The 67,747-nt window shown below is 35.4% G+C and overlaps 3 protein-coding genes across 4 annotated transcripts; 1 reads left to right on the forward strand and 2 right to left on the reverse strand.

Annotated features, from left to right (window-relative positions):
• Positions 1-579: 579 nt before the first annotated feature.
• caly (calcyon neuron-specific vesicular protein) lies at positions 580-11,261 on the reverse strand. The gene is made up of 5 exons (XM_051887383.1): positions 11,097-11,261; positions 8,737-8,867; positions 6,738-6,854; positions 6,475-6,588; positions 580-2,052 (listed from the first exon to the last, which is right to left on the reverse strand). Exons 2-5 carry the CDS (start codon positions 8,863-8,865, stop codon positions 1,882-1,884), a joined length of 531 nt encoding a protein of 176 aa, XP_051743343.1. The 5' UTR covers positions 8,866-8,867; positions 11,097-11,261; the 3' UTR covers positions 580-1,881.
• Positions 11,262-13,923: 2,662 nt separating this feature from the next.
• On the forward strand, positions 13,924-33,827 carry LOC127508062 (cytolytic toxin-alpha-like). 2 transcript variants are annotated; one of them, XM_051885762.1, is made up of 9 exons: positions 13,924-14,099; positions 17,665-17,884; positions 18,478-18,589; positions 18,731-18,788; positions 20,526-20,609; positions 21,006-22,706; positions 27,952-28,075; positions 31,236-31,334; positions 31,579-33,827. In XM_051885762.1, the coding sequence occupies exons 3-9, from the start codon at positions 18,497-18,499 to the stop codon at positions 31,631-31,633; spliced, it is 2,214 nt and encodes a 737-aa protein (XP_051741722.1). In that variant the 5' UTR covers positions 13,924-14,099; positions 17,665-17,884; positions 18,478-18,496; the 3' UTR covers positions 31,634-33,827. The 2 variants fall into 2 exon arrangements, with proteins under 2 accessions (XP_051741722.1, XP_051741637.1); XM_051885677.1 differs by having other exon boundaries at positions 13,927-14,099; positions 31,576-33,827.
• Positions 33,828-37,475: 3,648 nt separating this feature from the next.
• Positions 37,476-42,477, reverse strand: zgc:111983 (uncharacterized protein LOC550501 homolog). The gene is made up of 12 exons (XM_051886600.1): positions 42,397-42,477; positions 42,014-42,077; positions 41,326-41,477; positions 40,863-40,930; positions 40,558-40,709; positions 40,263-40,429; positions 39,962-40,023; positions 39,588-39,754; positions 39,156-39,271; positions 38,980-39,038; positions 38,601-38,773; positions 37,476-38,258 (listed from the first exon to the last, which is right to left on the reverse strand). The coding sequence occupies exons 2-12, from the start codon at positions 42,051-42,053 to the stop codon at positions 38,173-38,175; spliced, it is 1,242 nt and encodes a 413-aa protein (XP_051742560.1). The 5' UTR covers positions 42,054-42,077; positions 42,397-42,477; the 3' UTR covers positions 37,476-38,172.
• Between the last annotated feature and the right edge of the window lie 25,270 nt (positions 42,478-67,747).

A 67,747-nucleotide genomic window follows, 5' to 3' on the forward strand; every position in this document is an offset into this window, starting at 1 on the left:
TTAATCCAATTTTTTTTACATTTTTGTTCACTTCAGTCCTTTTTAGTTAACATATGATCTAAAATATTAATCAATATTATTGCTATTATTTTTATCATCATCACCATTGTTAAATAATACTACTTTACTAATGTTAACAAGTGAGACCTTATTGTAAATGCATTAGCTAACATGAACTAACAATGAGCAATATATTCTTGCAGCGTTTATTAACCTTTGTTAATGTTAGTTATTAAAAATGTTCTGTTCATATTAGTTCACATGCATTAACTATGTTAACATTAACAGACACAAATGTTGAGATTAACATTAACTAAGATTAAGAAATGCTGTAGGATTGTTCATTGTTGGTTCATGTTAACTAATGCAGTTAACTAATGATAACAAATGAAATCATACCGTAAAGTGTTACCATACTACTACTACTAATAATAATAAATTATGTGTTATGCCTTCCCGTGAATTTACAGCACTATTGTTATAGAATTAAGGCTCTGGATTTTCTGAATAACAACCGATTCAACATTAGAAGTACAACTGCAGTTGTAGAAACTTGTATGCAATGACAGAACACAGCGCTGGTGAATACTGAAACCTTTATTCTGTTATTATCCATTAGACGGATGAATGTTTGTCACACATATAAATGACTAATACTGCAGGGTTTATGATTTCACCTGCTGCACCTTACAAGAACCTCAATTCATCCCTTCTGCACCAGTCAAATAAATTAGATAGATGCATAAATAAATACACATTAGAACTTTACATGTTTAGCAATTGGAGAAAAAAAACAAAAACATATTGCAATAGATAAATATAAAGCACAATAAATGAACAAACCAGTAACAGAACGTTTGTAAGTTTATACATTCAGCTGGAATTCATTTGATGTAGTACACAAAAACAATTCAAAGGTCACTCATCTTTATTAGGCATTAAATCACATTCTTGAACTTTTCAAAGACTAATTTATAACATTAATTAAACATTTAAATGGCTGCTGGTGCTTAGTGTGTAAATATTTCAGCACACAAACAAACAGAAAAATTATACATTTTCATAAAACCTAAAAATAGTTGTTTACCAATATTCCAGTTTACATTCAAATGACTTGATTTTCAAATCTTACACTTTAATGTAAATTCTAGTATGGTTTTATGAACAAGTTAAGCATGCAAATGTGTATAAAATCTGCTGTTTGCAATCAATTCGTCCTTACGATCAAAAGTCAGATCTCATTTAGTAAAATGTACAAAAAAAAGAAACCAAAACTCGAGTGTAATTCTCTTTTAAATCAAAGACACATTGCTTTAAGACAACAATCAGTAGTTAAGAGTTGATTTAAGGGAAAAAGATCTGAGTTTTTGGAATGCCTTTCCTTGCCAATGCACTTGTTTCTCAGTTGCGTTGCAGTTCATTAGAGCACGATTCACAGCCAACGCACAGTTCATTACATTAAGCTAAATGACTTCAAATGAAACCATAAGCGAGAACTAACGCCTAACAAACGTCGCAGAATTACAAGCAGCATGACTAAACCTACAGTGCCACAGTGAGATGTGCCATCAAAAAAAGTGGCGTAGTGACATTTAAAACGCACACGGACGAGCTTCAGATTCTAGATTTCTTCTAAACGGGTATGGAGGAGCATCGTCAGTAGATTTCTGAGAGGCTGAAAGCATTTGTATTGCAGAAGGCTGACAAAGTAGAAACCTAGAAACCCCTGCAGGCTTCACTTCACAGTTGATCTAAGTAGTTATTCGCATCATATTTCCGTTTTAAACACAAAACACACACACAAACCCTTCCGATTAACATTATCTGGATTCTGTCCTCACAAACCCTTTCAAATGAAAATACAGTGACCATAACTCCCCATTACTTCTCGGGGTGGTTGACCTCATCCTTCATGACCGGGAGCCAGGGAGGAGACAGCTCTGGGATGTTCTTCTTGGCCTGGTTGAGGTGGGTCATGGCGGTGTACAAGCTGCCCCTGGAGTTCTGCTCGGGGTAGTACATCTCCAGAGCTGCCGGGGTGCAGTGTCTGTGCTAGATTAGAAAGAAGACATTTGCAAATAAAGGTTATATCGGAATACATTAACTAGTACAGAGAAGGTCAGGCAGGTTGCCTAATAAATCAAACATAAAGGTGAATGTCACGGAGCTCTGCGTTCCTGTTGATATAGCATCAGTAGAGGAGACAAACTGCTGAAACACTTCTACATTTACACACATGAATAAATTTGGGGACATCAATATTGTATAAATGGACAAAGTCTTTCTATATCCATCTTTTCCAACAGCATTGAGTTGATGTGAAGCCCTGAACATACAACTTAGCACATTGTCTAAAAACAACAAAACATGGAATGCTAGCTTTCAACATACTGAATACTGCATATATACTGTGAAGTGTGTGTACATATATATCGCCACCTTGAAATTATAAGGTTCTATCTGCGTTCTGAGCAGTTTTGAGATATTGAGCTTCAAAATTTTTGCATTCCATACAGCAAAAATGATATGGGGAAACAAGTCTCTTTCATTCATGAAAATGACTGAGACCCTAAATGTATTCTAAACGTACAATATCAAAATCCTCTCAGATTTGCAAATGGGGATTTTTGGAACCTTTTAATTCTATTAAAAGAATTAAATAATTTTTCGCTTGGAATTATAAGGTTCTTTTTTGCAAAACGTGAATTGAAGCAATATTTTTCAAGAAACGCAAACAGTTTACTTATACTTTGTTTTAAAAATTAAAATTAGTGTTGTAACAATGTGTCGACATATATGAGAAAGTTAAATTTAATGTTTTCTATGTCATTTATTTCATATTTTAGGATGAATAATTATTTTCTTGTTCAAGTTAAGCATAAAAGGCAGTGCTAAATGTTTTGTCCAGTGCAGATGTTAAAGGGTTAGTTCACCCAAAAATGAAAATTCTGTCATTTATTACTCACCCTCATGCCGTTCCACACCCGTAAGACCTTCGTTAATCATCGGAACGCAAATTGAGATATTTTTGTTGAAATCCGATGGCTCAGTGAGGCCTCCATAGCCAGCAATGACATTTCCTCTCTCAAAATCCATTAATGTAGTAAAAACATATTTAAATCAGTTCATGTGAGTACAGTGGTTCAATATTAATATTATACAGCGATGAGAATATTTTTGGTGCCCCAAAAAACCCCAAAATAATGACTTATATAGTGATGGCCGATTTCAAAACACTGCTTCATGAAGCTTCGGAGCGTTATGAATCAGCGTGTTGATTTAAATATGTTTTTAGTACATTAATGGATCTTGAGAAAGGAAATGTCATTGCTGGCTATGCAGGCCTCACTGACCCATCGGATTTCAACAAAAATATCTTAATTTGTGTTCCGAAGATTAACGAAGGTCTTACGGGTGTGGAACAACATGAGGGTGAGTAATTAATGACAGAATTTTAATTTTTGGGTGAACTAACCCTTTAATTTTAGGTGGAAATTAAACACATTATTGCAGGAACCATTAGTTTAAGATTCTTTTGGTTTAGACAGAAAGCAGCTACTTTAATACCAGGACTTTATTCCACAGAAAGTAAGACAGGTAAAATGGCTTTCTCTCTAGAGATCAGTATGGACTGAAAAGTTTGTAGACAAACTGTTGGCTTGAGAAAGCCTATAGCCAGAAAGTTTGAAGTAGTTTTGTGTGAATTTGAAGAGCTGAGTGCTCACAAATAGAACCTTATAGAACCAAGTTAGAGTTCGATTTTGTAGATAGAATCTTTTTGTTTTCTAAATAAAAAGTCCCAAAATTTACACAACTTAAAAAAAACATCACATATTGTAAATAAGTTGTCACAGAATAAGCGTATGTGAATAACTCAATTTTGACAAAAATTTTAGATAGAACCTTACAATTCCAAGGTGACGATATGTATATATATGTGTGTATATGTATAAAACACTACCGAAAACATTATTAATACAACATTTCAAACAGTAGTATGCAACATTTTTGTCAGTTTCATTATGTTGCATGTTTAATTCAATGAGTGGCCAATTATCATCTCAGAAATAAAAACATTAGCATTTTTGCATATTTGCATTTTTAATCCAGTTTTTTTTTTTTTTTTTTGTCAGTATGATTAAAAAAAGATGTAAAAAAAAATCAATTTTAAAATGTAAAATTATTTTCATCCATTATCTTGAAAATGTACATTGTGGGATACAATGTACTCCACGCAGTGTGGTCTGGTGCAAAATACCATTTAAGAGAATAGTAGATCATCTGGGCTTTCTGTAATACAGAATATTTGCATAATGTACAAAATATGCATACTATAAATTAAAGATTACTTTGGCAGTATAATATTCCGAAGAGAGCATGTCTTCAACCTACATTTTTTGTCAATGTTGAATAAACAACTAATTTACCATGATATACATACAATAGACTGCTCCTTTCTTCTTTTTGCTTTAAATTTAAATATTCTTAAAGTATATACTAATACCAAAACTAAAAAATTCAAAGAACTTATAGAACTTTTAGACAGAAATTCTTTAATCTTAAATTATTCAACAAACAACAGTACGGCTGTGACTGACTAACTATTTCTATGGAATGCAAACTATGAAAGGTTTATTAGATTTCCAATTTGTAAAACAGATGCTTAGAAGCATAAAGTGACAGTTGAGAAAAAAGTGTTCACGGTTACTAATCCATCTCACAACAAAATAATAGTAAATAAGATGTTTTGTGACTGAAAGACGTCAATCAAGAGACGTCAACATGCCAAAGCTTCCATAAACCTCATTCCATTATAACAAGAGGCAATTTTCCCGCTCTTCAAGTTAGTAACGCTACATTAGTGTGGCACGCTAATTGTGGCAGTGGTATCTGCATCAAAGGGGGAGAGGTGGAAACCCCTGCAGGCCTTAATCACAGTTTAGTCATGGTTAAGACTAATTAAAGACATTCTCGCACTCCGGCAAAGCTTTAGATGCTGTCCAAAGACTGACGATCTGCAGCTAAGCTTTGCGGGGCTGTGAACAAAATACTATGCTAAACGAATATCACACAAACAAAAGATGCAGTTAATACTTAATCGCTCTGCTCCAAAACCTAGTAAGCTGCCTACTGCCTATCCTAACAGAAATGGACTTTCATAAGAGGCTAACTTGAAACAGCATCACACAAGTAATGTCCCTAACCTGAAGCGCAAGGAAGACTCAACTGAACTATATTCCAATACAGTCAATGCAAGCATCGATACAATAAACATATAGACATAATATAGTACATAATAGGGCTAGGATGATACACCTATCTCCTGATTCGATATTATCACGGTACTTGGGTGCCGATATGATATGTATTTTTCAGAATTGTGATTCTACACATATTGTGATTCGATATTGATATGTATTGCGATTTTTATTTGCTTTTCTTAACTGTAGACCAAGGGTAAAAGTTCGATTGATACACTTATACATGAGGTCCGTGGTAAATCCCTAGATGTCTCTCCGTCCACCATTTTTCACTTTCTCGTGTCCACTAGTTAGCGATATGACATCATGTAATACTCACTGATACAACACATATCACCCTCTGCTGAAATAAAAGAGCTAACTTTCCTCCGCCTAGTCTATAAGCTAGGACTAAAATAAAGCAATTTAATATGAATTAATATAGATTCTGGAATAAAAAAAAACTAGTTTAAAATCATTATATATATATATATATATATATAGATAATTAGGTGGGTCGATTTTCCCCCCAGCCCTAAAATATAATTATATATAATTAATTAAATCAGTGTTTTTGAACAAATCAGTTGATTGAATGATTCAGTTACTTATGAAGACAGTCACTTGTTTCGTTCCTGAGCGAGTTAGCGATTTTAAACAAATGAGATGAAAGAATTATTCAACGACGTACTCATGAAGATAGTAGCTGTATCCGAAATTGCATACTGTCTAGTAGGTACTACATTTGGTTTGAAACTTACTTTCTGACTGTTTAAATAGTATGTTCTATTTAGTATGAATATGGGTGATAGTATGCATGAAATTCGAACATACTACATCTGCCATCCTACCAGCATCAACTGCAGAAATGGTTACTAAAAATGCAAACCACTAATGCACAGTGCTGTTGTATAAAAGATATATATATATATATATATATATATATATATATATATATAATACATTTCTGTGTCACTGGTAGCTATATACCACCATTCTGAGATGCTTCCCTCACAGTGAAACAGTAAGATATGTTTTTGAGGTAAAAATCACATTGCAATGTCATATGGGTGGTAACCACAGGCTAGTTTTCACTAAAGCCACAAGTGCAGACATTAGCTCAATGAAGTGTGTGATTGGTCCACAATTCAGACCAAAAATGGTTTACAGAGCAGACCACAGATGATCTCTATCAGCATGGACAGAGCTAATGTGTTTGTGTTGTACTGGGTACCTGGAGAACGAAGCCTTCAGGGCAGCCGAGCTGATCGTACCACAGAGCTTTATACATGACCAACAGCAGCAGACACGCCAGGAACGCCAAGGTAATAATAATCAACCCAGTCAGCTGGAAAACACAGACACTCACACATGTATTCATGCCTTCTATTTTTATTTATATTCACATTTTTGTATTACCCTCACAAACAGAGTGACAAATGCAAGCCTCAAGTAGATTGGGCTTTGTGTTGGATGAATGTGTAAAAACTGCTTTACCTTGAGCTTCTCTGACATCTCATCATAAAGGTTTATGTTTAGCTTCTTGATACTCGGCACATACAACTTCCTCTTCTTCTCCTTCAGCTGATACTCTGTTGTGGTTTTCACAATCACCTATAGCATCAGAGAGAAAGAATGTACTATTAAAATAGTCCACACAATGAACAAAATGAGAGGGGGTTGGGCAGAAACCACAATAACGGGTTTGCTGGTTGTCAACCAGCTATTGTGTTCCTGAATATGTTAAGGTGGATTGAGAGTGTCTACCAGCTTGTGACTGACACACAATGAGTCAAAAATTATTTGGAAAGCTAAAGTAGAGTCAACATTATATCCCAACCAAGCCTTATGTGCTCCAAATGAAGCCAAATTTAGGATTCATTCATTTGAGTTCAGTTTTACATGGTTTTCTTTCAACATTCACTTCCTAAAAACTAGAGCAGTAAAGACTGTATGTATTACGATACCAACCCAGGCTCATTATAAAACATTGCTTGTGGCGACATTTCTTGCACATTTCACGCCACTTCCAAAGTGAAATATCCAGTGAGTATTGCTTAAAATGTTTTCAGTTTTATCTGAAACAGATGAATGTGAATCTCGCAATGTTTTATTACGTTGGTTGTTGTACCTATCATGGCAGTTCGGACATGAAATGTTAACAAAAGCAAACGTGAGATAAAACACATTTGCTGAAGCAACCATGCCATTTTAGCTTGATTTTACAAATCGTGCGTCCTCGGGCATCACAAGTGCCATGCTGTACCAGTTGAGCTTCTGAGCAAGTTTACTACATCAAAAAAGCCATTAATACAGAGCTGGTTATGTGATGCAAACAAGCAAATGCATTAGTTTACAAATCATGCACTATGTTAAAAGTGTTTTGAGGTCATAACATAGTATTGTGCAAGGAACCATGTGAAAATAAGTCTTTATTAATAAATAATCAGTCTCTTTAATTATGATCTGTGTCATTAAAAGTCATTGGTGTTTTACTGCCACTAGTGTTTATTTCAGCAGGAAACTGAAGTGAATTGTATGTATAAGTGTAACGGTGCCAGCTAGTAAGAGCTGTGTGTGTAAACCTCACTCTCCTGATCTCTAGAGGTGCATTAGCGATTGACGCTAGAGACTTGTTAGCACACCCACCTCCCATGCAGGTGACACCCGTTCAAATCCCGCTCGGAGTGGGTCGAGTAGGACCGGTTACATTTGGTGCCATGACCCGGACGGGAGATTTAGGGGGGTGAGTGTAACAAAGGCCAGCTAGTGAGAGCTGTGAAGGTAAACCTCACTCCCCTGATCTCAAGAGCCGTACAAGCGACTGATGCTAGAGACTGCAGTCTTTAGCGTCCTTAATATCACGCCCCCCTCCTATGCTGGAGACGCCGGTTCGAATAGGACCAGTTACATTAGCACATTTTTGGAATTTCACAAAAATGTAGGCAGAGGCACATTTTTCCAATGAGCCTGTGTTGTAGGATATACAGGATGTTACTTCAGCACATTAAAAATGCAGAGAGAGAGAGCTCCTACTACTATATCATTTGTCATCTTTTAGATGAGTCATTGCAAAGTTAAATTCAAACTCTGCTGTGCGTTTCCACCCGTTGCACTTGCCTCCAACGGAGCTAAGAATAGATACAAGCCATCTGTGAGAGTTCCGTCATGAGCGTGTGTACATTTGCAAGATCAGATGGTTTGCAAAGACTTTCAGTGACAAATTGTATCATATTCAGTGACAATGAATCTTGATGGTGCCACATGAATTCGTTCTTTCATGCCAGGCTATCCGCTAGGATCTAACAGGGTGGTTTCTAGCGTGTCTTTGATGGTATCAGTGAATCTGGATGTCTGCCGGTCCACCTCCGGTCTCCTATGACATTCTTTCCTTTATTGAAGTTCTAAGCAGAGTAATGAATAACAGAGGTGCGCTGCTGTCTTTAATATGGCGCTATGTGTGGGTTCTGCTCTCTAATGCATGAATGATAATTACCTTATCAGGGAAAGGCTGCTGTAACTGGCCGACCTCCAGCGGAGTGATGAGGGGGATGTTGTCGAAACCATCCTCAACCGACGGCTGTCTCGTCACCTTTTCCGATAGGTTACTGCCTAGTTTCACCATATCTGAAGCAAACACGCACAATTAGATCTTACATTTGGAAAAAATGCAAATTAACCCCAATATTTACAGTAAAATATCCAACCGAATACTTACACAATTTCCTTTTGGTTAAAGCGCAGTATTTTGTTGGCATTAGTGTAATTTTTTCATTACTTAGTAATTATCTCTTTGCTGGAGAGGTTTTGAACAATCAGTAGAGTATATCTGCACCATTTTCCCTTCAATAGCATCATTTACCAGAGAAGATTTGCATCTGATATTACTGCATCTGTTGTTGGTTGATGTTTTCCATTTAGCACTAGTTAGTCAGTAAATATCCCTCCATTAAGTCTGTGTCTGAGGGGTCTGCTGTTGGAGCTCTGTGATGTTGTTAGTCAGTTACTGTGAATCTCTCTCCATGTCATTATGACTCGGTGTGCATGCACACACACTTACGACTGTGCTAATTCACCAACACACACACACACTCGCTCATGTCTTACTCATTAGCTGAATGAGGAAAACTACCTCTCTCTCATTATCTTCTTCCATCCTAATTGGCTATTATAGAGCTCTCTACAGAATACAAACCACATAAACACAACAATCACTAATGATAGACGGAAATGCCAGTCCATATTAAGCCATTTTGTGATTTTCCGCATTGGCCAATAAAATGCTAGCTTGACTCATCAGACATGGTAGCCCCTATATGCTATTCCCATGATTTCAGTTATTCATTTTAAAATATTATGGAGTGAATTTTAAGTAAAAACAGTATAAAAAGTTGTAGTTTAGCTCAGATTTAGCTCTTTAAAGTGGCTCATATTAGAGGTTAATGAAGCCAAAAATTTTGATTTAGAAATGAAAGGGCCATATGACATACATATTAAAAAACCAATCACTTGATTTTACATGACATTTGTGCATCAAACATGTGACCCTGGATCACAAAACCAGTCATAAGTCGCACGGATATGTCTGTAGCAATAGCTAACAATTCATTGTATGGGTCAAAATTATCGATTTTTTTTTTTTTTCCAAAAATCATTAGGATATTAAGTATAGATCTTGTTCCATGAATATATTTTGTAAATTTCCTACTGTAAAAATATCAAAAATGTATTTTTGTAAGTAATATTCATTGCTAAGGACTTCATTAGGACAAATTTAAAGGCAATTTTTTCAATATTTAGATTTTTTTGCACCCTCAGATTCCAGATTTTCAAATAGTTGTATTTCGGCCAAATATTGTCCTATATAACAAACCATACATCAATGAATGGAAAGGTTATTTATTCAGCTTTCAGATGATGTATAAATCTCAATTTCAAAAAATGTACCCTTATGACTGTTTTTTTTTTTTTTTTTTTTTGGTCCAGGGTCACATTTACCCTGTTGACATGTAGGCTAAACCATACTTTGCAAATGGGGACCAAATATACTCCACAAATCAATCAAATATTTTTTATGTGCTGAAATAGTCTCTAATAGTTTTTCCCATTGCACATTACGTTTTAATGCCAAATATATAAATGTATAATTTATCATATTTATTATCATAGATTATCTAGATATAAGCAGGTTGCTGAAAAAAAAAAAACTGTTTTCATCATAATTAAAACACCCATTAACGCACTGCATTTGAAACCGTATTCAAATAAGTAAATTAATGTTTCCCGTTCTGACACAATCACTTCACGTGAAGCAGGCCACGGAATATAGGCGTATTTTATTGGCTCTTCCACACGAACACCTTACTGGCTCTATCAAGGTTATCCGAGATCCCCAACGTACCGCACATCAGGATGATGTCTGCGGTGTCTCTGATACAGGGTTTGACCACAGACCAATACAGCACCACTGAAACCTCGTCAAACCACAAACAACGTTATAATCGATGATCCAGCATACAGGCAGGACAAACAGAAGCTTTAAACGCGATTTGTAATTCATCACACGCATTATGCGCTCACAACGACCCATCATTACGCAACAGCTGCGCGTTCACTTAAATTATTATACATCAGAATAATGATGGATGTTTTTCATTCTTAAGATGCACTAAAAGAATTTTCGATTGGGAAAATATAATTAACAAAATAAATTCTGTTTCCTCGCGATTTTTTCTAATCTTAGCCGCTGCCCAGAGGTTTAGAAACGACAAAGGCGAAACGATGGACATCGAATAATACAGCCTATGATTTGTTTTTCGTCGGAAATGAATAATGAAATGAAATAGAGATACTCACTGCTCACTGCTTGTTGATGCTGATGCTGAGGGAGCTACTGTTATTATGGCGGTGTGTGTGTGAGTGTGATTCACTGAAGCGCATCCGCTGCCGTCGCTGCTGTATGATGTCAGCTGCATCGCAGCAGATAACTGGCTGGTCAATGTGACAAATTACATTTTACACACATTCACAATTACTCTGAGCATCTGCGGGGGTGATTTATGTGAAGGAAATGGCAGTAGCCTAACATTTTCATATATATAAAGTCATTGGGCTTTACGCGGATTGAAAATGTGGTTTTAAAGCAAGTGGAATTTAAATTAAATGATTAAATGTAACAAGAAAATACGTGACATTTAGCAGTGGGAATGGGAATCGTCTAGTAGGCTATCATTATTTTATTCTTTCTCATCTAGAACATCATAATTTTCTTTTTTCATTACATTCAATATTTTAAATTTATTCTCTCTTTTTTTTTCTAGCCTAGATGTTAAACTATGCAAATTAGTTAAACATAGGCTACATATGACGGCTAGTTCACACTGGAAAGTTTTACAATGTATTAGTTTTGAGTCAAAAGTTTCCCAGAGACATAAAACAGTTACATAAATTCACTAAATAGTCATTGTAGGGGAGACCGGGGATGGTTGCAACACGGGTTAGTTGTAACACTTCCTATTTCTCCAATCAGGAACAAATTACAAACCACCTGATTTACCTCACACATGCTCGGTTTACTTTAGTCCTTATTCCACATGCGGGAAAGTAGAGCCCTGTGGCAAACACAGCAAATTTTAGAGGAGAAAGCTAATTTTGATGTAAGAAAGTAACTTTTTTACTTAAGTTATTTTTGTTATGGCAATTCCTGCTTTGTAGTTAAACTCATCAAAGTTAAATTATGTTTATTGTGTGTCTGTGTAGATATTTTTCATGCAAGTAGCCAATGTTTTGGCTGTAAGGTGAGCTAGTTCATGGCTACAAGACTTTAGTTGTAACATCAATGAAGTTTTTTATTTTTTATTTTTTTTTTTAGTATGTCTAGGTGTCCAAACTCAGTCCTGGAGGGCTATTGTCCTGCAGAGTTTATCTCCAATTTGCCTCAACACACCTCCCTGGAAGTTTCTACTATGCCTAGACCCTGATTAGCTGGTTCAGGTGTGTTTAATTGGGGTTGGAGCTAAAGCAAGATGGTGGCCCTCCAGGAACAGGATTGGACACCCCTGGCCTAAGTCTTTTAAGAGAAGTCAAATTGAGGGATGTAAAATGAGCATTTGCTCATTTTATTCAAAGTCTGAGTTGAATAAAAAGCTTTCAAAACTTATTTTTTGTTGTTGTTGTTGTTATAATCCTTATTTCATAATGTTACATCTCACCCTGGTGGATTTCATAATGTTACATTTCACCCCGGGGTCTGTTACAACTAACCCGGACTATGGGGTGAATTGTAACATTTCACTCCCCGTGTGTGAAACTAAACCACACATTTTCTCGTTGTGCTGCAAAGATAGCAGCTATGTCATTTAATAGCTGACACTTGTAACTAGTTTTTAATCACATTTTGAATGCGCTGGCTTAAAAGAACTCCAAGATACAGACAGAAATCAAATGTCAAAAATGTTACAACCATCCCCGGTCTCCCCTACTTGATCGTATGAATGTGAAGATCTAGAAATTGTTCCGTGAGAGTAATAAAAGTAATTAAAATTGTATTAAGAATATATGCTTTCAATCTACGTCATATAGAATTTTGTTGAGAAGTTGTTTTTTTTATCCTGAGAAATTTTTTATCATTAAAAGTTTGGCAGTTGTGATTATTGTGTTTGTGAAAGTGAGTGAAACACACTGATGGACTGACTATCATGTCAACTCTATCATCTAGTCATTCATGTCATTTTACATTTCTTTTCTCACCTTCAGTTAACTGGAATCTTTGAAATTTAGTTTGATAGAAATTTTTTTAGTCATAATTTTGAGTCAATTATATTTCATTGAATTGTTCCCAATGATGAATGTATTTTTTCTGTACTTCATGCATCAAAAGCATAAACTTTTGCAGACCAAAATCTTTTGCAGTAATAAGCAACATTGCCACCTAGTGTCAGTTTTTTATTTTTTTTACTCAAATATGGCTTAAAGGGATAGTTCAGCTAAATTTCTTCTGCTGCATACAAAGGAAGATATTTTGAAGAATGTCGGTAACCAAACAGTTGATGGGCCCCAATGACTTCCATAGTATTTTTTTCCCTTCCATACTATGGAAGTCAATGGGGTCCATCAACTGTTTGGTTACCCATATTCTTCAAAATATCTTTTTTGTGTTCAACAGAAGAAAGAAATTCATACAGGGTTGGAATAACTTGAGGGTGAGTAAATGATGACAGAATATTCGTTTTAAGTGAACTATCCCTTTAAAGAACATTTTAAAACGTTATTTTAAACGATACTTTAAGAATTTTTTATTTCTGGAAACTTCTGGAATCATAAAATGAATTGTGGTTAATTAATGTACCTATATTGACATTTAATAATAATATAGGATCTCTCTCTCTCTCTCTCTCTGACCTTTGAGTCAAAAAGGTTGAGACCACAGCTCTATTTAATACATTCTTGAGTGTATTTTAGCAGTTAAATCAGCGGATGGTGAAATTTTGTTTGTAATCTAAATTCTGATGCTCAACTGATCATATTTGTCTTGATGAGATAGCTGAACAAGGTGTTTATTAGTCTGTACAAAAAGGCATTTGATGTGTTTAGGATTTCACTATTGTCACTAGATGGCAGTGTGGCTTTAAAATAATGATTTGATTTTTAAACATGACTCTCCATCTTGTTTTTGTTTAAGTGTGAGTAATAACCTTTTGTAATCATTTACATAAAATCTGATTGCACACACAGTGAAAGGTCACATGCCAAACTATTTATCACAGAAGCTGAGGACAATCCCAGGTCAGTCCTGGATAACTTTCCACATCTTATTTACAGTATCTGGGATTCCTAAATTAGACCCTAATCTTCCTGCCGGTGAGTGCTTTAATTCCACAAATAATCTGAATGTCGGGAAATGCCAGTCACAGGATATTTTATAGGCTAAACTTAATTTTATATATTTATATATTTTACACAAGCCTGAAAAGTATGTATACAGTTGCTAAATGCACAGAATTGAGTTAGGAAAGGATTTAGATATTTACTCTAGCGTTATAAAGCTATTTATTAAATGTTTTAGTACCAAACACTGGATTAAACAAAACCACATTTGATTTAATGGATAGATGCACCCTGAAGAACCCCCAAGAAATCATGTCCACAAAGCCATGTTCGATGGTAAATATACAGCTGTCGAAATCCGTCACAGCCTCCTCCAAAACTAGTCTAAGAATACTTGAGCTCTAAAACATTCAGTTCCATGGAAGAGACTGTGAACATCTGGATGAGGGTGACAAACCAAATCATAATCACTTTAATTGTTTATGACATTTTACATCATTGTCTCTAAGTAAGGTTGATCTTTTCACTTTTGTACATTAGGCTAAACAAACCTTAAATAAATCCAGCTGTAAAGATGTGAAAGTTTCCATTGCAGTAGCAGCCATGTTGTTTGTCTGTGATTAATGTTTAGATAAACAAAGACCAAGTTCATCTCATTCACGCATCAAACAGCTGTGCAAGAATCAGATAAACACGCAATTATAGCAGCAGTTGTTTTTTATGTCTAATGATGTCTCAGAAACGAAATCTGTGGACTGTGCACAGTGTGGACTGTGGGAAGTGGAATAAAATCAGAAGTGTTCCTTCTTTTAGTTCCAGCCTCCTCTGTCTAAGCAAAAGCGTTTGTATCTCTGTTCCTACAAAGCTGCAGATGGAGATCAAAGCCTGTGGACTGATGTGTCCGCATGTTGCTGGCTGCTTCATGAAATATTTTTATTCTACATTGGTCTATGTATTCTCTGCTCTACTGATTTGTCCATTTGAAAATTTCCAGGTTTATACAATTCCACATGCTGAAGATAAAAGCTTTCCCTCCATTCTCCTCTCCTCCCATAGGTTACTTTCTAGCCTTCTTTAAATTAGCAATCATGCTTTACATGCATAAAATTTAAATGCGAATTCCATGCTTATGTTTATATGTCAGAATTAGAATTGTATACTATTATATTTCATAGAAAGATTACTTCCGGTCCTCGAATCTGATGAGAAGCTGTGCTGATTTACATAGCACTGGGACTTTTCACTGTTTGACTCTTTCTGCACTTTACATGTTTAAAGTCACCATGAAATCAATTACAACATTGACAATTCTTGTTATTTTTTACGGAATTATGGAATAATTATTATTATTATTTTTTTTAAATTAACGACAGCCAACGACAGAACTGTTAGCATGCTTTGCTCAAAATTTTGCCTTGGCCTTAGAACTGGTACACCGTTTTCGCTAAAAGACAGGGGTGTCCAAAAATGTGCTCCTTAAAATCAGAGGGAAATGATAGGTGAATAACACAGATGTAGAAGCACCTAACACTGGTTGTAAGCCTAAACTTGACATAAACTTTAAATCTGTCCCTTCAAATCTGATTGGTTGATTAGAATGTTGTTCCAGGATCAACAAAGATGTTAATCTAGGAACATGTTGCATTTGGTGTAATCAGGTTCTGTGTCCTGCAGAGTTTAGCTCCAACCCTAAGCTAATCAAGGGCTGTGTCTGATACCCTTAAATTTGAGGGGACAGCAATTTTAGGGGTGTCCAAAACCATAGTGGACGTTTTTGAGTGCACTCATTCAATCCATTATTGCACAGCAATAACAGCTAGAGAATACCCATAATGCACTGTGAGGGGCACATCGAATGAATCCCCGTTGGAGCTGGAGTGACTGAGGGCGGAGGGCAGAGCTAGCCGTAGCAGAAGGGGTGGAGGGCCAGAAAGCATAAATTAATGTTGTAAAATGTTGAACGTTTTCAATAAATGTCATTTTTGTGAAACATAAAGTGTCTTTTTTATTTTTTATTTTTACAGTACACAAAATTTATGCAGTAATGAAAATATAGCATCCAGCTATTCTGATGACAATTAGAGTACTGCAATTATTACTGTAATAGAAACAATATAGATACCGTGATTCAATTTACAGTAAGCCCACTGTGAAATGAACTACAGCAATTTACTTGGTAATTGCTATCAGTACTGTGATTAAATTTACAGTACCATACTGTGATTGATTATTACTGTAAAAAATACAGTATTTTTAAGTTATTGTGACTACATTTACAGTAAGCATGCTGTGGAATGGACTACAACAGCTTACTTGCTAATTGCTGCCAGTAAGTTACTGTACATTTCACAGTGTTCTTTTTACAGTGTACATTTTGTGCTCTTCTTGGAAGGCTCAGTTCAAATTCAGCTCTGGATTAAAATTGCTCAATTGTGCACTGGCGCCCTAAGCTCATCAATGGCAAAGTGCTTTACCAGTGGAGGAAATGTTCAGTTCAACATATTCCTGCCATCTACAAGAATATTTTTAAGCATTTTGAATTCAGTTGAGGTGCTGTATCAACCCAGATATTGTTAAATATCTATCAAACATACCTGATTCAACTCATCAGCTTGTTAACTGAAATGCTGGGCCCTATCATACACCTGGCGCAATGTGGCACCAAGCGCGACGCCAAGTGTTTTTTGCTAGTTTCAGCCCAACGCAGTTATCATTTTCACGTCCAGCTCGGCGTTGTTTAAATAGCAAATGCATTTGCACCCATTTGTGCGCCCATGGACGTACTAGTCTGAAAATGAGCTGTGTTCAGGCGCATTGTTGGCTCGTTGCTATTTGGCAACTGAAATAGACTGCACCATTGACCAACTGAAACCTGGTCTAAAGTCAATGGCGCACTATTTGTTTTGTTATTTAAAGAGCGCGTTAGTAATATGCGCCTATATGCGGGTGCACAATGCACGTACATTCTGCTTATTACACAAGCATGCCAAATATTAAAAATAAAAGGATTACAATGTAAAAGATTGTTATTGTGTGCATAAAGATAAAAATACTTTGGAGGAATCCGGCTTTTCCCGTAGGTGGACTGCTTGCGCACTTTAATCTTGCGCACGAGCAGATCCGTTTCCTCACTAAAGAAGTGGTCAGTTTTTCTGCAAGCAAATCCCGCCATGTAAAAAGCGAATCCGCCATGGCGCGAGCGCAAGGGAATGGGAGATGAGACTTTGATTGGTTTATTGCACGTTATGCTCAAAACACACCCATTACTCATTAAGAGAATAGGGACAACCCTTTTAGACCATGCACCAGGCGCGCCGACCATTTTTCCCATCCTTAAACTAGCAAAAGTGGATTCGGACACACCCTAAGTGCACTTGCGCCATGCGCTTTAGACTATGCGCTTAGATCGTTAAAATAGGGCCCGCTGTATCAGAAAACTTTGTATGGACAAAAACGGATTCTTCAAAATATCTTCCTTTGTGTAAAAAAACCTCTTTAAAACTGCAAAATGGCAAGTAAATAATGTCACAATTTTCATGAACTGTCCCTTTAATATGCAGCATAATGTCCAATAATAATGTGTAATAATATTACACAGGTCCCAGACTATTATCCACCAGAAATGCAGAAGTAACAGCACATCAAGTATGTTCCCCGACTGGCGGTGAGTATAACCAGATGTGTTTCAAGAACAAACTCCAAAAAATGACTCATTCTCTCAAAAATGGGAACACACGTTTCACTACAATTCAAGCTTCAGACTTCAACTGAAGACATTATCAGAAGACTTCTCTTACCAAGGACAATCAAAACTCAAGGTAAATTTATTTATCAGCTTTAAAACTGATAAACAGGAGCACATTCATGCTGTCATAACACTACAGTGGTGGTTTTTAGTGTGGCACACAAAGCATAGGACTTTTTTTTTCTGCATGTTGCACAATTATGCCAAAAGCAATTCAAGAGAGCTGCAGCCCTATAGCATTATTCAACACCGCCACAGAAGCAAATATTAATTAAATTGTCTGATTAATTTCAGTGGTGTCAACTGTGTACCATTTTATATTTGCATCAAGTGCAAGTCTGCAGCTAGTATTAATGTATGAATTTAGTATTATAAGTATTATACAGTATTAAAGTTTGATGATCGTCCAACTAAAATGTTTCAGAAAAACATTCTATGCATGAACAATGTTTTTGTGCTAAAGTTTTGGGAATGTTATTAAAGACTAGATAACTTTGAAGGAATGCTCTGTTAACATTACTGGAAGAACGTTTGTTCGTAACTTTGAGAGAACCTTGCCAAAACATTTGTTGCCAAATTTCTGAGAACATTCCCTGTTAGCTGGCTGTTTCCATACTAAACTAATTAATTCAGGGGCATATTCTATTCTGACTTTCATTCAAACAGACTTGTTGATACTTCCAAGATGGTGGTGCTTTTGACATACATGGATCTGCTGAAATACATATATTTATTTACATATCTATGGCTGGCAACCCTGGCTGCACCAGATACACAGGTGAGTGCGCTCAATCAGACAAAATGCAGAAGCATGGCCAGATGTACTTCGAAAGAATGGGGGTTAAAAAAAAGTTAGCATTTTTGTGAAAGTTCTTTCTCTCTCTCTGTGAAAAATTATGAAACATTTCTTCAAAAACAGGAACTGTCAGCTGAAGACACCAGAAAAAAAACATTCAAAGGACATGCAGAGACTCCAGGTGAGATGCAACTTTAAAACAATATGAACAGGTATAGTGACAGCTTTATAGAGCTCATCAATATGACAGGGACAGTTGAAAACCATCTGAAAGAAAACAAATATCATTAATCAGATGCAAAAACATGTTGAAAAATTATACTATGGTATCCCATTTACCTCTTTAAAATTCACCCTGATATAGTTTACTTCTACAAAAAGTGTACATACTTCAAGATTAGCTTAAAAATTTGACAGGTATGGTATGATTAATTTTATGACACTCCCCATTCACGTTAAAGGAGTCTGTGAATGAGACTGACCGCTATAAGTCTCAAACTAGTAAATGTCGGCATTATGCTTTCTCCAATGATACAGATGATAATTCTGCCATCTGCTCTTTTAACTCTTCTAAGCTATTCAGGGTCTTTTTGACCCCAAATGACATTTGCTGAAATTAAAAAAAGAAGAAAAAAAAAGTTCCCTTGATCCAAATGGCATGAGACTTTGTAACAATGTCAACACTTTCTAGATCTACAAATAATAATAATAAAATAAAATAAAAAAATAAAAAAATTGGAATCTGGTTTTATGTTAGTGTGAGAAAAAAAAGACACACACTTAGAAAATGGATAAAATTCATCCTCAAAATCAGAAACAACGCAGAACACACATAGACAGATATGAAGTGGCATCCACAATGCAAAATGATCATGCTCTCTCTCTCTCTCTCTCTCCCAAATTTATAATGAAACCATCATATGATATCAATCATATCATATAACAAAATACCATATTTATTGTTACTACTGTAAAGCTATTTTAAATTATTATGGGATCTCATTCAATGCTTTCAGAATTTTTACTTTTTAAAATAATTTTGTTTCTGTATTTTTAAAATGAACATGTTTTAATGACAGTATATTTATTGAACAAAAATGAATTCTTTTATTCATCAAAACAAACAGAAAATAGTACAAACTTAGCTAAAGTGATGCCTTTAGCCCTGTTGCTAAAACATAAAATTATTTGTATAGACTATACATTTAAATTACACACAAGGAAGTTTTTTTTTTTTTTTCATAATAACAATGTTGTATTAATAAATCTTTAAAGAGATAATTATGTTTCCACTCTGTTTTTTTTTTTTTTTTACATTTAAATTGTGGCTGTCAAAAAAAAAAACCATGACGTAGCCTATTTATTCAAACACATTAAATTAAAGAACAGGTTAAGTAAAAATACAATGATTATGCAATATGCTGCATATATTTAGCACAATTCTCCTCTCTAGAGTTCATGTTTCTAGCTAACGAGTTTTAAATGGCTATTCTGATACGTGAGATTGTTTACAAGCTGTTTTACATCTTTCCGCTGTTGAAATACTGATTACATGACTGATGACTTGATACGCATTTCGGTAAGTTGTACTGTATCTTTCAACATACTTTCTGATGTTCATTCATGTTTATTTAATGCTATAGTAGCAAAGAGGGAGAGATGATCAGTTCATGTGTAACCTACACCTACAACGATCATGTGCATGTTGCTAAAAACATAAGATATATATACTATCTTGTAATAAATATTGATTATGAACAATATGAAAGGCATTATGATAAAATTTAGATCAAACTGCCCAGCTCTACTGCCTAGCCTGCTTCATGAGACAGGCTTCATAAAGCCATGTTATCTTTGTGATGGTTTAATTAAACAGTATTTAATAATGTGTAAACGAATTTACATTTGTTATTTGCAGACATGCACATTGAAGTGGCGGCCCTGGGAAGACCTCTTTTCCCTGGTATGCTTTATGACTGCCGTAAGGATTCCTTCATTCCAGGTGATGTATTAAAAAAAAAAAAAAAAAAAAAAAAAAAAGGCAAATTTTCCCCTTTTTCATCATATTTTCATGTTTAGTGTGTTTTACTTTAATTTTCATGGACTTTTAGTTGTTTCTTTTTCCTACCTGTTTCCTTTTTTTATTTTCTTTCTCTTTGTTGGATACTATTGTTTTTGATTAATTTGTACGCCTGTTTGAGTTTACTTTGTTTAACAAATACACTGTACGTTGATCAAGCCTTTGCATTTCATCTTCTTCATTGGACTGAAAACGTTACATATGTGTTAAATCACCTATTTACTAGTCCTTGTGTAACAACACCATAAAACCTGCATGTTTAACCGTACATCACTTTCTCATACATACAGTCACTGTTAAAGCCACTTCTCATTTCAGGTATTACTCTGTGGGATAAGAAATCATTGAAGAATGATTTGGACACCCATCCACAGCCCCAGACAGATTTGAAGTTCAGTAGCTCTGACTCTCTCTCTGATAAGTCCAGTCTCATGGATATAAGTGCTTCCCTGAAGGCCAGTTTCTTGGGTGGGCTGGTGGAGGTGGGAGGATCTGCCAAGTACCTGCATGACACCAAATCCTCAAACCAACAGTCCAGAGTTACAATTTATTACAGTGAGACCACAAGATTTGAACAACTCACTATGACTCAGCTGGGTAATATCAACTACCCTGAGGTATTTGACCAGAAAACTGCAACTCATGTGGTCACAGCTGTACTGTATGGAGCTCAGGCCTTCATGGTGTTTGATAGGACATTTTCAAAAGAGGAAAAAGAGCAGGATATTGAGGGTGAATTGAATGTGATGGTCAAGAAGATCCCTGAATATTATATTGAGGGAAAAGGATCTGTAAACATGACAGATAGTGATAAGAAAATAGCTGAGAATATTGCCTGCACATTTCATGGTGACATCCATCTTAAGCAAAACCCCACCACATACATGGATGCCTTGGATTTGTACAAGCAGCTCCCCACTCTGCTGAAGGAGAATCCACAGAATGCAGTTCCAGTAAAAGTCTGGCTTTATCCTCTTCATCTACTGAATACAAAAGCAGCTCAGTTAGTGAGAGAAATCAGCACAAGTCTGGTTTCCAACATTGAAGATATAATGAAGGTACTGGATGAGGCAGAGAGGACATCCAATGACCTCTTAAAAAATACTCTGGTAAATGTTTTCAGTGACCTCAAAGAAAGGCTACTGTCATTTCAGGATTCATTTAGAACTTACAAAACAGTCCTTCAGAAAGCTGTCAGCATGGTCTTGCCTGCTATTCGAGGAGAAGAAGGAATGAAGGAGAAGTCACTAGAAGACATCCTGAAGATTCACTATGAATCCCCTTTTAATGCTGGCAAGCTTAACCAGTGGTTAGATGATGCAAAATCGGAACTTAACCTCTTGAGCTCTTCCATCGAGAAACTGGAGGGAATCAAAATTGAAGACTCAGATGGTCTCAACGCCATCCTACTTGATCCTGATATTGATGTTGTGGTGTGCTTTACCTTCACATCTCTGAATGAAGACCCGTATGTTTCAGCCCTGAGGGAGTTTCTGAAATCTGACAAGTTTAAGGAGCTTGATAAGAATGAGACCTTGTTTTCCGTGGCGTCTGTAGGAAAGTGGTTCAATGATCCTGATGTCATTAAAAAGATGAGAGATAACTTATCTCATTTCAGAGGTTTTTCAGAGGCCAACAAAGATGAAAAGAAAATCCGATTCATTATGTCTGCCATCTCCAATCCCTCTAATAAAGGCTCCTCCATCTATCTGTATGAAAAAGGAAAACTGACAGACACACAGTTCCAGCCCGTGACCAAACCGCCCCCACCAATAGTGAAGGGTGTCCTGTACCACACTGTGTCCCTGAAACTGCAGAAATCTCCAACTGGAGAAACAGTGAAGTACAGAGTGGAGTACAAGCAAGAAAATAATCAGTGGCTTTTCATAAACACAGCTGATGAAGACTTTACTCTGACTGGATTGGAGTCTGGAAAGGAGTACTTGATCCGCTACAGGATAGTGGGTATAGTGGGAAGGAGTGAAGCCAGTGACACTGTCAGCCCCATGCCATCCACAGGTAAGCGTTATCTGCACATTTATGCACAAATCTTTTTTATTATCATTTCATTGGCTACGTTCACACAGCAGTATTTGGATTGACAATTGTATTTACTCACAGGCATGACTGTCAAACTGTCCTGTTCATACAACAGGTTACATCATTTTTTTAGCAGTTACTATACAAACAAATTGAGCCAGAATTAAACTTCAGTTTCCTGCCCGTGTGACACATTTCCTCATCAGTAGGGTATGCAGGGAATGTGCGCATGCAGTCTGAGGTCTCTTTTCTGTGTTTACAATAGCGAGAAAATTACCTGTAAACAGTGACAATGACAAAAGTGAATGACAGTTCTCGCAAGATAGAGTTAGGGCGTTCACAAAAAAAAAAAAAAAAAAAAAATCAATATGACTGTTGACTAAAAACAGGAGGACAACAGAAATATTCTCAGGGAAGAAAGTACATGCATACTTTTGGGGGGTTTTATAGGCTTTGCGTTTGTGTTATGTTTTTAATCTTTATTTCTCAAAATTGTATGCATGTGTGCTTTTCCTTGGTGTGCCTGTGTGAACCTCTGTTCTCATGCTTTCTCATGAATGTACACAGGAGAGCAACAGCCGAGATCCAGATTTTTGCTAAATGATAAATGACATTTCTTGCCAAACCCTATTGTATGCCTTCAAAACACTTGGAATATATGGCACAAATCACATTTGATCATTTTATTATTCTTTCGTGCCCTTTTTTAAAGTGCCCCTATTATGGATTTTTGAAAATTATCTTTCATGTAGTGAATGAAGTGAATGAAAACATCCTGCAAAGTTTTAAATCTGAAAGTGCACCATATATAAAGTTATAAAGTTCTCAAAAGTAAGAGTCGACTCAGAGTCAATTAAACGAGTCGTTTGTAAAACGAATGAATCCCAAGCCGTTTCGTTGTCACAACGAAACATTAGCATATTGTCCGCCCATATATTGCGCGCACAGACGCCAGGGAAAATTCACTTTTTCAACTCTGCGAGTGAAGAGAATGATCACCTCTCTCGGACGGCTGGTCTCCTTCCTTCCCACCCGATGCACGACATCCACAGCCTCCGTCATGATAGAAGCAAACTCAGGCATTATCTTGCCAAGGAGTTGGATCACATCCTCTCTTATGCGTTCATCTGGGTTCTCCTTAGGACCCTTTATACGAAGACACCATCTCCTTTTGTGCCTTTCTTCATCCAACACCCGAACTTTCAGATCATTGTTGACTTCATTCAGTGTTTCAATTTGCTTCTCCATCATTCTGATTTTGTCTTTGCGTTCTTTTAACTCCTGCGCATTAATTTGGATGGATTTGGCAACGCTTGCGATCATCGCACTGTGTTGCTTCATTTGCATGCATATTTCTTTATGTTGTACATCTACCTTGGTTCCCAGGGCTTTAATCACTTCCAGTATAGCCGAATTGGACACCTAATTTTCCTAACTCTCTGTCGGTTTTCTGGATTTTTTCCGCTTTTGGGGTTTACACGGTGTGGGTGGATCAGATTCAACTCCTCACTCCCTTTTCCTTGAACCTACGGTTATTTCCATAGCGTATCTAAGATCCTCCATATCTATTATGATATTCAATCACTTGGGGTATGTTTTGCTTACAAAATTAGCAGGTGAAGGTGGAATATAACTTGTAAAATTAATAACTTGGGATTTATGTGAGAGCTTGTAACAACTTGACTACTCAGTCCGTCATCTTGCCAGAACCAGTCCAGAAGTCATGGAATATGCAGTTGCATATAATAGAAGTTGAGTAAACTTTAAATCATAAGAAAGAAACATAACATTGTGTCATGAAGACAACACAGAAGGTAGTCAAAATAAACCAAAGGAATACATATAGGACAAATACACAATGCGATTAGTAGTATTGTCTACAGTCTTGGTAACATCCAGGTTAGAAATATAATTTAAAGAAGAATACACATTATAACTGATAGTGTTGAGTGAACAAATATGTTTTAAGCTTTGATGTAAATTCACTGAAAGAGGTAATTGTTCTGAGTGCCAAAAAGGAGCGAGTTCCAAAGTTTGGGTGCCATGATAGAAAAAGACCTGCCGCCCATTGATGATAAACGGAACCTAGGCACACAAAGAAGTTCAGAACTTGAATACCGGAGTGAGCGGGAAGGAATATAGGAGAAAGATTGGAGCCAAGACCAGGAGAATTTTGTATGTAATGTAATGTAATGTAGATGATATGGGCAACAGTGAAGAATAAATAGCATAGGAGTGATGTGGGCAGATTTTTTTAGTGGAAATTAATTTTCTGGCAGCAGAATTTTGAATGTACTGCAGACGAGAGATGTTGTGAGCTGGTAGACCAGAAAAAAGGAGTGTTACAATAGTCTGCATCTTTCCTGCTGATTAAAGGATGAAGTTGCACGATACGACGAAGTTGGAAACAAGCAGCTTTGGAGAGTTTGCTGATGTAGACCTCCAAGGTCTGATGGGTCTAGAGTGATACCTAAATTTCTAACAGTGGCAGATGGTAATATAGATGTGGCATCAAGGTCAAACCTAGAAACTTTTGTTATATTTTTTATTAGAAATGGGGAACCAGTTATTAAAATTTCTGTCTTACACAAGTTCAAGCTAAGAAGATTAGAGTGTAGCCAGACTTTTAACTCACTGACACATGAAGATAATGAGGCAGTCGAGTGGATAGAATCTGGCCGGCAAGCAGTATATATCTGGATATCATCTGCATAACAGTGGTAGTTAAAACCATGGTGACAAATTATTTGGCCAAGAGGCTGAATGTTGATAATGAATACTAAAGGTCCTAGAACCGATCCATGGGGAACACCCTGTTTGAGTGAGACAGTGGGAGATTTGGAATTGTGCAGAGAGATGTAGTAATGCCTATCTGTAAGATATGAAGAGAACCAGGATAATGCAGAGTCTGAGATGCCAATTTCTGAAAGGCGAGCAGAAAGCTGAGCAGAGGTCGAGTAATAAAAAATAGAAAGACTGCCCGAGTCACCACAGAGTAAAAGATCATTGACCACCTTTACTAGAGCCGTTTCGGTGCTGTGCTGTAAGCAGGAAACCAGACTGAAAGATATCAAGTTAGATTGTTGTGGATTAGAAATGACTGCAGCTGAGTGACGACAGCCTTTTCCATGATTTTTGAGACAAATGGCAAGTTAGAAATTGGACGGTAGTTAGATAAATTTGCCGGATCCAAATTAGTAGAGATGCACCGATGTATCGGCCAACAATCGGTATCGGCCGATAAAAGCTATTATTATCACTATCGGCCATCGGCCGATTGTTTAAAAACAGCCGATGATCAGGGCCAATTATATCCTGTCAATCAAAAGGGTGCGGAAAAACATGTTCAGACTGCAACTCATACATACTGTGTGTGAAGAAAATCAGACTTGTGTTGAATTTCTTCTTCTTCTTCTTCTTGGCAGTTGGCAAACCAGCTGTTGTGTTGAATTTTAACGCATTAACAGTTTAAAAATAGTGACGCTAAAGCAGGCTCTTTTTGACCCTGTGAATCACCCGTATTTTAAGCTAGTGTTGCCAGGTCTGCGTTTTTATTTGTAATGCCTCCCATCCAATAATCGCAAAAGGCTTTGTGCTTTGTTACTTCTGATAAGAATAAAAGTTTAAGTTTTCAAATTCTGTACATTTAATCATGAAATTCAAACAATAAATGGCGTTTTGACGCTCTTAAATGTGACGTGTCAGATCGCTTTTCTTCCTCTTCAGTAGGGCTACATGTTATATCTCGAAAAACATGCATGATCATCAGAGGTATGTTGAAAGATATAGCCTAGTACAACTTACCAGAATGTATCACGTCTCATGTAATCACTTTATTTGTGCTTCAACCGCAGAAAGACGTCAATAAAACAGCTTGTGAACAATATGTCACATCATGTCAAATTTACCTCAGGAATGTTTTCCAATGTTCACAGTTCCTTAGCTATCTATATATAAAAAACACTAGAAAGGAGCTTATTTACTGTTGATTATGTTTGTGTAAATTTGCCATGAAGACAACAAGTGCTTATGAAAACTACCTTATGTGATAATAAGTTTTATACAAACATTTCAGTTTTTATTTGAGTGTAGACTAATTATTATATCTGAAAATAAACAGCAGCTGAATATAAAACTTCTGTTGTTAATTGTAACCTCTAATATTGTAGTGTACAAAATGAGAGGGTTCCCTGTATAGTTTGCAACATTATTTGGGAGAGATTTTTTTTCCTTAAGAAAAACCAAACTATCGGTATCGGTATCGGCATTGGCCGATATCATTCTGAATAATCGGCTATCGGTATCGGCAGAGAAATTTAGTATCGGTGCACCTCTACAAATTGTTTTTTTTTTTTTTTTTTTTTTTTTGAGAATAGGGGTAAGTACAATCCCAGCCAAGGAGGGTACCGATCCAGTGTCTACAAAGTGAATGTGCAAAGACTAAGCCAAACTCCCTTTGCAAAAAAAGGTAAAACAACGATGTTGGACGATTTTGAAGTTGGAGGAGCAAATGAGATGGAGTTTTTCACCCTACCGCGGTACTTCTGCCTACATCAAGCGTGACCTTTCCAACATGATTACAAATGCTTTTAACCATTCAAGCATCACAAGACAAACGAGAATGCGCTGTCTGTGAATGTTGTCTGTGTGACACATGACTTGTGCACAGAAAGACGTGCGCCAGTATCGAGTTCTCTTTCACACTAGAACAAACAATAAGCGCAGAATTATGCCAAAATGCCTGTCTTGTCGAGTATCCTCATAAGAGCAGTCTTAAATTAGTCTTAAATGAACTTAAAGAGTTCTGAGAAAATTAGATGCACGTCAGATCCATGCCATGTTCGGCAGCGACAGGTCTTAAAGTCATAGCAGCCTTATAAACCAGTTGCTGTGATGTGTCATTATTGTTAATCAAAGAACAAAAGAGAAAATTTTAGCTTTAATAAGGATTAATCTATTTTTCATTTATAATTTATGCAGTGAAGACTGTAAAGTATTTGATAACTTTCAACTTCAATAGAATTGTTTCTACAAATATTTGGAGAGTAGCCTAACTGTGAAATTATTACAATATAAAAATATTAAAATCTCCAAAGTTTTTAATCGCGATTAATCACGATTACAGAAAAAATGTGTGATTTATTTGTTAATTTATATATATATATATATATATCTGTCAGAATCATGGATTGTAAGTTAATCTTTCAATGTTATTCCCTAACAGTTCAACCTAAATCAATACCTGACAGATGCTGGTGTGTGGAGACTAAGAAATATGTCAGAAAGGAAACTATTGAAGAGTTCTCCATTTTCTCTATAAGACCACGCTGCGACAAAGTAGAAATTATGTAAGTGTTCATCTGTTAACCTGCATGTGATAAGACTTAATATATGCATGTGATGTAACTTAATTTTATTAAACATATTGTATTTTTGCATAATTAAAATACTAAGAGTGTTTTTAACAGGGTTATACTTAAAACAAGAGCAAAACTTTGCCAGTAAGACAAAATACACTTGAATTAAAGATTCATTCTCTGAAAACAAGTCTTATTACAGTACTAGTCAACATTTGAAGTGGATCTATATGACGTTAAATGATGGACAAAACAGCGCGAGCGCATAAACAGCGCGCAAGTGAATTACAGCAGTGTGCGCACAGTGACAAAGCTCGCATGTAAAATGTAAACTTGCAGATATCGCAAATCCCAAAGTCGAGCACAAAAAATATGATTGTGCAAACAAATCAACATGTTTTGAGGAGAAATAACAAAACAGGTCTCACGCGCACAGAACTGACCACAAGCGCGAGTTCTGTTCTGCACACGCGCGAGCTGAAATCTTCAGTTTTGACAGGGGGCGGTGTCCAAACCTGTGTTAACAAATGCTATTGGCTCCTTCTCTGAAACTCTTATTTCGGCTGGCTGCTTGTATTACGTATGTCCTCCTGTTGTGATTGGCTGTTGTTGGCCCTCTTGGTGGCAGGCAGTAAAATTTTCTATCTAGACTAAATTCATAAGTCTAAGTGGGGATTGTGTTGGGAATGGGATGGCAGACAGTAAAATTTTCTTTTTAAGTTCATACATCTGATACGTGATCTCGGCATAACAAGATGGTGATCTCATACGTGATCTCGGCATAAGTTGTTTTTTCATTAACTGTTTTCTTGATCTAGACATAAAAAACCGTTTTCTTACTATATAATTTTAACTTAAGTTGGTTTGAAACAACGGTAAAGTTGGGTTTGATATTGGGCATTCGTTAAACATTCGATATTTTCTTCAACATTAAATGATGTGTAGGCCTAATCATAAAATATTGGCGGTTCATGCTGTATCTCGTTCAGATCATGCACATAAAGCATTTTCTAAATAGCCGCAAGCAGCAATCATCGGAGCCTAAGCACCATCGCCCATTACCCTTAACGTAATACAGCATTTTAATAACAATGCATGGTCTGAGGTCTTCCGTAGGGCTACTCCAATTCACAAAGAATCTTACAGCCAATCAGAAAAAAAAATTTCAGAGAAGGCCAACAGCCAATAGCATTTGTTAACACAGATTTGGACACCACCCCCTGTCAAAACTGGGGCATGTTCAAGCCCAAACCGGTGCTCAACGTTTTGCTACGGTTTCCGGGTTGAACGACATGTTTCCTGGAAACGGTGTGCAACGGGTTTGAGATACGTAGTCTCTTGTTTGGTGGGTGTGTCAGAATTGTCAGCCCAATCAGCAGCAACATAAACCACGCGGTATTAAAGAGACAGCTCGCACAATGGGTATGAATGTAACATAAAAGTACTATACATAGATTTATATATTTTGCGCTTGTGGTCAGTTCTGTGCGTGTGAGACCTGTCAGGACTCGCTTCCCCTCACAACGTATTTATTGGTGTGCACAATCATATTTTTTCGTGCTCGAGTTTGGGATTTGCCATTTCTGAAAGTTTACTTTTTTTACAAGTGAATTACAAGTTCACACTGCTGTAATTCACTTGCGCGCTGTGTTTATGCGCTCGTGCTGTTTTGTCCATCATTTAGCGTCATAGGTTTCTTGTATACAAACAATACTGGATGCGCGCGCATTCAGGGGGCAAAACCGCTATCGAGTCTTATGCAGGAAAAACGCTTAACGTGGCTTAATGTACTAATACAGTGATATTAAAAGACCAAACTCAGTTAACATCATACTAATAAACCATACTATGTACAGAAAAGCAGTTGAGCCCAGAATATGAACGCAATTCGTTTTATTAGGCCTACACGTTGTGTTTTTCTCCCATAGAAAACCGTTACAAAGACCAAGCTTTATGTCACTGAATGTAGCCTACTAATATTAAAAGATAGTGATATTAAAAGATCAAATTCTGCACAAACCAATGTTTCTGTATAGTATGCTTTAGTGTTTACTAAGTTTGGTCTTTTAATGTCACTGTCTTAGTACATCAAGCCATGTTAAGCGTTTACTTTATGGGAGGAAAATGCTTAATTAAACGTGTTGCGTTCATATTATGGGCTCATCTGCTTTTCTGTACATAGTATGCTTTATTAGTAATGTTATTTACAAAGTTTGGTTTGTTAATAACACTGTCTTAGTAAATTAAGTCACGTTAAGCTTTTTCACGTTAAGCGTTTTCACATTAAACGTCCCGAGTTCTGCATGCACCTCACGGGAGGTATCAGCAGGCCCGGATTAACACAGTGTAGTGCCCTAGGGTGACCACATTTGAAGTCAATCCTCAAAGTCCCCTGACTAGTTCGGATTCAATAGCCAGCAGGGAGAGTGCAGACAGCCGCTTCTGTCTCATGGTTGTCCTGAGTTCATTCTTCACTCTTTTAAGTTGCAAGAAGTCTCGCCCTCGCAGTTGGCAACGGGCAGGGTAAAGAACAGTCTAAGTGCAACGAATAGCCTACACTTGGGAAAGTAGTCTGTACTGTAGCCCATTTTTTCGTAGGATTTGCAGCATATCCTCTGGTGAACGATTTTTCGAAAAAATAACTTTGGAAGCCTAGGTAGTGCGGACTCGGCCGATTATATTAAGAAATTAAGTCTCAGTAATGGTGAGACAATTGCTTTCTGCCCCCTATGCATGTGCATCTGTGATAACGTTGCACGGAAAGCCGTCTTGCTCGCGCTTTTTGTCCTTCATTTAACTTCATAGATCAAAACCTTTCATCAACGTTGTCCTAAAACCTTCTTTTTAGGAACTTTAATGTAGCCTACTAATGAGCCTAAAATGAACTTTTTTTGATCCACTTCAAATGTTTGACTATATTATGCAGTGTCTAAAAAGATTTTCAGATATTTTATTGGCAAAAAGGTCAAATCAGATTAAATAAAACTTTTTTTTTTTTTTCTTTTTTTTTGCAATGCATGCCATAAATTACTTTGCATTTCACACAGTTGCTAAGTAGACACACATAGGGATAAAGATCTAACTTTGTTGACATGATATAATAGAAGTTAGACTAAATCTTATTAATTTGATGTGTTTTCAATGTTTGCAGACTGACACTAAAACCTGTGAATAATACAAGTGAAGTCATGCAGCGCTGCTTGAATCCAAATTCAGCGCAAGGCAAGAACCTGCAGATTTGCTGGAAGAGGTACCAACATTTTTATTATGTCACTTTGTTTTTAACGAGTAATAATCAACTAAAACCACAATATTAGCTACAAATCTACTGGGACTAAAATATACTTGAAATACTTGAAGTAGATACTTGAAATAGATTTTACCAAGGTTAAGCATCAAAAAGTTAATTTTCTTAATGCTCTCTAATATATGTATATATTATATTAATGCATTAGATTAATGTGTGCACTTTTTTGTTATATTTGCAACAGCAGGAACACCAATCACACCTTTACTTTTAAGATGTCCCATTGCCTAATCCATAAATGAAAGTGCAGAAGAGCAAGGGAGGACTGAAAAAGGGGAATTTGGAAACTCAAGAAACACTACAATGGAATTCCATTCTGTCACATGACCTGGCCAGCACTGCCAATCAGAATCCTGGGATTTGAGTGTTGGCCTCATGCAGCTAATGGGAAATCACAGAAGACCTGAAAACACCAGGACGGCTGCCAGTAACTGCCAGACACAGATGTTGTCGACAAAAGCGTTTGAATTAGAATTCACTTGCTGTATGACTGAGACACTGAATGTATCATTACTCAAACAGTTAAACTATATTTAAATGGTTTTATAATGGGCTTATTTTTTAATATTTATTTTTATTGTTTTTTGTCGAGAACAGAAGAACACCTTATATAACAGAGAAAGAGAAAAAGCAAAAAAAAAAAAAAAGGTATAACAAAGGTTGCCATACATTACATATAAACCTTTAGTCATTTCACCAGTACATTATATCAGTAAACATTTATATACACTTACAAATACAATAATCTAAACCACAGAGAAACTTGTTAACCATTTCCTCCATTTGTTCTCAAAGATTTGCATTTGCAGCCAAAGTATATATGTGAGTCTTTCCATTTGTCTAACCTCTGCTACTATTTGGAACCAGTCTTCTCTCGTAGGTGGGTCTTCCTTGTACCATTTCCGGGTTATTGCCTTTTTACTTGTTGCCAGTAAAACCTTAAATAAATATTTGTCATCTTTTCCAACCTCATCTAATATAAAATGATTTTGGTAGGGTGAATTCAGGTTGATTGGGACACTTTTTCCAAGTCATCTCAATGCCAAAACGTGTCCCAATCACCCTGAATTCATCTCTGAATTCATGTAGAGTGAAAATACTATTAATAGTATACCATACAACCTCCCAAAAACTATTCACCTTTGGACATTGCCAAAATATATGCTATTTGTAAAAAGTTTAAACTCTGTTTCAATGAGAAATGCACTTGTAAGAGCAGGTCTCACCAAGGTGTCATGTTTTCTGAATAAGGGTGGTTAGCCCCAGAAGATACTGCGATAAAGACTGCACTTTTATCTGAAATTGTGGCTGCTGTACCTTCTGAATTTAAAAAATGTGCTTTGGATAAAGAACTATTAGAACAAAATGATGAAAACAAAATAAAAGTGTTTCCAGAATTGGAAGTAAACGTTTCTGTGGACTTATGGCAGGTAAAGGAGGGAGCTTTCTCACATTCAGCACTCCAGAACTTAGTTTTTTTATGAGGTGGGCAAGAAATCCATGTATCATGTTTGTGTAAAAGTAATGCGCTTTCAAGAACTGAAACAAGTATGTGAGTCTAAATGGCAAGAAATATTTGGTACAGACCTCTCACCTATAAGAAGCTGGAGAACTTTATATAAGGTTCCAAGAACTGGCCATTTACAGTGGAGGATCATACATGGAACAGATTCCAGTTATTGATATTTGCCCATTTTGTTCAGAAACTGTTTTTCAGTTATTTTTAGAGTGTAATAGATTAGAGCCACTTTTTCAAATGTTAAAAGAATGGTGTGATATGTTGGGTCATGTTTTTAGTTAACAAGGTTTTATGGTCCTAAGCAGAGCCGTTAAATAAGTATCGGTATAAAACAAGAAATGTTGATGTATTTCTGAATTATGGGAGAAGTTTCCACCAACACTGTTTTAACAAACAAAGGTTTGATTTCTTCCAGTTTAGTGGTTGAATTAACCTATTATAAACTTAAAAAATTGGTAACTTTTGGGGAAGTTTGGTGTTTAAATGGAATTTTATGCATGATAAGTGACAGTTGTTTGGGAATTAAGTTGTAATTTCGTTTAGAGTTTGGAAAGTTTTCTCAAACTCTCGAAAACAAGGGTCTGTCAAAGGTTTTTGGGGAAAAGAAGAACCCATAATGTATAACCCTATCTGAAAAAGTTTAAACTTTCATTGAGAAATGCACTTGTAAGAGCAGGTCTCATCAAGGTGTCAGGGTTTTGGAGTAAGGATGGGTGGTTAGCCCCAGAAGATATTGCGATAAAGATTGGTGTGAAATACTTGCGTTTTTCTGAAAGACTTTTAACTGAAATTGTGGCTGATGTACATTTTGAATTCATGTGCTCTGAACAAGGAACTATTATTATCATTTTTTTCATTTGTGTATAATTGTGTAAATCTGTTTTTAATTGTAATTAAAGGTTTTTTGAAAAGTCAAAGTCTCTCTCTCTTTCTGACCTTTGAGTCAAAAAGGTTGAGAACCACAGCTCTGTTTAGCTCTGAGTTTTGCAGTTAAATCAGCGGATGGTGAAATTTTGTTTGTAATCTAAATTCTGATGGTCATCTGATCATATTTGTCTTGATGAGATAGCTGAACAAGGTGTTTAATAGTCTGTACAAAAAGGCATTTGATGTGTTCAGGATTTCACTGTTGTCACTAGATGGCAGTGTGGCTTTAAAATAATTATTTGATTTTCAAACATGACTCTCCATCTTGTTTTTGTGAGTAATAACCCATTGTAATCATTTACACAAAATTGATTGTACACAAAGTGAAAGGTCACATGCCAAACTATTGAACTGCTCTTTCCAGATTTATCACAGAAACTGAGGATAATCCCAGGTCAGTCCTGGATGACTTTCCACATCTTATTTACAGTATCTGGGATTCCTAAATTAAACCCTAATCTTCCTGCTGGTGACTGCTTTAATTCCACAAATAATCTGCATGTAGGGAAATGCCAGTCACGGGATATTTTATAGGCTAAACTTAATTTTATATATTTATATATCTTGCAGGCCTGAAAAGTATGTATACAGTTGCTAAATGTACATAATTAAGTTAGTAAGGATTTTGATATTTACACTAGTGTTGTAAACCTATCTATTAAATGTTTTAGTACCAAGCACTGGATTAAACAAAACCACATTTATTGTAATGGATAGATGCACCCAGAAGAACCCCCAAGAAATCATGTAACACTTGCATATTTACGACACGCTTTTGTATCAGCCTCCTCCAAAACTGTCTAGTCCAAGAATACTTGAGCTCTGAAACATTCAGAACCATGAAGAGACTGTGAACATCTGGATGAGGGCGAATATGAGCTCTTCTCCAAACCAAATCATAATCACTTTATTTGTTTATGATGTAAGAGTGATGATGTGTGCTTCTTTGAATATGAGAAATTTCTTGATCCACTGATGAAAGATGTGAAGCATGGATAAACATTTCAGCATCTTTAACACTAATGAAAAGACAGAGCTTGGCAATACGACATAGGAGAAAAAATGCAGATTTGGTGACAGAATTGATATGAGCCTCAAAGCTGAGAGAGGAATCAAAAATAACACCAAGATTTTTAACCGTACTGGATGGTTTGATGAGAGTACCAACAATATCACAGGCAGAGTCAGTGGAAATTTGTGTTAGTAATAATAATATCTGTCTTGTCCATGTTTAATTTCAGATTTGAGCCATTCTTGTATTTCATTCACACAGGTGGCAGTTTTATCAATTTGAGTAAATAGAGCAGCAGATATACATTTAGTATATATTTGGATGTCATCAGCGTAGATATGATAATTAAAGCCATGACGATGTAAGATCTGACCCAGAGGTAGTATGTAAATGATGAAAAGCAACGGACCAAGAACGGATCCTTGAGGGACACCTTACTTCAGGGGGACAGTCAGAGATCTAAAATCCTGCACTGAAATGTAAAATTGTCTATCAAGAGCAGAACAACAGAGCAACACCAGAAATACCCACATCCAAGAGGCGTGAAATAAGTAAATCATGACAGACAGTATCAAAGGCGAATATCTAAATTTCGTTATGGATAACCGACAAAAAATGAGGCAAAAAAGAAAGAAAACAAACTGAAAAGCCGTTGGCCGAGGCATGTTTGTATTGTCGGAGCAATGCCAATTGTTAGCCAACCACGTTAGCTAAACCCCGTACGTCACATCACCAAAAACAGCAGGCTAAGAGGGAGACAACACACCCAGATAACAAACAGTAGACAAACTGCGCAACTGATAGAAATAGTGGTAACCAAACATTTTAAATAAATGTGCAAATGTGCCTCATGCCACAAAACAGCTAATGTCTTATGGTATAATTAACACTGTTTTGTGGATTTCTTTAACATGCATTGAGTAGTGTAAAATTTATAGAGTTAAGAAAAATAGACTTGGTACTGTAATTTCATTGTTGTGCATTGGACACAAACTGATATTTGACCCGTGTTATAGTCTGTCTTTTTTTAATTAGACTATTTATATAATTTGAATCAGTCTAGGCCTACACCGTGTGAAGAATTATTAGGCAAGTTGATTTTCTTTTCATTTTTTTTTCCAGGCACATTTTACCTATTCCAAACCACATCAATCTTAATAACTACTATTCATTTTGTATTTAATAGTTTATAAGGGATATGTAATTGTTAATGAAGGCTGGAAATGAAAAATGTCTTATATTGAGGTGTGCATAATTATTAGGCAGTTTTACTTTTACAGGCAAAATGAGCCAAAAAAGAGATTTAACTCAGACTGAAAAGTCAAAAATTATTAAATGCTCACGAGAAGGATGCAATACTAAAAACTGCAAAGTTAAGGCATGACCAACGGACAGCAAAATGCTTATTGGGTCAGCAGGGTCAGACAAAAACAGGTGGAGAAGAAAAGACATGTTAACTGCAAAATAATTAAGAATTAAGGTGAAGAATTAAGTGTGAAACCATCAGGAACCCTTTTGTTTCCAGCGCCACCATTTTCCAGAACTACAACCTACCTGGAGTCTCCAGAAGTGCAAGGTGTCAGTATCTCAGAGACTTAGGTTAAGTAAAGAATCCTAAAAATGACCCCCACTTAATAAGAATCACATACTGAAGTGTTGTAAAATACATGAATACTATTTTTTTATAGGCTTTATAGACAGACAGATTGAGAGTGACTCTTGAAGGACCAGCACCACATCCTTCTGTATCACTGTTTGAAGAATTCATCTTCCAGAATCTGTAAGGTGTGGGAGTTCATTTTTAGTCCATCTCCTATCCTGAAAAGTCCGTCTTGCAGATATGGAATAAAAATGATCTTCCAGAACTTACTGCCAGATTCTGGAAGATAAATTCTTCAAACAGTGGTACACACTGTGTCCCATTTTAGTGGTTACACACTTAATTCTTCACCTTAATTCTTAATTATTTTGCAGTTAATGTCTTTTCTTCCAATGAACGTTTTGCTGTCCGTTGGTCATGCCTTAACTTTGCAATTTCGAGTATTGCATTAGTATTGCATCCTTCTCATGAGCATTTAATAATTTTTGACTTGTCAGCCTGAGTTAAATCTCTTTTTTGCCTGTAAAAGAACACCTGCCTAATAATTATGCACACCTCAATATGAGGCATTTTTCATTTCCAGCCTTCGTTAACAATTATTTATCACTTATAAATGATTAAATACAAAATTAATAGAAGTTATTAAGATTGATGTGGTTTGGAATTGGTAAAATGTGCCTGGAAAAAAAAATTTGATCGGAAAATCAACTTGCCTAATAATTCCGCACGCAGTATAGATAATAGGCCTGTTCTGTTATTCATTAGGTAAACATGGCTATTTATGTTGTGACAACTTGTAATGTTAATGTAATATTTTAAGTTGGGTGGACTTTAGTCCCTGTTTGTTGAGCTTACTCAAAAAAGCACTTGCGATAGGTTGCCTTATTATTTTAAGTTTTGCCTTATTTATTTTTTTACAGTCCTTCATCTGAGAAGGAGACATCAGGGATTTGGTCAATTCAATAGCTTGTGTCAGATAAAACATTTATTTGTTGGTTTGGAAAATAAGATGCTTCAGAATAAGCATTCTTAAATTCTTAAATGTTTCCTTTTATTAAACATAAGTACTTCATAAAACATAATACAGATCATTTATCAGAAAATGTTTTCATTTTTATTACTCAATGGTTAAATACACAGATTGCACATGTGTGCCTTTGTTACAAAAAAATAGATCTCCAGCATCTAATACATTGGAAGATACATTTTATTGAAAAAAAAAAAGCAAAAAGCAAAACAATATCAGTTCTGAATCACATTATAATACCTTTAAATATAAATTATACTTGTGCCATTTGTATGGCTTAGAGGAATATTCAGATTTATCAGAACATTTTTTCATTTCTATTACTCAATGATTAAATGCATAGATTGCACATGTGTATTACAAAAAATAGATCTTCAGCATCTAACTAATACATTGGCAGTTGTGCCATTTCTGTGGCATAGAGAAATGTTCAGATTTGGTTTCAATGAACTGATCCTCATTATTTCTCCAGCTCAGTGTACAGAGGAACAATGTGCTTTTTGCAAAGCACAGACCAAAATAATGTAACTCACGCATACCTTATGTATCACCAGGCTCTATATGTGGCAAGAAAGACTAGTAAATGTTACAGCTAGATCATAACTTGACTTGTTTTGCTTTGTGATTTGCTGATTTTGAATGAGAACGAAAATATCAGAGATTTCACAATTGTTTTGTAGTCGCATGTTTTTGTGATTAGTGCATCACAACTGACAACAGAAGTGATGCTAGGGTCATCCACACAGCTGTGAGCATACTAGCCAGGACTGGAGACCTGTTAGCTGTAAAAATAAAAGGAAAGAAAATGCACAATAATTATTGATTCATTTAGGCCAGTAAACAAAGTCTTTGGAAACCCCTTTAAGCATCTTAAGACAACTATGGACTTCCAAACCCTCATTTATTCATTCAGTTTGCTTTTGCTGACTGTAAACACAACAGCCCACACTACTCATACTCCTTTCATTCTCATGTTACTTATATTCCTCTAAGGGTTGACAGGATGTTGTAAATGATTTTATTATTTATCATGGAATATTATTAGAGCTGCTAAACCCACCACATTTTTAGAGAAATTATGTATAAATCATTACATGAGAACATATGTATAAATGTATACTGACCACTGGCTCCTGTAGCTGTATCTGTAACTTTGATGGTTTTTGGATCAATTGGTAATTTGACTGTTCCATTTCTAACGGCCGCAGCAAGAGAAGTAGCCAGCGCTGACACGGAAGGAAGACTATTGGAGCTTTTGTTAAATCCAAGTAGAGCTTCTACATCAATGGAGCCATTCCTGAAAGGGGATAATGTGGGGAAAATAAATGAATAAATAAAAAAAAAAGGAAAAACTGTAATGCAACAACTGCTCTACTAAGCAACTATTCAATAAACTTCTCAAACAAAAAAGCAATCAACCAATAAATAAACATGTAAAAATCAAGCTGTGATGATGCCATTTTACAGAGCATTGACCGTATTTAAAATTTTATAAAATTTTACCTGAACTGCAAAACCAATGAGCGATTGAAGTCCTTAAAACCTTTGTAAAGTCCATCAAGCTATAATGAATGAATAAACAGTTAGGGAGAGTTTTAATTTTATAATGATAAATTAGAGACACGTTCAAATTGTTTTTCAACTGAAATATTACCAATATTAAAGGACAAAATAATTACCTCAGTAGTGATGTTTTTTGCCAGCTTTGTGGCTCCATCAGATGACATATTTGAAAGGTCACTTGTGAAAGTTTGATTCATTTTGAAGGTTAAATTATACTCTTTAAGAGAAGAATCTGTGGAGACATGTTGAAGTATTAGCAGAAGTCGTCACGTTTGGGCAGAATTAAGAGAAAATAAGTCACAACTCAATAATAATTAGTAGGCGTACCAAGATACAATGAATCTCAACCACAAATACAGCAGTTTGTATCTTTTATACGTTTTGTATTTGTGTGTGTGTGTGTGTGTGTGTGTGTGTGTGTGTGTGTGTGTGTGTGTGCGTGTTTGTCATAAAACAAGAATGATTATGTCTATGTCATTCCTTTAAAGGGTTCACAATGTAGCCGACAATATCTAACAGGAAAAAAATAAATCTGTAAATATACTGACCGATTTCTGGGATAACAACAGCACTGATGGATGTGTTGTCAATTTTGAAGCTGAAATTTCCATTTGCGATTGCCGCAGTAAGGGTATCTTTCACTTCCGCCGCAGTAGGAGTAGCGTTATTTATGGTGTTAAACTCGAGGGTAGAATCAGTCACAATGGAGCCATTGCTGTGGGGATCAACCATGTTGAAACACAGTCAGATAATTAACTAACAAAAACTGAATGACTAAATGGAACAATCAAATGGTCACTTGATTTACAAACTGATTAACTAAACAACCAGTTGGGAAAGCATTCACTAATTAAACAAATGTATCCATCTGTTTTGATAAGAGGGTGTTTGGTAATTACTACAACTGAATGTATTTTTTTACCTGAACTTCTGAATAACCATGCGGTAGAACTGTGAGAAACGAGCCTTGTAAACTCCAGAACACTGTAACAGATAGAAATAATCATATAAATATCATATTACTTGCATACAAGTCATTTATGTTTTTAAGAACAAATTTTGCTGCAAGAAATTTAGTTTTAAAACACACAAAAAGTGAGTATATTCCAAACTATTTTCCAGCATACATCACCATCTTTTTTTATATATTGCCAATACACAACATTTCCAGTGTCTACTGCTATTGCAATTAACAACCACGCTTCAGTGGAGAAAAATATTACCGCAGTGGTGATGTTATTTGTCAGCTCTATGGTCTCAGGATTACTGAAATTGGAGTAGATGTCCTTGAAGGTTTGAAGAAGCTTGAACACCAAACTAATCTTTCCAACTTTAGCAGGTGCAGGGGCCGTTGTAGTTGGAGTTGTTACAGTTGTTGCAGGTGTTGTTGCTTTGGGAAAAAAAAGAAAATGGGACAAAGTTCAACAAAAGTGTCTCATAATTAATGTGGCCTTGAGGCCTTATTTAACAACAGAAAAATATTATCATATTAATTTAAATCTGTAAACACACACTGACCAGCAGGTTGTGTGACTTCAACAGCATTTGTGGAATTCGTAATGATTATGAAGGTGAAACTTCCATTATTCAAGACTTGTGTCAGATCTGATATATTAGGCTTAGAGCCGTTGGAAAATTGAAGTTCTCCCACTGTCACAATGGAGCCATTACTGAGAAGGAACGTATGCAAATAATTAATGAATGAACTGGGAGAACAAATAGTCAGTTGACTTACAAAGTAACTAACCAACCAACCATTCAAGCAATAAGGTAAACAATCAAAATTAATTTATCATGATTTATACAGTTTTATGCTCTTTTACCTGAAGTTAAAACTTGAAATATTGAAGCGTTGAAAGTTTGTATACTGTTTCTTGTAAGGTGGCTCAACCTACAAAAGATTAACAAACAGATTAAGACATTTATCCATACAACTCTACATATATTTAATTACATTTAATTACAGTTTTCATTTCTTTTTATTATGCTACTTGACAAAAGATCATATCCAGTATCATCCTCTAATGCTGCAAACAGCTGTTTGTCTGTAAGACTTGGAGAATAGGCAAAGGAGGCTTCTTAACAAATTACTTATCGTGAACATACATATAGATATGGCTGCACCCACTCTTATGTTAAAAATAAGGTGTATATAATTACACATTTTATCTGTTTTTATTCCACAACAAATTTTATTTTTTCTTCTAATGTACACCTTTAGCTGAACCCACTGCTGAAAAAAATACAGTGTAAATTCAACCATTCCTCACTGGCCAAAAACATTACCTGACTGGTGATGTTGTTTTTCAGGTCATTGGTGTTATTACTGGTGAAGTTGGAGTAGTCACTCGGGAAAGTGGCATTGATGCTGAAGCTCAGAGTGAATCGATAAACAGTGGTGTTATCTTGAGCAGCATTTCCAGGCACATGTAGGATTCCTGTTTAAGGTAAAATTTAGGGAAAAGACAGAAGCTGAAAGAAGATTGCTGAAGATTTACCATCATAGTTTAGCATGCGCTTAGTTAGGTTGACAATTGCATACTGGTTAGGTAGCAATCTATATATAAAATATAAAAAATAAAATAAAATAAAAATATTTTTTCTCTCTTTCTCTCACTCTCTTTCAAGACAAAAGTTACTTTATTGCTGTGATTTTGGACATCAATGCTGAACTGCTAGATCCCTATCCATTACCAACCAAGCCTGTTTGACTGCAGTGCTTTCCATTCCGAGAGTAAATATACTTGCGATTATGATATACAGCTGTCGCAACAGGCTAAAGATCGGTCTTTATACAGCTGTATTGTTGTGAAAATCACTTTTTGGAAAAGGATTAGAATGTATTTCTTTTTCACTAACCTTTCTTGTTTTTATAATGGTTTTATTTAATTGGTTTCTGATAGGCCTTGTCTTTTGTAATTCAAGTGCAATGATACAGAATGATGTGGAACAAGTATCACTACTAGGTCCTTACCAATTAGACACAGAACGGGTACAATAATCCTCCACTCCATTGTGATCTTCTTTTAGCAATATGCCTAAAAAGTGAAGCATACAAGTATGATATAGAAAACATTTCTTCATGCAGCATAAAATAGATAGAAAACATCCACAGGGCTGGTGATCTTGATGTCACAATTTCAAAAAGTATCAAGAGCTGGATAAGCAACAAACGACTGCAGTTATATTTACAAAGTATTTTTTTTTATTTAATAAAACATAATATCTTCTACACACCCCTTTCAAGGGTGTATTAAGATTTACAAAAAAAAAGCACACACTTACATATTAATGTTTGTATTTTTAAATACATTTTATATCACATGCATACAGAGAACTGAAAACTTTTCTACTTACTATTTAGTTATTGCGTCAAAAAAGGCAATCCAGGTTAATCCGTGTGGCAAGCTCTAACAGAGCATAGCAGACAGGTGAGCTGGTATTTAAAGTAAGACCATTTTTTTCTTCTGAAGAATGGACCAATGAGAGTTCAGTTGGGAGTTTGTTGTCAAACTTGAGTGACAACAGTATTAAAATAATAGCTTTGTTTCCTGGTGTGTGGCGGTACATGATGACAGTAGCCTACATGTTGCTATTTCTGTTTTCAATTATGGTAAACTGAAAAATTATGGCTGTAAAAATGTTTTTACACAGTAAAACTGTACATTATTCATGCGGACACCCTTGACTGAAGTTAATGTTTCTAAAGTAACATTCTTTCCTAAAATTCAGTCAAATTTCATATCCAATGTGTTCGCAATAGCTAGCTGAATACCTGTCTAATTGAGTTATTCTGATCAACATGACTTGTTGCTTTTAGACACTTGACAATAACTTTATGATATGACCTGGATGAATGAGAATCTTTACAGACACAATCAATAACCCATTAACTAATGTGACATTAGCCAGCTATCAAGCAAAAGAATTGGCTAATTATTATTATTATTATTATTATTATTATTATGGAACTGCCTGATAGAGTAATTCATATTTTGAGTTTTCCAAAGGTTCATGGTATCGTTATTAAGGAGGAAGGAGGAAGAAGTTTTTCGGTCAGTACTGCTCAGGTCTTCTTTAGCTCCTCTGACCAGTGGGGTTCCTCAAGGGTCTATTCTTGGCCCTATTAAAGTCGGGATGTCTGTCAATTTCTTATATCTTAATGATAACAGAGTTTGTCTGGTTTGGGGGATCTGATGTTTGACCTGTCAAAATTGGGTAATCTGGCCACTTTTTGTAAAGTGGTGGTGTTTTGTAAAGACGTGAGATATTTGGTGACCCTCAAAAGCGACAAATAAATACTGCATGTACACCGACATATATGAGAACAGTCTGAGATTATACATTTCTTTTGTCGTCTATGGATACAAAAAGGTGTGTTTTGTTGCTAATTATGTTGTATTTCCAGTTCATAAACAAAACATTAGGAAACTATGTGACTGGCTTTTCCGGCAAATGTAGTTCCTCATAACTCATAATGTTTGTTCCAAACCAAACTAGAGATATGGCACTGTAAAAATCAGCACTTGATGCTCTTATAATTTCACACATTATAATCGGTCCATCATTTCCATGTGAAATCCTAAAAAACCCAAAAAACAGTTTGTATATGGTTTACAGTCTTTATATGATTGATTTCCTGTTGTTAGTGTCACATCTTTCATTTTACTTTTTTTTTTTTCATTGCGACTGCTGGTAAACAGACAAGAATGCTTTCCACTTGCCAAAACTTCAACGTCACACAGTGGTCACAAGACTCTTATAGTAATAGCAGTCAGTTCTCAAGTTCCTCCTAAGCCTTTTTTTTAATATAACATTACATAGTTGTTCTACAGTATTGTAAATGCTCTTTTTCCAATATGCTTTGATCTAAAGGGGGCTCTGATTAGGATTTTTGGGGCCGATCACCGTTTACCGATCACTAGAAGCATATTGGCCGATACGATCACCAATACTGATCACCGAAATAAATAATACTATTCTTAACAACAATGTATTTTAAGTATAAAAAAAAATAAGAGATGAGAAAGTATCATTGACAACTAGAGCTAGAGATAAATAAATAATAAAAAAAATAAAAAATTAAAAAAACAGAACAGTCTTTATCAACAGAAAGTAGTCAAATGTAAAACAACACTGCATAGTTTTCATTGTATAAATTAAATATAGATTAATCAATCTACTATGATCAATGAGTGATTTCGTTTTTTTCTTTTTTTTTTTTTCTTTACTGAACATTAATGACACAGACGGCAGCGGGAATATTAGGCTGCTATCACTTTAAGGCCGATTGCACGGATCCAATATGATACACATGCAACTTATTTCCCAACTGTTTATGTTCACTTGAGACATAGTCGATGGTGTTTAAGCGAATACTCACTAAGCCGGGCATTTTGACATATTTCTTATAATCGTGTATCACGTAACCGTTTAGGTGCAAACCTGAAACTCAAAGTTCACTTTGCTTTTCCATGTTCCACTCCACAAACAAGTTTCTTGCTGTCATTGCTGTAGGGTTTCTGTCTTAGCAATGTGTCCACTTTCCACAAAGACGTTGCAAATTTTTCATCCTTTTCAAACACCTGACAGAACTGTCAGACCGGTGAATGTAGTAAAGCATTTTTAGTTTAGCTTTAGAAAAATTGTCTCTCGAGTTTTGCGTCATCTGATCAGCTCTTCTGATCGGCCTTTATAGAGACCACCGATCACACTAAAGCTATTATCGGCCGATAATGATCAATTGGAGCAACCTCACTTTCATCTCTTTTTTTTTTATATATGGTTTACAATCTTTATATGATTGATTTGCTGTTGTTAGTGTTGCATCTTTCATTTTACTTTTTTTTTTTTCCATTGTGACTGCTGGTAAACAGGCAAGAATGCTTTCCACTTGCCAAAACTTCAACGTCACACAGTGGTCACAAGACTCTTATATTAATAGCAGTCAGTTCTCAAGTTCTCACTAAGCCTTATTTAAATATAACATTACACAGTTGTTCTACAGCATTGTAAATGCTCTTTTTCCAATATGCTTTGATCTAAAGGGGGCTCTGATCAGGATTTTTGGGGCCGATCACCGCTTACCGATCACTGTCAGACATTAGGGCTGTCCAGGAAAGGAAAAGACTCAGACAGCATTGACACCAGGGTTTTACTTGACTGTGATGGCAGACCTTGGCTCTGTAACAGATGTGGCCTCTGGCTGGGATGGTTCTACTGAACAAATGGGCAGTGCTACTGTGTTAGTGCTACGGTCCCATTGAGAGTCAAATCACCGTATCATTTTTATTTAACCTAGTTTCTGCGAGGCAGTTTAACCTGCTAGTGTGCACCTCCCTCTTAAGCAGGAACCCATGACATAAATGACATAATCCAACTACAATGTACAGATGTAATTGTGGATTCTTTTGAATGAAGATATCTAGGTTTTTTTTTTATTTTTTAAATCATACATAAAAATGATATTGATTAGAAAGTCATCTGGAATGTCTCTACTTAAAATATTTTTCTTAAAGAAATGTATGACACTGTCCTTGTCAGAGCTTAGAAACACAATGGGGTCAAAGCCATACATTTTTGCATGTTCCATTTCAAGTCTAAAGCAATAGATTTAAAACTCTGAATGAGTTTCAAGAAACATTTTCTTATGTTTCCCGGTCTCCACCTCAGAAAACCTTTAAAGGGTTAGTTCACCCAAAAATGAAAATTCTGTCATTTTTTTCTCACCCTTATGTCGTTCTAAACCTTTTAGACCTTCGTTCATCTTCAGAACACAAATTAAGATAATATAAAATCCGATGGCTCAGTGAGGCCTGCATTGACAGCAAGATAATTAACACTTTCAGATGCCCAGAAGGGTACTAAAAACATATTTAAAACAGTTCATGTGACTACAGTGGTTCAATCTTAATATTATAAAGTGACAAGAATACTTTTTGTGCACCAAAAAAAACAAAATAATAACTTTTCAACAATATCTAGGGATGGGCGATTTCAAAACACTGCTTCATGAAGCTTCGAAGCTTTTGTTTCGAATCAGTGGTTCGGATCGCGTATAAGTCACGTGAACTATTGAAATTTTGAAACACTTATGATGTAACGAAGCCTCGTTTACTAAAATCACGTGACTTTGGCGCTCCGAACCACTGATTTGAAACAAAAGATTCGTAAAGCAGTGTTTTGAAATCGCCCATCACTAGATATTGTTGTTTTTTTGGCGCACAAAAAGTATTCTCGTCGCTTCATAACATTAAGGTTGAACCACTGTACTCACATGAACTGTTTTAAATATGTCTTTAGTAGCTTTCTGGGCATTGAAAAAGGAAAAGATCTTGCTGGCAATGCAGGCCTCACTGAACCATCAGATTTTATCAAAACTATCTTAATTTGTGTTCTGAAGATGAATGAAGGTCTTACAGGTGTAGAACGTCATGAAGGTGAGAAGTAAAGGACATGATTTAAATTTTTGAGTGAACTAACCCTTTAACAACCTTTAACACCGTACAAGTTTCAAACTATCTGACTCCAACCCATTCTGTTGTCTCAACCCTGCATTCTCATTTACCTGCCTATCCACATTCCTCAAATACCACACATTTACCCATTTTTGCCCTTGTTTCAAAACTCTTCCGACCTGGTCTAGATATCGCATCATTTGAAAAGCATTTCATTAAATTTTATACAAGCATCTGATAAACATCCTAAAAATAGCAGATTCACACATTATTTCACAATTGTCTCTAAAATGTTCCCAGTTCACTCTAGAAAGACATTTTGAACTCAAACTTCTTTTAGATTAAAACGCATACATCAAATAGATGTCTGAGTGATTTAAGTGTGCTATCATGTTTATGATTTGATTGTTAACAAAATCAATGGACATGAATGATAATTCTTTAGCAAGTAATCAAAAGAATCCATCAATGTTTTTTTTTTTTGTTAAATATGCACAAGTTGCCTACTGAACTCTTTCATGAGAAGTGTACTAGAGTCGACAGAATTAAACATGTTTGTGCCTCATTATACCAGTAGTTAATACCTGTAATAGCAAATAAAATAATGTTATCAAAACACTGTACTGTAAATGTGAACAATAACTGGCTACCTGGTGACCCACCCATCGTGGAGAGATTAAATGGAGGAAAAAAGAAACATTTGCACGTTTATTCCTACTTAGTAGGCAAAAATGCCCATTCCCTGCAAGTTCAGTGATCTAATGCTCCCGCATTATAATAAATAAACAATTCTATTAACATAATACACCTGCACTCTAAACAATGCTGGGTTAAAAACAACCCAAGTTGGGTTAAATATGGACAAACCCAGTGGCTGGGTTAAATGTTTGACCAACTTGCTGGGCAGTTTTATTTAACTCAACTATTGTTTAAAAATTACAATATGGCTGGCTTAAAATGAACCCAAAGTATGTTGGAAATTAAAAATCAGACACATAATTATTAGAGGCAACAGTAATAATCAAAAGGTGAAAAATTAATAAGCAATTTAATAAATGTTTATTATTTATTAAACTTATTAATAAATGGTAATATCTTAAACATATTAATAAATGGTAATTTCCAACCTATTTTGGGTTCATTTTAAACAATAGTTGAGTTAAATAAAACAATCCAGCAGGTTGGTCAAACTTTTAACCCAACTGCTGGGTTTGTCCATATTTAACCCAGTATATGTACGTCTTTGTTGTTGTTGTTGTCTAAAAGTGTGTTGGCAGCTGCTCTATTTTTGCTCGCTTTCATTTATCCTTCCTCCACTTACATGTGCTTGCACACTGGTTGCGTATACGCAATATAGTGATGAAGTGTTCTTTCACATGGGGTTTGACGGGATACTGTAGGTCAGCCAAATGTTTTGTCATCATTTACTCACACTTTTGTGTCAAACCTGTATGAGCTTCTTTCTTCTGTGGAACATAATAGATGTTTTGGGGATTCATTTATTTTTGGATCCATTTTTTGTTGTTTGTTTTGAACTTGTAAATACTGTTCGCGTCTTCGCCAAACTCATAAGTTGGAAAAATAATTTTAAGAAAGCTCTGACAATTGTGACGTAATGTAAAAAAAAAAAAAAAAAAAAAAAAAGGCATTGAGTTTAAAAGTAGTTCTTTTGAACTGACATAAGTCACTGTTACCTGGTGTGCCTTGTTTTTTCTCCGTTATTTTTTATTACATTTTAACTGTATTATTGTATAAAGCACTATATAAATAAAGGTGACTTGACTTGAACCTCATTACAGTAAGTTTGGAATTCATATACGGAAATTCATATAGGTTGAATAAGAAAAAGAGAAAGAAAATGTGCACTCTAAGAAAAAAGGTTCAATGTGCTTCTATATAGAACCATAGGGTTCTTGGTCTAATTTTAAAGAACTCTTTATGCCAAAAACTAGAAGGATAAATAAGAGAATGAGAAATATCTTAAATGATTGCATAATACTTTTATGTTTAACAGGTTATTTACATTTTTCTAGCAATAAAGTATGTTTACGAGTGGTTTAATTCATAAAATAATTTTTTTCTCAAAACAAAACCAATTAATTAAAGATAAATCTATAAAATGATTCCATAATGGATACTCCTACAACCTTCTATGTAGAACCTTTTCTTCTAAGAGTGTACAAAGAATTTTGTTTTAAAAAAAAACATACAGTAAAACATAATGTTTAAATTTTCAACAAAAGATTTTTGTATAATCTACAATTTGTATATTCTACAAAACATTGTAATTGTTATGCTAATTTTCTGACGTTACATTGAACAATTTTTTTATCATTATTATTTTTAATTGTCTTTTGCGGTAACACTTTATTTTGACTTTGCACCTACATGTCAACTAACTCTCATTAGAGTATTAGTAGACTGTCTGCTTAATATCTCCTAACACTTTATTTTGATGCTCCCCAAAAGACATTCTACTGACTATAAGTAACTATATAACTACATGTCAACTTACTCTACTAACTCTACCAGTCTATTAATACTTTAATGAGATTTAGTTGACATGTAGGTGTCACTTTACTTATAGTGATTAGAATATTTAAAGGCAACCATCAAAATAAAGTGTAACCTTTTTTGAATTGATTTAAAATATCTGTGTCTATGATCAGTGAAGCAGCTTCCTGTGAATGGGCCTTCTTTTTTGAACAAGGAGAGAATTATCACGTAGCAAACCCATGTACACTTAAAAAAAAACAAAAAACAGGAAATTCAACAGGTTTGCATAGTTACATATCATTTAGGAGCACATGACACAGTACAGTAACACTTTGTGAAAGAAGTCTCACTCTAATCTCACAAACCACAAAATACATATGTAAAACTAGTTAGTCCACATTACTGGGAGCAGTCAATATGACTTGCTCACCAGTGTGTCATTCGTTAACTGCGTGTAAGCGAGTGATAAGTGAGTGGATGATACATGCACACTTGTTCTTCGAATTCCCCTCCTTGCACCGAAACTATGTAATATGATGACACATGACTGGTATTTGGACACAAATTTAATTTAGTCCATTCAGAAACGAAGAACAAACAAACAAACAAACAAACAAAAATGTATTTTAATAGTTTAATACTAATAATTTGATTATTTATTATTGATTTTTGACATCACTGCTGCATGCAGATAAAGCTACATACATACATCATTTAAAAACTATGACAAAAACAACAATATTAAGAGCAGTGACAAAAATGATGACAAAAAATACACTTGAAAGTTCAGTAATCTGGCTTTATATTTCTCAAACAACATTTACAGGCTTTTAAAATCACATCAGCCAATCACATTCAAGTGATCCGCTCCACACACCTGAAATATCACATGACATGGAAACCCTATGAAGTGCAGAGTTTGAACTGCCACTCCTTGATGACTGTGGGGTGAATCATAGCTATGAATACAGTACACTCCTCTTGAATAAATTCAGGAACACACAGTTCTTTTCCCACCCCATATTGTTTTTTCAACGTTCCCTGCGCATATATACGTAACTATGATGGTGGCTTTTGGATTGGCTTCTGGAGGGATCCAAATTAGTATCCTTTCAGAACAGATTTTGTCTCAATAGAGCAATTCATCTTGGCAACAAGGTTGCTATACATACACTACCAATATCAAAAGTTTGGGGTCAGTAAGATTTTTCTTTTCCCCCGAAAGAAATGTATACTTTTTTCAGCAAGGATGCATTAAATTGACCAAAAGTGACAGTAAAGACATTTATAATGTTACAAAAGATTTCTATTTGAAGTAAATGCTGTTCTTTTGAACTCTCTGTTCAAGGAATCCAGAAAAAAAAGTATCATGGTTTCTATAACAAAAAATGTATGCAGATCAACTATTTTTAAAATTAATATTAATAACTGTTTCTTGAGCACAAATTCAGCATTGATTCACGGGATACTGAAGACTGGAGTAATGGCATCACAGGAATAAACTTAAAACTTAGTATTAAAATAGAAAAGAGTTATTTTAAATTCTAAATATAATTTCACAATATTTTACTGTATTTTAGAAAATATAGCCCTGGTGAGTATTGGATAATTTCATAATTTCAGTTTCCAAATCTTTAATTGTGTTAAATGTTTGTTAAAACCAAATAAACCAATTTAAACAAATAGTTTATTATTTCTTTTGTCTTGTTCACATTCAAAAGCAGTTTGATATTCAAAGCAGATACCATTCACCACCCATGTTACAATTCAAAACATAAATTGTATAACTTCTATCACATATGGCATGGAGATTATGCTAATGGTGAAGGTCTGAAAAAAACTGGGCAGGCCCTGTTTACACCTGGTATTAGTTTTTTACAATCGCTAGGACACATTTCTCAGTACTTAGGTCACTTTTTCAAAACTCTTCACACAGTTCTCCTAACCAACTTTCATCTTGGCACAGCATTCAAAATGCACTAAATCTACCAAAACACTTCATACTTGACTCAAATCAACTCATTCTTCCAAAAGACTAACAAAGGTTTTCACCCAACAAACACACTTTGTCAGTCATAAACCACTGACCTAAAAAACACTAACATCAGTTACCATTATATGTTTTCTTTTGTAAAAATTTCTTTACAAAACAAGAATAACACTCTCTATTGTTCAAAATTCACTGCAGTGTATGTTACATGAACCATGATTACATAAGAGTACAAAATTATTCCCAAGTTTTCCCCTTTGAATGGATGATAATAAAATTGAAAGACTAATGCTTGTGTAGGTGTTCAGTTTCATTTACAGTTTTTCTCAATCGATTTGACACATTTCTCCAAATGAATGTAGTTGCTCTCAAAACAATTAACACAGCAAACTAAACACACTCTTATGTTGGAAAAACAGTTCAGTATGCACTGCATAATGAAGCACTGCAGTTTTTTCTATTACAGTTTTTTTCAACTACGTACACACATTTTCAAAACTTTGTTTCTTTTTTTCAAAACTTTACACACAAATCCAAGAATTGCACACACAAAATGCAAAATGCCTCACATCTCTTGCAAAATGAAACACTGCATTCAAAATATCACAAACGAGATGTGAGAAAGCAAACATTTGTCTTACTTTGCAAACACATTTGCCATAATATTCTATTTTTGGATATATCATATACACACAGATATTCAAAACCTAAAGCTCTTCTTTCATAAGCTGCTATGTACATTTCTGTACAAGATTGAGAGTAATTGGCAGAGAGATGTTGAAAAATTCATGGTAAACACGAAAGCAAGATTGATTCTTTTTTTTTTTTTTTACTGTAAGCATGTGTGGTTGTGAATACAGTATTGCACAGTACAAAAGAAAAAAAATACATCAACCATATGTAGTTGGACCAAAAAAAAAGAGCAATAAAAAAAACTAGCATAATTTTGAAACAGGTGAATATTCGACGATCATGCACTTTCCAGAACCATGTGGAGAAAAAATCCTCAATATGGTTTAGAAATTATGAATATGGAAGCAAGTAGACAACAGAAACCTATAACTTGACCTTTGGCCTATTTATATTTGCACATGTGAGGAGTTAGTGTGAGGCACTGATGAATTAGTGTGGCATTTTGATTTGTTGTATTTGAAAAAGGAAATCAAGATACTTCCTGTTAGATTTTTGTGTGTTACATAGAGAATTGTGTGTTGTGTTTTGCAAAAAGTGTTTTATGAAATTGAAAAATGAGTCAAAGGCCGAGAATTAGTGTGTGGTTTTGCGGATTTGGTGTGAGGTTCTGCTGTTTGAGTGTCAGCTTTCAGAAATTGTGTTACAAGTAAGGATTTTGTGTGTAAGCAGTTGAAAAAAAACTGTAAGATAGCCGTGTAAACAATTAGGAAACTAGCATTTCCTGTGTTGTGTGTATTACTAACTCAGCAGATTTTTATTTGGGGCTAATTGAGAACATTCCAAGTACAACTGAGATTTTAACAAATAAAGCAGTTTTGTTTGTTGTGGTTGGAAAAATGGTACACAAATGATTGTGATTTTTGTAAAACCAATAAAAAGAGCTGCAATTGTTTTCGCCTGATATTATATTTTGGTTGGCTGTATGAACTACTGTGAAAACATTTGGGAATTTTGTGCATGGTGTTTTGAGAAAATGATGCATGTGATTTAAAATTTGCATGAAATGAAGTAAAATTTACAACCTGTTTAGGACAATTACAAAGTGTTCAGATTACTGTGTTAACTGTTTTGAGAACAGTGACCTGAGTTTGGAGAAATGTGTCAAATCGATTGAGAAAAACTGAAATTGCTTTGATAGTATCTGATTTTTTAGATTCAGAATATATTTCATTAGAATGACCCATGAACCGTGACAGATATCAGGTCTGTAACATGATTAGCTATAAAAGGGATGTCTTAGAGAGGCAGAGTCTCTCAGAAGTAAAGATGGGCAGAGCTGTGAAAAAGTGCATAAAAAGATTGTGGAATACTTTAAAAACAATGTTCCTCAAAGTCAAATTGCAAAGGCTTTGCAAATCTCATCATCTACAGTGCATAACATCTTTAAAAGGTTCAGAGAAACTGGAGAAATCTCTGTGCGTAAGGGACAAGGCCGAAGACCTTTATTGGACGCCCGTGGTCTTCGGGCCCTCAGACGACACTGCATCACTCATCGGCATAATTGTGTCAATGACTTTACTAAATGGGCCCAGGAATACTTCCAGAAACCACTGTCGGTAAACACAATCCGCCGTGCCATCTGCAGATGCCAACTAAATCTCTATCATGCAAAAAGGAAGCCATATGTGAACATGGTCCAGAAGCGCCGTCGTGTCCTGTGGGCCAAGGCTCATTTAAAATGGACTGTTTCAAAGTGGAAAAGCGTTCTATGGTCAGACGAGTCCAAATTTGACATTCTTGTTGGAAATCATGGACGCCGTGTCCTCCGGGCTAAAGAGGAGGGAGACCTTCCAGCGTGTTATCAGCGTTCAGTTCAACAGCCAGCATCTCTGATGGTATGGGGGTGCATGAGTGCATACAGTATGGGCAGCTTGCATGTTTTGGAAGGCATGAATGCTGAAAGGTACATAAAGATTTTAGGGCAACATTAAATGAAACATATGTCAAAGATGACCACAAACTCTTCAGCAGCTGGAAACCTATATTAGGCAAGAATGGGACCAAATTCCAACACCAAAACTCTAGAAACTCATAACCTCGATGCCCAGACATCTTCAAACTGTTTTGAAAAGAAGAGGAGATGCTACACCATGGTAAACATGCCCCCATCCCAACTATTTTGAGACCTGTAGCAGACATCAAATTTGAAATGAGTTCATTTTGTGCATAAAATTGTAAAATTTCTCAGTTTAAATATTTGTTATGTTATCTATGTTCTATTGTGAAATAAAATATGTGATTTGAAAGTCTTTTAGTTTTCATTTTATTCAAATTTAAAAAATGTCCCAACTTTTCCAGAATTCGGGTTGTATGTTCAATATATTTATACACATGCAGTACACATATCTTAACAAATTTTTGCTTATTATGAAGTGTATTACTAAATATAAAATTGCATACATTATAATGTATAAGTAAATACATTGTCACCTATTTTTCAATATATGAAAGCAGTAATTCCTTATGTATTATTCAATATATTGTAATATATTTACACAATATATTATTCTATTTTCTAATTTACCATTAAATAATTTATTCGGTGGTTCTCAAACCTTTCCTGGAGTACCACCAGCCCTGCACATTTTGTATGTCTCCCTATATCTGACACACCCATTTCAGGTCTTGCAATCTCTACTAATGAGCTCATGAGTTTAATCAGGTGTGATAGATGAGGGAGAAATACTCCAGTGCTGTGTTCAAAATTACCCCCTATACCCTCATTCACTATTTCCTACTTTACTCCTCTAATATAGTCCACTTGAAGGGGTGAATGAAACGAGTGAGTGAATTCGGGCACTGAGTGTGCCGGAAGGGCTGCCGATTTCGCATAGTTTGTGCTTGCTGTTTAATAATCATTTGAAATGTAGCAAACTGGCAGCTCCAGTAATAATAAATATTTATGTTAAACTCTGCCATGAAAACTAGCATGTACAAACCTTAATTAAACGATTTAATGATCAATTAAAAAGGAAATTATACCTGTATGATATTATACTGGACCAGCGCGGTTTGGAAAATGAATGGATGATTGATTCAGCTGCGGGCGCCATCTCCTGGCGAGACACGGGAATTCATTCAGTGCGCGACTCTCACAGTGCATTATGGGTATTCTCTAGCCGTTGAGCGTGCATCGGTTGTACACTCGTTATTGCAGAGCATTGTGGGATTGAATGAGTGCACTCAACATCGTCCACTATGGTTTCGGACACCACTACAAATGGCTGTCCCCTCAAATAGTGCCCTATTTAAGGGTATAGGAGGCGATTTCGGACACAGCCCAGGACAGGTTTGAGAACCCTTTCGCATAAGGGAAGTTTGGTTTGAAAACCAAAAAAATGTACCAAGCACAATGTTCTCTCACCATTCCTGATTTTTAACATGCACTCACAGCATTCATGGTGTTGTGGTTTTCAGAGCAGAAACAAAAGCTGCTGCGCTCTGTGTGTTTTTCCGTTGTCTTCGGTGCATTCGTTTGTAAATTGCTCAAGCTTATTTTGTACATTAGATTGAAAAATCTGGATAAAAAAACATACATTTACCCGACCAGACCCTCCTCTCGAAGAAATCGTGACAGAAGTGGTCGAAAGTGGACAAAAGAGACGGATTAAAACACCAGGTGTAAACGGGAATGTGCCTTCCTTGTCTAATTGTAATCCGATTGACCAAAACCCTTCTTAAAACCAGGTGTTAACAGGGCCTTATTTCCTATTAGTCTACTTTGCCATCACTAGGGCATTACTAGTGAATATGTCAAAAACCTGCAATCCAAACAGAAACGTGACGTGCCTTGTAGGAATCTATAGCACGTAAGAGCTTATCTGACACGTCAAGTTTTACAACTAATGACGAGAAAACGCAAGCAACAAAAATGTAAGCCCTGTTAAAAGATTGTTTGGTGATAAGTTTCCTGAGGTCATTGTGTCTTAAGATCCCATGTACCTGATAACCTGATGTAGCCTAACTGTGCGTCATCACAGTCACGTCCTCTTCCATTGTGAGAAAGTCTCTGATCATGGCCCCTGTGAATCAACTAAGAGATAAACTACAAACAAAAATGTGCCCCTCAAACCACCATTGCAAAAACCAAAACATTATCATCAGTGATCTAAAATACTCAAACTACAAAACAAAACATCACAGTAAAGTAATAAAGTATTTATGCAGTAGTGATTGTAAAACTTTCTTACAGTTTTTTTTTATTCACTTATATGTACTATTTTCACAAGAAAGGTGTACATTTTCAAAACTCTTAGTACAAAAATCCAAACTGATCACATTTGTCACAAAGCCAGTCATTCTTTCAAAACCTGATCTCCTGCATTCATTCTAGTTGTATTTTCATTCTACATAGTCACTGTTTCAAAGCACAAGATTATTGTAATATGTAATGAGAGCATTTGGTTTAATCACCGAAACACAACAGTATGATCTTCTTTCAGTTTAGTACTTTTAACAATCAGTTCATTCAATAGCAAACAATGTTTAGATACATGTTTCAAATCACCCTTGTTGCTGAAATAATTACAGTTACACAGGCTACAGATGCCACATTAGAAAATACACTTACATTACCTACATTACATAATAGCCAAAAAATCCATAATTTTAGTAATAGTATGTATTCAGTGTGTTATCAAGGTGTGATGAAGTTATGAAATGGCCATGAGGTTTTGTGCTATAACATTGTGCTATATTGACAGCAAAACAGGTTTTACTGTCAATATAGTAAATGTTCTCACTCTACCATATGATTGAATCTTATAAGGGTGAGTTACAGTAATACGGCAGTCTCTCTACCATGGTAATCTGTTTACAGTATCACATGTCATACATACTTTAATGTAACATGCTGTATTTGATGCCATCTGTCTCCCTTCTTGATGAATCTCTGATCAATCTGGTGTTATCATTGACTGTTTTCCCTGTTTTTCCTTGTAATCTATCCTGCTCTATGTTCAAAATTTCCTGCTTTATGTTCAAAATGTAAATTTCTCTGTCACACACACACACACACACACACACACACACACACACGCACACGATGGGTTTCCGTGTTTTATGGGGACATTCCATAGATGTAATGGTTTTTATACTGTACAAATTGTATATTTTATCCCCTTACACTAACCCTACCCCTAAACCTACCCATCACAAAAAAACTTTCTGATATTTTAGATTTTTTTTTTTTTTTTTAAAAAGATCATTCTGTATTATTTATAAGCTTGTTTCCTCATGGGAACCAATAAATGTCCCCACAAGGTCAGAATTTACTGGTATTACTTGTGGGGACATTTGGTCCCCATTATGTATAAGGAATACTATGACCACACACACACACACACACACACACGCACGCACACTTTGAACATAGTGGTTATAATTTAAGATAAATCAGTTATAATGTAAAAAGGGTTAATTACTTGGCCATATCGGAAATTGCAAATAAAGCAGAAATTATATCTATAGAATCTGTAGCTATAGAATTCTATAGATGTACCAAATGATTAATTGATTAACCATTAAGATCATTTGGATTAAATAATAGACAAATGTATTATGAAAGGCAGTTACTGTGAATGAAACATTTATATAGATGAAACACTTATTTTGTGTTGTGAAAAGGATACTTTGTGACACAACTGAAAATATGCTGAAATGTTTTAAAAAAAGTGCACTTCTGATGATCTGTTGTGATATTAGTACTAAGAGTTTTGAAAATGTACCAATTGCTTGTGAACATTGAGCCAAAACAACAACAGCAACAACAACAAAAACTGTAAGATTATTAATGGGCTAAGTTGTCTAATCTTTAAAAAGGTGTATCTGTCAACTGTCAAAGTTTACCCAAAATGAAAATTGTCATAATTTACTCAAATTAACGTCAGTTTAATGTGTTTATTGTTATCTTTATAGTTATCGTCCTTGGTGTGAATGGGTCTTAAACCTGTATGTTCAACACAAGGTCATACAGTGTTCAAATACAAATGAACATGATTTTTCAATTTTAATTTAAATCATTTGATCCAGTTTTGCTGAAGACTGAAGTTTTTTTTGCACATTTTGGCACTTTATTGTTTAAACTGACATCACTGTATATTACAATTGTAAGGACAGGAACATATCAAATGCAAACAATTTCAACCCTTATACAGTCCTGTTATGTAAATGCATGGTATGCATATAAAAACGTAAGGCTCATACATTGCATATCATGCAAGACAGTAATTACCTAGACTTCAAAAACACTACTCCACTAAGGCATACAGAACCACAAAACCTTACAAAAGTAACAAAACAGCATACATAACATACATATTTACAATATTTTGTAAACTATGAAACGTTATACAACTCTGAATGAGAGCTTTAAGCAAAATAACTCTTAAATTTCTGTAATTCATAGCCAACCCCTACTGCAACATCTGACAGCAAACCAAAATGACCATGACGATGCAAAAATGATAAAGGCAGTAATGTCGGAACCATATCATTAAGTTGGACCAAGTGAGACTAGGCCTACTGATCATAGACTCTTAAAAATAAATGTTCCAAAAGGGGTTTTTCGCAGTGATGCCATAGAAGAACCATTTTTGGTTCCGTGAACACAGCCATTTTTTCTTAGTCATTTTAATAATCTAAAGAAACTTTTTTCCACTATAAAGAACCTTTTGTGTAATGGAAAGGTTTCAAGTTAACAAGTGTAAGTGAGAAGGTAAGTACATACACTCTTAAAAATAAAAGTTCTGTATTGCCATCTGTTCCATGAAGAACCTTTAACATATATGGAACCTCTAGTTATATGCTCTTGTTAAGTCTTTACCACACTGTCAACAACAAAAAAAAGTTTAACTTTATGCTTGTCACTGGGGCAGTGCCATCAAAGATGTACCTTTCAATGTTTGCAAGTGGTAAACCTTTTCAGTCATAATCAATCAAGAAGCCAAAAACAGAGAACAAATAATATGGAATTCTAAAGATACACAGAATACCAAGAAATGTGATAAGATCACACAAGAAAAGTCCTGCAGATTTTCGGGCATGCAAAGTAAACCCCAAAACCAAACAAAAAACTTTCATGAAGCAATGACTGAACTAAACAAACTAATAAAGTTTGTCCTTGAGACTATACACAATATCATTCAAATCATCAGTGCTGGTAAAAATAATGTGTTTCTTCCTCATTGCATTTCTTCAACTTTATAGGGGAGTAATACATTCCTTAACCCAATTTTCCTTGAAATCAAAGGTTCCGCATTTTAAGCAGAGTTCCTGCTTTGTTTATTTTCATAAGAGAAGCATGCTGAACTGATCTAGAAAACAAGTTGAAAATGCAGATTTGCATGTTGGAACGGTATAGTAATCAACATACAGAAAATATCAACATGTACTGAAATATCTAATAACCTTGAAAATATGAAAATATGTAGTACATAAACAAGATACCAGAACACTATAGTAGTGTTGTAGTCTTGGTCTTGAGACCGGTCTTAAGACCATTTTTTGAAGGTCTTGGTCTTGTCTTGGTCTCGGCCGCATCTGGTCTCAGTCTTGTTTTGGTCTCAGACTAAAAGGACTTGGGATTTTATTTCAAGACCAGTCAAGACCACAACTGCTGGGATATCACTAAATTGCTGTTGCATTGTCTGATTTCATCATTAATTTGACTGGATGTAAAACTTGCTGCTTCAAATGCAATCAATAACTTATTTCTAATTTCATTTATTTTGTTACTGTTGTGCCGGGTCAGAAATCAACAAGGGATTGTGTCAGAAATGTCACCAAATTTAATATAAATGCCCACAAAATTCAAGAAATGATTGCAAAAAAGTACTTGTATAAGATCTTGATATTTATAACATATGATATAGTTAAGCAATATATATGCTCAATAAACAAAATTTTATTTTTAAAACATTAATCTCAACATCATTTATGCATTTGTAATTGTACCAATTCAGATGCAACTTCTGTTCTACCTCTGCAGTGTAAAGATGAATTTTGTTGTTAGTGATTTCAGTTGATTGGTAACAGCTCTATATAGTGTCTTATTATTCTAATTGTAATTATTGATTAAAAATAAGACATTTCTCAGGTAAATGTGGATCTTTCAGATGAATTTGAGGAGTTCTAGTCTGGTCTTGGTCTTGTCTTGGTCTCGACAGACACTGGTCTTGGTTTCGACTTGGTCTCAGTAACACTACACTATAGTTTTTGTCTGTAAAAAGGGAACACAATGTCTCAGAAAAAGTTCACTTTAAAAACCTGATGAAATCACATGATGAGTACAATTTTTTTCCTGTGTTGACATATTTGCTTTTGAAACACATTTAGGGTGGGACATGACGTTTTTTAATAGTCATTTAATAGACTAGAGTTTTTTTGTTGTTGTTGTTTTTAAAAAAAAGCCATGAACCATGATTTGTTACTTTAAATCAGAAGTATAGGGGGTTTTAGAGGGATGTACGTTCATATTCTAAAGAGGAAGTTAACCGTCAAAAATTTGATACCCTCGTGACCGAAAAAATGAGTGATCTTTGTTTTCCTGGAAAAAATCAACAGAATTTTTTCTGAATTTTTTTTTCTGAAATGTTTACCCTTCTGAATTCAGAATTTAGCACATCTGCTAAATGATAGTTTACTTTGGCCTAAAAGCTAATAGACATGAGCTGCAAAACAACCACTTTAATTAGATTTTTCATCTGGTGCTTAGGAAGTAATTTCTATATTTTCTATGTTTCTATTATCTATTTAGGGACAGAAACCATTCAGTTTACTTTGTGGAGCTGTTGCTTCTGTCCAATGTTTCAGATATTTTCCTTTTCGTATTTTAATAATTTAATAATTTAATTTAATTTGGTCTGATGGGGATTTTGTTCTGGGGTGCTAGACATGTTTTGGATTGTAAATCTCCCGCTTTATGAAAAGCAGGATGTAAGAGGTATTTAGCGCCATCTTGTGCCAAAAAAGAATACATATGATGAACATAAATCCTTCGATGGAAAGAAGCCATGTTTTGTTTGTTTTGTTGTTTTTGGTTTTGACACAAATACATTATTGATTTTTTTCACAGCTAGATTGACACATTTTATTGTGAAAAAAAGGTTTCCGTAAAGTTATTAAAGAGCATTTAAAATATTAAATTTTAAACAGCAACGTGTTAACAGCACTTCTTGAATACTATTTAAGAATTGTGGTCGCATAAACATGTCATTTACATAGTACAATAATTGTATATGACACAGAATAGTAATTCAAACATTTAATATAGGCTAAATAAAGGTTTGTTCTAGGGCTGGGTATTGACACAAATTTCACGATTCGATTCATAAGCTTGCGATTAAATTAAATTCCGATCTTGTTTCACTTCGATAAATTATATATGATAGATTTATTCAAACATACATTAGGCCTACTAAACAACCTACAAGTGTAATATAGTGCAGTGCAGTGAACAGAGCTTCTTCTTCGACGACTTCATTGGATTTAACGGCAGCTTGCATCCTTGATGTTGCATTACCATCTTCTGGAGTTAATTAACTCTTTTACAAAGAAACATGTCGTATTCTCGTCATTAGTCCTGTTTTTATTAAAAAGCAGATCTGGGCTGCGTTCAAAACATGTCTTCTAATATCTTAAATTGTTGCGTATACCGAGCTGCAGCAGACACATTTGTAAACGACTTTACTTGGACCCATTGTGCGAGCTGTCTCTTTAATACCGCGTGGTTTATATACATGTTGCTGCTGACTGGGCTGAGATTTTTGACACACCCACCAAACAAGAGAAAACGTATCTTAAACTCCGTTGCACACCGTTTCTAGGAAACATGTTGTTCAACCGTTGCGCACCGGTTTAAACTTGAACGGTACGGTGGCTGAGAGAGCTCAACGCGCTGCAAATGAAGAAAACACATGCAAATAGAAAAAACACCAGCAAATAAAGAAAACATCTTTATCAGTTTGACAACACATGCGCTGCAAAAGTCCACAACACATGCAAATAGACAAACTGGCACAGACCACAATGAAAATGTTATAGGGAACACATTGACGTACCTGTCTGGGACCGCTGGCTGGGATTGTTCAATGTTTACTCTTCAGTGGTGTGCACCTGAAAGGTGAGTTTCTTTGTTTTGTCTTAACATTCTGATCGTATGTGCATTATGAGCAGGCCTATTTGCAGCGCGTTTGTCTATTTGCATGTGTTGTGGACTTTTGCAGGGCGTTTCTCTATTTGCATGTGTTGTGGACTTTTGCAGGGCGTTTCTCTATTTGCATGTGTTGTCAAACTGATGAAGAGGTTTTCTTTATTTGCTGGTGTTTTCTTCATTTGCAGCGCGTTGAGCTCTCTCGGCCACCGTATGAACGTGCCCCGGGTATTTATTTCCTTTTCCACGCCCACCGTGAACTGAGGAGTGGGAGCTGCTTCTTCTTCTTTGTCTTCTTCATTAGTTTTTTTTTTTTTTTTTTATAAGATCTTTAAATGTTTATTCTTCATTTTTAAAGATGATTGGGAAAGTGCAAATGCATGTATGAAAGCTATCAGACTAATTGGGTATACCGATGCTATACTAGTAGCTACATAAGCTAACTAAATACAGACATTACACACAGACACAGTCATTATATATAACATAGTTAAAACAGCATTTTTCACAACATGATTTTGTAGGAATTGTAATCAGGCGCTAAAGAGAGTAGCCTACCTATTAAAAGTAATTTGAGCCAATGGGATTGCTTGGGGAGCAAGCAACAGAGACTCGGGCTGTGTCTGAAATTGTCCCATACCCTCATTCACTATTCCCTACATTCGTCCACGAATATAGTTCACTTCAGGGAGTGAATGAAAACGAGTGAGTGAATTCAGACACTGAGTGTGCTGGAAGGGCTGCTGCTTTTACATAGTTTGTGCTTGCTGTTTAATAATGATTTGAAACTTAGCAAACTGGCAGCTCTAGTAGTAATGAAAAGACCTTGAACTCTGTCATGGAAACTATGTATAAACCTTAATTAATTAATTTAGTAATCAATTAGAAAGGAATGTATACCTGTATGATATTGGCCACATTGGACCAGCGGTTTGGAAAATGGATGGATGAATGATTCAGTTGCGGGCGCCATCTTCTGGTCAGAGGCGGGAATTCATTCGGCATGCGACTCTCACAGTGCATTATGGGTATAGAGTACCTCAGGGATGATGTGTTTTTGTAGGCAAAACCCCGAAGCGAGTTAGCATTTTAGGACTTCCGGTTCCATCCCCCTAAAGTCAATGGGTTTTTTGAATGGGTTTTTGCTAAATCGCCTGAAATAAGATCTGTGGTTAACAAAGCCTCTAAATATTTTCACGTTTTGATCTATGACATAAAACACACCAGTTATAACCTGCTTGTGATTTTTTAAAACCTTTATTGTGTCTTAAAAACAGCAGTTGCTAACAAGTTGCTAAAAGGGACTACTTCCTTTGACGGGGACTTTAGACATCACCATGATAAACAGAACATTTAAACTGCATTTCTCATGAAAAAGTGGATAAATATTCATACACAGCACAGATCATAATCAGCAAGCATGATTTTAAATAAAGTTGTTTTTTAAATTAAGTTTGAGGAAGCTTGGTGGTGGTGACGTTGATCCGCGACCATGGTGTGCTGTAGTCCGTTTATAGCCTCCTGTTAGCTTTTTATATCTGACGACTTTATTTAGGCTTCAAAATTTATAAATGTTTCGTTTACTTGTAAAGATTATCTTGATAGACAAAACGTGTAAGTGTCATAACCCTTTGTTAAACACAGAGCTTATTTTTTGTGATTTTCCAAAAGTCTATGGGAAAAATGCATAGGTTTTCGATCGAGGGAACCTGTGTGCCGCTAACTTCCGGGTTGGCCTACAAAAACATGTCATCCCTGAGGTACTCTATTCTGTAGCCATTGACATCGGTTGTACACTCGTAATTGCGATGCATTGTGGGATTGAATGAGTGCACTCACTAATGTCCACTATGGTGTCGTGTACCACTACAAATGGCTGTCCCCTCAAATAGTGCCCTATTTAAGGGTATAGGCGGGGGTGATTTCGGACACAGGGAAGACCCGATTTGTCATGACACCGGTTGGCAAACCAACTTAAATGGTGAATTCCCGCCACCTACCAACTGTGGAGCGTAAAATGCCTCTTCTTTCCTTTTAATGCCGTTTGGCATATCTACTTAATGGTGCATTTTCCGCTACCTACTGGACTGGAGTGTGGAGTGTGGAGCATAATGGATAGGAGAGAAAAAAAAATCCTATTTAATACCTATTGCTTTCAAATAACTTAAGTGCATAATAAACTTTGGACTGTTTTAGGGCATTATTCAATAGAGTTTTAAGTGTCACATTTTCTATTTCCAGATTACTTAATTCTTCTACCAACTGAAATCGTTCTCTTTCGTATTGACCATATGCACGGAACGTTCTTAAGAAATTCCGCAATAATATAAGCCAGCTGGAAAACTACCGGTGAAATGTCACTTGGTGTGTCGGTATATCCAATGTCCAGAGGTAGCTTTAACAGCATCAGTAGTGTAATACTTAGTTTATAATTAGAATATAGTCACTTAAATTGTCAGGCCTAGCGTTAATTTAGTTATTCAAAGACGACATAAAAAGACGTGACCCTCAGTGTTCCTGCTCATCAAAATTAAATTCGACCATCAGTTTTCTTTTCACACTTTAGTTTGGGAAAAAAAAAAAAAAAAAACATCAACACACTGTAAATTAAAGATTTATTGTGCACTTCAGTTAGATTCATTGAATAAAATGTGAGTTATTCACAAGTAAAACGGAGTGAAAAAAATATTACAGGAAATGGCTAATATGAGCGAATAAATTATGCACCTCTGCCGCCATCTGCTGGTTAAAGTGGTAATTAACGTCTTTTTATTTTTTTAAATAAAAGTTTTCTATCAATTATTGGATTTCCTACATCTTGGTTTTACAAATGCACTGTAAAAAATATTTTATGGTGAAGTAAATACTACAACTACAATTTAAAAAACTAAGTAAATTCTATATTAGTACTCAATTTAAGCTTGTAGAAATTAAAGTGTAAATATCAACATTATAAATTTAAGTAAAACTAAGCTTTTCTGATACTGGTGTTCCCATCATGCAATGGGCCTTGAATAATTATTGAGGTCGATTTTTCACTGTTTTCCAGCTGTTTTTACACTGTTTTATCATTGCTTTTGTGGTTATGTTTAGTTACTTGCCATTTTGTGACATTTGGAGTTGTTGTTCTACTCAAAATGGCACATTTACACTCAAAAACGATCCATCGAATGTTACCGTCATTGTGTATTGTGTACCAAGTATTGAGGTCTCTGTGTTCAGCTGTTGTGCTGTTTCTAGTATGGTGTCTACGCAATGTCTGTTGTGTTATTTATTTAGATGTTTTTAAATAAAGAATGCACTTTAAAAGCATGGTTTAGTTTAGTGTTATATTGTTTGAGTAAAGTGTATTGCAAAAGAAACTTCCAAGTGGAAATTACTCAACCATTTATTGGCCAAGTTAACATTACTTATTTACTTTGTTAATTTTACTTAACTTGGTTAAGTAGGGTTACTTAATTCCATATTTGAAATTTATTTAAAAAGTATGCGTACAAAAACTTGCAAAAGAAAAATTAAGTAAATTTTACTTATTGTTTTTTACAGTGTGGGGACAGTCTTAGAAGGATGAATAAATAATGTTTTTGGTCATCACATTAAAAATAACATTTGAAGTGCTGGGAAAATGTTGCGTGAGCATGTCTAATTACAGACATCGCATTAGCTTCAAGTCTTTATTGCAATCAATAAAACTGGTTTATTGGCAAATTAGGTAAGTGTTATAACTGCATTAAAATATAGATACAGCATTAAAAAGTCAAACATTGATGGTTTTGTGTTGATGTACAGCGAGTACAGAATGACAGCTAACAGCTTACCGGAAATGCCCAAGCTGGCTTAACGAAAACCAGAAAGTAACCGTGCATATGGTCAATTTAATAACACATGTTAGTCTCGTAACGGAACAAAGCCAACCATCATAGAAATATTGTAACGAAACAAAACCGATTGTCTTTAAAATCTCGTAAAGTAATAAAACTAACCGTCATTGAGATCACGTCACCAGACAAAACAGGCCGCCACTGAAATCTCATAACTGAATAAAACAGACATCATTAAAATCTCATAACCGAATAAACCTGACCGTCAGTGAAGTCTCCTAACTAAACAAAACAAACCATTATAAAAAATGTTGTAATGAAACAAAACCGATTGTCTTTGAAATCTCGAAAAGGAACAAACTAACCGTCATTGAGATCACGTAACCGGACAAAACCGGCTGCCACTGAAATCTTATAACCGAATAAAACAGATGTCATTAAAATCTCGTAACCAAATAAATTTGACCGTCATTGAAATCTTCTAATGGAAAGAAACCAACCATCATTGAAATCTCATAATGAAATAAAACCAATTGTCTATGAAACCCCGTAAAGTAACAAAACTAACTGTCATTGAGATTACGTAACCGGACAAAACCGTCCGCCACTGAAATCTCATAACCGAACAAAACAGATGTCATTAAAATCTCATAACTGAATAAACCTGACCGTCATTGAAGTCTCCTAACTAAACAAAACAAACCATCATAGAAATATTGTAACGAAACAAAACCGATTCTCTTTGAAATCTCGTAAAGGAACAAACTAACCATCATTGAGATCACATAACCAGACAAAACTGGCCTTCATTGAAGTCTCGTAACGGAATGAAGCCAACCATCATAGAAATCTAGCAACGAAACATAACCGATTGTCTTTGAGATCTCGTAAAGGAACAAAGGAACAAAACCGACTATCTTTGAAATCTTATAACAAAACAAAACCAACTGACACTGAAAATCGATTGTCATTGAGATCTCGTAACTAAACAAAACAAACCATCATAGAAATATTGTAATGAAACAAAACCGTTTGTCTTTGAAATCTTGTAAAGGAACAAACTAACCGTCATTGAGATCACGTAACCGGACAAAACCGACCGCCACTGAAATCTCATTACTGAATAAAACAGACGCCATTAAAATCTCAAAACTGAACAAAACTAACCATCATTGAGATCACATAACCAAAACAAAACTGGCCTTCATTGAAATCTGGTAACGAAACATAACCGATTTTTTTTATGATCTCGTAAAGGAACAAAGGAACAAAGCTGACTATATTTGAAATCTCATAACAGAACAAAACCAACTGACGCTGACATTCGATTGTCATTGAGATTCATAACTAAACTAAACAAACCATCATAGAAATATTGTAATGAAACAAAACCGATTGTCTTTAAAATCTCGTAAAGGAACAAACTAACCGTCATTGAGATCACGTAACCGGACAAAACCGGCCGCCACTGAAATCTTATAACCGAATAAAACAGATGTCATTAAAATCTCGTAACCAAATAAATTTGACCGTCATTGAAATCTTCTAATGGAAAGAAACCAACCATCATTGAAATCTCATAATGAAATAAAACCGATAGTCTATTAAATCCTGTAAAGTAACAAAACTAACCATCATTGAGATCACGTAACCAGAGAAAACCGGTCGTCACTGAAATCTCATAACCGAATAAACCTGACCATCATTGAAGTCTCGTAACTAAACAAAACAAAGCATCAGAAATATTGTAACGAAACAAAACCGTTTGTCTTTGAAATCTTGTAAAGGAACAAAACTAACCGTCATTGAGATAACGTAGCCGGACAAAACCGGCGGCCACTGAAATCTCATTACCGAATAAAACAAACGTCATTAAAATCTCGAAACTGAACAAAACTAACCGTCATTGAGATCATATAACCAAACAAAACTGACCTTCATTGAAGTCTCGTAACAGAACAAAACCAACCATCATTGAAATCTACTAACAAAACATAACTGATTGTCTTTGAAATCTCGTAAAGGAACAAAGGAGCAAAACCAACTGTCTTTAAGGTCTCATAACAAAACAAAACCAACTGAGATTGAAAATCGATTGTCA

The sequence above is a fragment of the Ctenopharyngodon idella genome, chromosome 1 (genome assembly GCF_019924925.1).
Source record: "Ctenopharyngodon idella isolate HZGC_01 chromosome 1, HZGC01, whole genome shotgun sequence".
In the NCBI taxonomy this organism is placed as follows: Eukaryota; Metazoa; Chordata; class Actinopteri; order Cypriniformes; family Xenocyprididae; genus Ctenopharyngodon; species Ctenopharyngodon idella.

Coding starts and splice junctions, on each gene's coding strand:
- caly (XM_051887383.1), bottom strand. CDS start 8,865: ATGGTGAAACTAGGCAGTAACCTATCGGAAAAGGTGACGAGACAGCCG. Junction 6,855..8,736: donor AGCAGCCTTTCCCTGATAAG/GTAATTATCATT, acceptor CTGATGCTATAG/GTGATTGTGAAAACCACAAC. Junction 6,589..6,737: donor AGATGTCAGAGAAGCTCAAG/GTAAAGCAGTTT, acceptor TGTGTTTTCCAG/CTGACTGGGTTGATTATTAT.
- LOC127508062 (XM_051885677.1), top strand. CDS start 18,497: ATGGTGGTGCTTTTGACATACATGGATCTGCTGAAATACATATATTTA. Junction 18,789..20,525: donor AGGACATGCAGAGACTCCAG/GTGAGATGCAAC, acceptor TGTTATTTGCAG/ACATGCACATTGAAGTGGCG. Junction 20,610..21,005: donor TAAGGATTCCTTCATTCCAG/GTGATGTATTAA, acceptor TTCTCATTTCAG/GTATTACTCTGTGGGATAAG.
- zgc:111983 (XM_051886600.1), bottom strand. CDS start 42,053: ATGGAGTGGAGGATTATTGTACCCGTTCTGTGTCTAATTG. Junction 40,931..41,325: donor AAAACAACATCACCAGTCAG/GTAATGTTTTTG, acceptor AATCTTTTGTAG/GTTGAGCCACCTTACAAGAA. Junction 39,272..39,587: donor TGTTGTTATCCCAGAAATCG/GTCAGTATATTT, acceptor ATGTCTCCACAG/ATTCTTCTCTTAAAGAGTAT.